Below are 72089 nucleotides of genomic sequence, written 5' to 3'. Positions count from 1 at the left end.
GTTTCTAAGGAATCATGTTCTACCCATTATGCTTTCATGCTGTTATGCTATAAGAGATTTAGATAGAGAGTGAAAAATAGCTCTAACAAAGCTGTGGAAAAATTGGGAAGGGGGCTGGGCTGATGGACTGATTATTTTCTACCACACATGTTCCTGGTCCTGTTAAGGAAAGGTGTGGATTACAAACTACACACAATTACATTAAAGACAACCTTGTTTACAAAGCTAATATTGCTTCTGACTCCTCTCTCTTCTTTTAAGTGAACAGTGGTCTGATCTGTTTAGGGCCATTGACATTAAAGCTCTAGTCAGATATCGAATCCCAATTCAAGAGGTCACTATTGTTGTTGTTGTTATCATTACTGCTGTTGTTATTATTATTACTATAGTTGGTGTTTTTATTATTTACTTATTCCCATTTTCTGTATCGTGTCTTTTTGTATTTTTTATCTTATGGGGTTGTGTGGCAGCCACTGTCACCAGAAACATTCTAGAGGTAAACAAAAGAATGGATTCTACTAAATATCAGCAAATCCTGGAAGTGTCGGGGGCATGTGACAGTCTCGCTCTCCTCAATCAGCAGTGGAGATTAGGGGTGGGTTTATAAAATCGATTTTTCGATTCGAATCGATCTTTATTTGAACGATCCGATATCGAATCATATAAACGCGAGATCGATCTTTTAAATACGCCCCTTTTTACGGTGTACACGGAAATCTGTTACCCCCTTTAATTTCGCGTGACCAGCCAGTGTTTTTTCATGCAACGAGATCTGACCTGCACATCAGTTTAGCATGGCAGAAGCTCAAGTTCTGACCACTACACAACTTTTTGCACTGATTTTCACTCGGCGACGGGTCGGTGCTGGATTCAGGAGGAACTCAGTGTTCGCTCTGCGATCAAAACTCGGCTCTCAATCAATGTGAGAAACAGCGAGGGGAAACACAGGGGAAGGGTTGTAAACAGGTGGTGGAGCGCAATATAGTTTCTATCAGAATACATCAGCACACGCGAGTTTTACAGTATTTCTGACCTGATCGTTCTCTACAAAACAAAATATTTATTAACCTCCAACTCACTATAGAACAAGCCATGCTGCTCGTGTTGCCAAATCCACTCAGATTCATTTATTTCATCAGCGCACAAACTTTGATCTCTCGCTACTTGTTGATGTGCATGTTTGGACGTGGTATCATTAAACCTTTCATCACTTCTCACGTGTGTTTTCGTGACAAAACGTAGTTTTGAAGACCAGAGAAGCTCGCCTGTGATTCCCCCTGGTGATAGATGGTGTAGTGTAAAACCCCCCATCGCCGATCAGTCGTGTAGTGTGAACATTACAGCGACCAGGTGTTAATCAGTGTCGTGTAGTGTAAACTTGGCATAAGCTGTTCAACAGCCAGGTGTATGTTTACATTACATTTACAATGTTGTAGCGTGTCAGACATATAAAATAATAATAAAAAATGAATGTTACTGTTTTCTTTATTTCTTTAATTATTTATGTAAACAAAATACACAAATATTTTTAATAATGAAAATATTATGTTCTTTGTACAATTATCACATTCGTTCTCTGAACATCTTTACATATTTAAACAAAACCTGTTAATGTAACTCAAATATGCCTAACTGTGTTGAATCAAAATCGAATCGAATCGGAAATTGAATCGAATCGGGACCTTGTGAATCTAATCGAATCGATCCAGGAAATTAGTGGCGATACCCAGCCATAGTGGAGATCAGCATCAGTAGAGAGAAAGCGTAATGCAAATCGGGTAATTGGATGCAAAGTGGGTAATTGGATGCAAATAGACTGGGAGGAAAAAAAAAATTCTAAACGTTATGAAGATGTTTTGAGTATTCGTACTTTACAAGTGCAAAATGTTTTAGTCAACTTGCTTATTTACTTACAATTTACCTACTTATAATGTATTTATGGACTTCTATTTTCTTCTCCCAGCATTACTTGGAAGAATTACATTTATTTTATATGATTTCTTTTAAACCTTTTGGCAATGTCTGGCTGAAACAGCTAAAAATAATTTGGAGAGGTGTTCGCATACTTTTGGCCATATGGCTTACACAGTCAATGTCTCAGTAGACACTTCTCAGCCTAAGGCTGGCATGTACAGAGAATCCTATTACCAAAACTATAAACCTGATAAAGAGAACTTTAAAGCATGAAAGCAAAGGAACGCTGAAATGCGTGCTGTGTTTGGAGTAATGAAGGCAATACTGCAGCAAGCCTTACACGTATTTATGTTCGGGTTGGTTTCTGTAGTGCTCAGTTGGGAGGAAATGCCAAAGTGATTTAATTGGAGTGATGACTTGGAAATTTGTGCTGCTACTGTATTGGAAAACTATGAGTCAGCTGTCTTGCTGAGTACAGAAAAGACAGATCGTTTTTTAAAATGCAATAAAAAGAAGAATTTGTGATTTGTTAATTTTTCTTTCTTCTTTCTTAACTGATAAAATTTCCAATGTTTTCACGGATCAACTTCATTGTATTTTGTAAGTAGAAACATTTAGAATTTGATGCACAGCACAGGTTTGTGGTTATTGTTAAGGCAATATACAGGAGGTTGCAACATCTTGGAAAAAACCCAGCTGAGCAAGATGTTTTCTCTTAAGGGTCAATGTCATGAAGTTCATTATTTTCATTTACCACATCAACAGCACGGTCTCCTTTATATACGCAATTATATTATATGATTATACATTATATAAAGAATACTGCATCAACATATTTTTGCACTTATATGTTTGAGCCAAAAGGTACATACAGTGTATCACAAAAGTGAGTACACCCCTCACATTTCTGCAAATATTTAATTATATCTTTTCATGGGACAACACTATAGACATGAAACTTGGATATGACTTAGAGTAGTCAGTGTACAGCTTGTATAGCAGTATAGATTTACTGTCTTCTGAAAATAACTCAACACACAGCCATTAATGTCTAAATGGCTGGCAACATAAGTGAGTACACCCCACAGTGAACATGTCCAAATTGTGCCCAAAGTGTCAATATTTTGTGTGACCACCATTATTATCCAGCACTGCCTTAACCCTCCTGGGCATGGAATTCACCAGAGCTGCACAGGTTGCTACTGGAATCCTCTTCCACTCCTCCATGATGACATCACGGAGCTGGTGGATGTTAGACACCTTGAACTCCTCCACCTTCCACTTGAGGATGCGCCACAGGTGCTCAATTGGGTTTAGTCCATCACCTTTACCTTCAGCTTCCTCAGCAAGGCAGTTGTCATCTTGGAGGTTGTGTTTGGGGTCGTTATCCTGTTGGAAAACTGCCATGAGGCCCAGTTTTCGAAGGGAGGTGATCATGCTCTGTTTCAGAATGTCACAGTACATGTTGGAATTCATGTTTCCCTCAATGAACTGCAGCTCCCCAGTGCCAGCAACACTCATGCAGCCCAAGACCATGATGCTACCACCACCATGCTTGACTGTAGGCAAGATACAGTTGTCTTGGTACTTCTCACCAGGGCGCCGCCACACATGCTGGACACCATCTGAGCCAAACAAGTTTATCTTGGTCTCGTCAGACCACAGGGCATTCCAGTAATCCATGTTCTTGGACTGCTTGTCTTCAGCAAACTGTTTGCGGGCTTTCTTGTGCGTCAGCTTCCTTCTGGGATGACAACCATGCAGACCGAGTTGATGCAGTGTGCGGTGTATGGTCTGAGCACTGACAGGCTGACCTCCCACGTCTTCAACCTCCGCAGCAATGCTAGCAGCACTCGTGTCTATTTTTTAAAGCCAACCTCTGGATATGACGTCGAACACGTGGACTCAACTTCTTTGGTCGACCCTGGCGAAGCCTGTTCCGAGTGGAACCTGTCCTGGAAAACCGCTGTATGACCTTGGCCACCATGCTGTAGCTCAGTTTCAGGGTGTTAGCAATCTTCTTATAGCCCAGGCCATCTTTGTGGAGAGCAACAATTCTATTTCTCACATCCTCAGAGAGTTCTTTGCCATGAGGTGCCATGTTGAATATCCAGTGGCCAGTATGAGAGAATTGTACCCAAAACACCAAATTTAACAGCCCTGCTCCCCATTTACACCTGGGACCTTGACACATGACACCAGGGAGGGACAACGACACATTTGGGCACAATTTGGACATGTTCACTGTGGGGTGTACTCACTTATGTTGCCAGCTATTTAGACATTAATGGCTGTGTGTTGAGTTATTTTCAGAAGACAGTAAATCTACACTGCTATTCAAGCTGTACACTGACTACTCTAAGTTATATCCAAGTTTCATGTCTATAGTGTTGTCCCATGAAAAGATATAATGAAATATTTGCAGAAATGTGAGGGGTGTATTCACTTTTGTGATACACTGTACATTGAGAAGCCAAATCATCAGAACCACCTACCTCATATGTTGTCAAAACAGTTCAGTCCTGTCATATCTGGTACTTAGGGACAGTGGTAGCCTAGTGGGTAGAGCTTTGGGCTGCCAACCTTGAGCAAGGCCCTTAACCCTCTCTGCTCCAGGGGCGCCGTACGATGGCTGACCCTGCGCTCTGACCCCAGCTTCCAAACAAGCTGGGATATGCAAAGAAAGAATTTCATTGTACTGCACAACTGTATATGTATATATGACAAATAAAGTATATCTTCTTCTATATCTTCTTCTGTACTCCTTGCAAGGTGGAACATTCTACATTGAGACCTGGTGCCATAAAATGTGTATATATTACATTTTATGCTTATTTTTAATAAGAGGAGAAAGTTATATATAATACATCTTTTTTACAGGAAGCGTAAATCAGCCCGCTGTAGTCCCAAACAGACTACAAATCCCAGTAGCTGTTGCACTAATAAATGCTAATGCACTGCACCTAATTGCAGGGCTATTTATGGACATTCCGGAGATCACTGCAGCGCTAAGTCATTAGCTATGCTCTCTCAGTAAGGTTGTCGGTTGGTGTGCGTTCTCTCTTGCTTTTTCACTAAAAGATATCTCTAATCTAGCTGCTCTAGGTGTTAGTATGTTACCTGTTTCCACATTCTTGGAAGCCAGAGTAAATCTTCAATGAATCAATTCACAACACAGTATCTCAAGCTCTCCTTTTCATTTAGTTTACTCTTTAGAAAAGAGACACTGAGAACTCGACCATGTGTAAGTTGGTTGCTGGACTATAGCTGGTCAGCTGGCCGTGGTTGTGGTTCCACCATTAGCTGTAAATAGGTAAACAAGAAAATCCCGATACAGGGAGTTGCAGTTCAAAAAGAGGCTGTGACTTGCCTTATGTGTTTCTAAGGAATCGTGTTATACCCATTATGCTCTCAGGCTGTTATGCTATAAGAGATTCAGATAGAAGGTGGAAAATAGCTCTAACAAAGCTGTGGAAAAATTGGGAAGGGGGGCGGGCTGATGGACACATTTTCCTGGTCCGTAAAAGAAAGATGTGGTTCACAAATTACACACAACTACATTAAAGACAACCTTGTTTACAAAGCTAATATTGCCTCCTTCTGACTTCTTCCTCTTCTTTTTAGTGAACAGTGGTTTGATCTGTTTATCATAGACTGTAGAGCCTTCAGAGCTCTACAGTCAGATATTGAATCCCAATTCAAGCAATCACTATTGTTGTTATTATTATTAATATTATTATTATTATTATCCATGTTGTTGTTGTTGTTATTCACTAATTCCCATTTTTTGTATTGTCTTTTTGCATGTTTTATGCTTTGGGGTTGTGTGGCAGGCACTGTCACCAGAAACATTCCACAGGTAAACAGAATGGATTCCACTAAATATCAGCAAATATGAGAAGCTAATGTAAGTTTGAGGCTATAAGTAAGTGACTGTGTGTTAATATTTGACTCTGTGATGGTGTGGAATATAAATCCACAGATTTGAACATTACAACAAATAGTGTATTGATCATACAGACATGTTCATGCAGTATTAAAAGAACATAAGCCCACTTTTCACCTCAAATGCTTTTAATTTCATGGATTAATAAAATAAAAGTCACAATACAAATTCACAACAAGAATCTAAAAAGCTGTGCTGTTATACATGCTAAACAGCAAAAACACATTTTAGCTGTTTCTTTCAAACAAAATGACAGACACCATGGTACATCGACACAACCTGGAAACATGAGTTTGCATAGATCAACATAAAGGGAAAAATCTAACACAGATTCTAACACAACTGTGAGGTTTTAAAGCTTTTGACCTATTAAAATTAAAATACCTTTAGTCATTACATCTAAAAATACAATAACATTTGTGAAATATGGCTACATCTTGACTCTTTAATCCTATATTATTATTTCACTTACATATATCATACATGTCACATTTTAATTGTCATATGGGCTCATCTGTGTATCAACTGGCTTTGTGTATCATTGATGCTTCGTGCACACTGCACAACCTTTAAAATGCAGATATCAGGGCTACTAAGTGGCTGAACAGAGCAGAATTTGCCATAACATTAGATGATTGCAAGTATGCCATAGCAACCTATATAAATATATTTACAATAGTCCAGGTGAGCATTACTGGCCGAGCTCCCATGGTGGGAAATTCAGCATTCCTGTCTTAACTATCAATCAAACCAACACTATCTAGTCTTGGGTGTCGCTAAGCTTATGTGAATAGAATGGGCCATTTTAGTGACTCCAGCCAAGTGTGTTGATCTTTCCACAATGAGATTTCACAAGCTGCAGTTCAATAAGAGGCTGTGACTTGTCTTATGTGTTTCTAAGGAATCATGTTCTACCCATTATTGTCACAGGTTGTTAAGCTTTAAGAGATTCAGATAGAGGGTGGAAATAGCTATAACAAAGCTGTGAAACAATGGGGGGTCTTGGTCCTGTAAGGGAAAGATGCGGTTCACAAATTACACACAATTACATTAAAGGCAATCTTCTTTGTTTACAAGGCTAATGTTGCTCTGATGATAATGGAAGACAGGAATGCCAAGGAATAACAGGATTGTGCTCTCTTGGACATCAGGCAGAAGAGCCTATGGCATGTGGATTTAAACATGCCATCTCATGATAAAGTCTGACTGCTAAACCATTCAGTAGCCCAATGGATTTACTTTCTATGTACACTGTTTTATATATACTATCTTGAGCCTTGAGCAATAATTGATAACTTTGTATAAACTGTTAGATAATATTGCACCTTTTCATTAATTTAATGTTTGTAGTTAATACATTCTGTCAATTAAATAGCATTTTAATAAATATCACAGTAATAAAAACATATATTATATGCAAACTAAAAGGAATATTTGTCATTTACTTTATCAGTGACAGTAACATTGTTCCCCACAACTTTTAATAGACTATTCTATAAAAAGGCAGTTTCACAATCGATAACTGTCCGTTCAGAATAACCAACTAAAATCATGATGTGTACTGAATCCCCTGAGCCAGAGCACAACCTCAACCCATCTCTGAGGTTAAACCTGCATTTCATCATAAACCTGCATTTTCACTTTCCACCACAACGTGAACTTCTTTACCCCTACCTACACATTTCCTTCACTTTTCCAATCACTCAAATATAATAAAATTATATTAGATGTTTTTAAGCATTAAGGGTTTATTGCACATCTCACAGACGGAAATATTGCTGGTGCTTTACCTTAGTTAAGTCAAAGTCAAAGTGACTTTTGGTAAAGCTCAATTTAGAACACAATAAATGGTTACATTTCAAATCTTTTTGTGCAAAACACAAGCATGTATAGTTAATTCTGACTGGTCACATGGTCAAAATGTGGTTTGGGATGATCTTCATCAATATTGCATTAGACAGAGTTGCTAAATAGACTGTATAGCCTTTTCAGTGGCACTCATCTAAAGCTACAGCTAGCTACTTGTAGATTACATATTCATTTTTTTGCTAACTTTTTATTATTTAATTTTATGATCAGTAACCTAATCAGCAAATGAGTGCCTATTAACATTACATGTAATACTATGTAATTTGCTACTTGTTAGCACTTAGCTAAAGCAACAGCTAGATACATGTAGCAAATAACAAGGCAACATTTATCACATGTAGATAAAAGATACATGTGCTTTACTGAGGTTTCTTGGAATTTCAATAATTTTGGTAACTGAGGTTTTTCTATTACTAAATTACTGATACTTATTTTTCCAAGTCACATTTATGAATTTAACTTTATTTCTGTTGGTTTTCTCATCACAAATTGACTCTAAGTACAAAAACATGGAACAGTGGTCTCAAAGTCAATGTTAAAAATCCTGACCTCAACCCTAAAATATGTGCCCTGTAATGAAAGGTCAAGCTTGTGCCAAAACAACAACAAATTAATTTAAACTTAAATTCTGTCAGATTGTGGTCCAACCAGAATTATACCAGAAGCTTGTTGATGGTCATACAGTCATTATATTTTTGTGGTATTAATAATCGGACATACTTTAAGAAACCACACAATAAACTTAAACAGTAAAGCAGCTATAGCTAATTGAAATTCCTTACCAAAGTAACACTGGGCACAAAGCAAAGAATACACACTGACCAGGGCAGCCAATCCATCGCAGGATGACACTCACTCACCAGTTCATTCATCATTTACACCAGGGACAATTTAGAGCAGTCAAATCACCTACATGCATGTGGTGGATGATGTAGCTGTTTTAACTTTGTAATGTCCAGCAGTACTACACCATACTTAACAACCCCTCAAAAAATGGGAAATTTTGTAAAGTGCAATAAAAACCTGGAATATGTGGCCTGTTATTTTTCTTGAACCTTAGTTAACTGACACAAAGTACAAATAAATACTTTTCTTTTTACTTTTAATGTTCTACCTGACCAACTTGATTGTATTTTGTAAATATAAACAAATTTTGATTTGATGCCTTTAACACACTCAAAGACAAAAGTAAAAAGGGCAAAATCGGAGTGAAAACGTTATAAAATATTCCACAAACAGGTCAGATGGTGTTTCACCATCTACCATACATAAAAATGTGAAAAGATGCGAGAGAATCTCAGTCTGGGTAGGACAAGGCCAGAAATCAATCAACCTTCAAGCCCTCAGATAACATTGCATGACAATAACAGGCCTTGTCCGGCACATGCAACATAAGAGTGGCTTGACCAGCCTGTCTGCAGTCTAAATCTGTCTCCTATTGACAACGTATGGTGCAATATGACACCAATGAGAATTAGACAACAGTGACCGCTAATGAGTAGCTGAAGTCATTTATCAAGCAATGATGGGCAAAAATTCCATCTGCAAAACTGCAATAATTAGTATCTTCAGTTCCTAAATGATTAAACTGTGTCATTAATAGGAAAATGTGATGTAACGAAGTGGTAAACATGCCTCTGTCCCAGTTTTTTAAAGTGTCTTGGAGAATGCAGTAATGTTGGTCAGTTAAAACACTGAAAATACATTCTTTGTACATTTGTCAGTTAAATAAAAGTTAAAAAGATCACAGATTCTAGTTTTATTATTACATTTTACAACAGGTCCCAGCCGTTCCTGGAAATGGGCTGTAGAACAGTTGTTGTTAGAACAGATTCTGTGTAATAGCTTTTGGGATGTCTGAAAGTTGGCTGACATTCTAAGACACTTTAGACATTATGTTCACCACATGGGAGACAGGCAACACACTGCTTATGTACTGCTTATTTTCTTAAGTGAGCTTAAAAGGTAGCAGTGCAGTGTGTCTCCGCAGGGGGTTCATGCATTATTAAGCAATGAAACAGACTCCTCCAAAAACCTGGCGTCCACTTTCCCATGGATAATAATACTTTCATGGAAAATGATCCATTTAGTAATAGAGGTGAAGCCATGTGACTTATACATGCTGTGGAAATAGCATCAATTGTTGCATTCACTTTCTTTGTAAAGGCTTTTGACTGTTGGCATTTGCCTTTTTTATCTACAAGAAAACTAATGAGGTTGAGTACTGATGTTTCGCTCTAATGCTTGGCTTTCAGTCAGCACTTCAATTTCATTTTAAATTGGGTGGATGTCAGGGCTCTTGTGCAGATCAGTCATTTTCTTCCTCATTTAACTTAGCAAACTATTTTTTATAAACCTCACTTTGTGCATGTGCACCAGTTGATTTTTCTGTACTGTAACCATCCAAATGTGCCTATTCAAAACCATTAGAAACGGCTGAGGAACGTAACACCTCCACCACCAAGCTTTACAGGAATTATGCACTCAAGATGATACAATCGTCTGGCATGTTAAACTGCTAGATGGAGGAAGACTGACAGGAAAATACACACCCTAATGATGGGTGTGCTCTCGTAATAGTCTAATGGTGATACTGCTGACTGGGCAAAGGTTTCTGAATCAGCCAGGTTTTTTTTTATTATATAGTTAAAAGTATGCAAACAGCCTTTTAACTACTGGATTCAGCCACACCCGTTGATATCAATGTATCACATCCAGCATACACCCAGTGCAATAAAAAGAGCCTAGTGACTTGCAACATAGCAGTCATCACATTCCACCTTGAGGTGGCTCTAGGTCAGGGTTTTTCAAACACCCTCTTATTGCAACACTTACTAAGTTTTACTTACTGAGTTCTAAATCAAGGACCAAATCAACATTTAACCATCTTTGGTTTGGGAAAATGTACATAGCCAGCACAAAAGCCTGACTTCAATCTGAATCTACACCACTGGAATTAAAGAAAACACCATTTTTTGTCTAACACCAGTGTCTGACCTCAGTCGTGCTTTTCTGGCTGAATCGATGCAGTCATTATCTATGATCAATAAAAAAGCCCTCCCAGAAAAGTAAAGGATCTCAAAGCAGTAATGTAAGTAAGGGGGCCAACTTCATATTATTACCCACAAGTTTAAATATGATGTTCGTTAGTCTGATGTCAATAAAAACGCCTGCCCATGTCATAAATCTTCTATAGTGGCAAAAGCTATTCAGATCCACCAGATGATCAGATAATGCGGCTTATCTGACCACAATGCAGTAATCAATGACAGTGATTAATCAATTTAAACTTCCCATTATTGTTGACAATGGAGCACAACCTCTTGGCCAAAGATTCTATCAAACATACGGTACATAAGAACAGAGCACAATAGAATCAAAAGTCAAATGCTACAATTTCTACCAATGTACCATTAAAGACTATGCACGGTCCAACCATATATACAAAAGCAAAATAAAGTAAATGTGTGCAGACTAACATGCCAAAGACTATACACTACATTAGATCAATAAACACATTCATACAATAAATACACATATTCTGTTCTTTTGCACAAAAATAAAGGTTTTTGTTCTTTTTACATTAAACCTGAACGAATAGGCACTCCATATGGATTTTACTGCAAGCTTAAATGTTCTCACAGCATAGATGTGTTTGGTATGGTATTCTAATGCAGTCACTACACTAAATGAAATTAGGGTTCGGAATGGATTTGGGTAAATGGTTTGATGGCTTGTGCGGATCAGGTTTACTTTTGACGGTAAAAAAGTGTTAGTGAACCCACCACAAAAACATCCCTCCATAAGGCAGTGCTACATCATCTGTATAATTGATCCCACTCATACTGACAGTTGTGATCGTCAGCTATGATAAAACTTCTTTCGACAACACTTGATGTAAAATGCAAATCATAATCTATATTTTATAATAATCTATTTTTATTTTATTATGATTTACCCATTTACAGCTATGTATAACCAAAGCTTTATGAAACATTTACAGCATTCAGCAGAAATCTTTATCCAAAGCAACAATTGTGACCGAGCAATTCAAGCAATTCAGGTTTAAGGGTTATGCTCAGAGCAACGTGTGGGGCTTAAACCAGCAGCTTTCTGATTACTTCTCTGGTACCTTAACCACTGAGCTAACACTGCCCTACAGTAGCACCAGTAGCAACCTCTAGTCCTAACTCTGTACCAATAAATATATTATTCCACACCAATAAAATTAAGCTTCATAGAATAAATAGAAACTACAACACAATAAATAGAAACTACGATTTGAAAATGCCTGTTTATCCATAATAGCAATTTGTCAAGCAACTAGCTAGTAAGCTAGCTCTTATTAGTTACAGGTACACATGACTGGGATTTTCAGAATTACCATCATTATATTCTTAGCAATTTACCACTACTGCAGTCGCCATGTCATCAAAATATGTACGCCTAATATCAGCACTAGAATCTAAGTTGGCTAGCTATGTAGCTAACAGTTAAAAAAAACTGTTAGCATTCGTCACAGGTAGTCACAACTAGTATTTAGGTCAGCTTTTGCATTGTCAAATTCTGAGTGATGTATCGAGTAATTTCTTATCTTATACATTAGTGCTTGTGAGAATGTGAACAGGCTTTATTTAAGCTTCATCCCAAACTCAAGGGGGATTTCAGTTGTTCTTGAGACTCGATTTGTATTATTATAAATAGAGCAAATTCTTTGTTATAATGTATGGAAGCATATTGCTGCCACACAGATAAAATAAAAAGCCGTCAGTATGTCGTTATAACGAGAAAGTATGTCATTAAAACGAGAAAGTATGTCGTTATAACGAGAAAAGGATGGCGTTATAACGAGAAAATGAAGTCGTTAAAACAAGAAAAGGATGTTGTTATAACGAGAAAAAGATGTCGTTAAAACAAGAAAAGGATGTCGTTATAACGAGAAAATGATGTCGTTAAAACGAGAAAAGGATGTCGTTATAACGAGAAAATGATGTCGTTATAACGAGAAAAGTATATATACGACATACTTTCTCGTTATAACGACATACTTTCTCGTTATAACGACATACTTTCTCATTATAACGACATACTTTCTCATTATAACGACATCCTTTTCTCGTTATAACGACATCCTTTTCTCGTTATAACGACATACTTTCTCGTTATAACGACATACTTTCTCATTGTAACGACATACTTTCTCGTTATAACGACATCCTTTTCTCGTTATAACGACATACTTTTCTCGTTATAACGACATACTTTCTCGTTATAACGACATACTTTCTCGTTATAACCACATACTTTCTCGTTATAACGACATCCTTTTCTCGTTATAACAACATACTGACGGCTTTTTATTTTATCTGTGTGGCAGCAATACGGTAATAATGTGCTATAATATTTACAATATTGTTTATTACTCACATTTGGTGCAGTAGCTAGCTAACAAAACTGCAGTTTAATGGGTCATATTTTCTGCTAATCATTTGCATATAAGCTGTATTTCAAGGTACCATAGCTGATCCTATAACATCTGGTTTTACAAAGTCACTAAAAGCATGTTTTAAGTTTTAAAAAAAATGTTTTAAATGAAAACATTTGGACTGTGGTAATAAAGTTGCACCAAACGACAAATTTCTATTAATGGAATTAGCTAATCATATAATAATAAATACATAAATAAATAATAAAAAAGTTTTTGAGTTCTTTAATTTGTTTAAATGTGTGGTTTAGAAGTGCATTTTTCTACATAAAAATCCTAAAAAATAAATTTTACACACTTATGAACAAAGGTATGTGGACACCCCTAAATTATTAAGTAATTATTAAAGTGTTTTAGCGAGACCTGTTGCTGTTGCTAACAAGTGTATAAAATCAATTTTAAAAATATATATTAAACAATGTGGCAACAGTATGGCAAAGGTCTTTTGCTGTTTTACCATGACTGTGTCCCTGTGCACAAAGCAAGGTCCATAAAGACATGGAGGTACTGGAATGGAATGCATAGATCCTTGACCCTAGTCCCTTTAAACACTTTTAGGATTCATTGAAATGTCAATTGCAAGCCAGGCCTTCTCATCCAACACTGATACCTGACCTCACAAATGCTATTTTCATTAAATGTACACAAATTACCAAAGAAACACTCCAAAAGCATTCCAAAGCCTTCCCGAAAGTGAAGGATCTTAAAGTCGCAAAGAGGGAGTTCTGTATTAATGCCCATAACAGGATGTTCAAGAAGCTTATGTTCAATTGCCCACATACTTTTGGCCATAGAGTGTATTTATACAAGCAATTGACGTTCATGGTCAACAATATAACAGATCAAATTGTAAGCTGAAGTAATTATACACTACATCATTTAGCTAATTGGGCCCATTTTACAGCCACAATACCACTCATACTGTTTAATCAGATCAAATAATTCGAGGTTTGAATTGCTGCAGGTCATTTTAAAATGATCTGCAATTGTTTTAAAGATAGTATGCAAGTGGCAAAAAGTGTGATAAGCTCATGGATTGGGCAATGATTTGGCATGTTAGACACATACCATGAGTGGAAAAGTGGGAAAAAAATCTGGAAACCAAATTTGCCTTGGCCAACCAAGCAATTTTAAAGTGAATGAAAAACCTATGCAAATACGATTTAATTAAACCTGTTGCTTGTGTTGCGACACATCTGTAGAAGTAGCATGTTGCTATTTTGAGTCAAGTAGTAATAAGTCCAGAAAAATAGATCTGTGATACAATCTATTCTACAAGGCATTTAACCCCTCATCTGAAAGGCTTCATCAACACATCCATTCGCTCACATGACGTACGCTTACTAGACATCTGGTCTAAACAGGTCTGAACCAGTGAATGTGCAGGAGTCACGGTTATACTGGCTAACACAAAAACAAATTCTCGGATGCATCTTTCTAGCCCTTGCTAAATGAACCTCACTATACTTGGCTTGTGAGTATATACAGCCATATTACAAGCATGTCTGAAGATGTACAGCAAGTCTACTTACAATCATATGTGCATATCTGCTTCAGCATTATGTAACAGAAGAACTGCATTGTATACTGGCAAAAGACGTTGCAAGGCATCTCGAGTCAATTCACACTTCACAAAACACCTGAAATGCTAAGTGGAATTAACATTTGAAGGAAGCTAACAGTGCTGTACATCGATCACAAGGTCGTTCGGTGCACTAGTGGGCGTGTAAAACAACAATGGTAGCCCATAAAATAGCATAAATACCATGGCTGAGTTCCAAATGACCACGTAAGTGCACTTAGAGCCGGGCAGAATGGCTATATAATATAATTATTAGGATAAATTATGTCTTTATACACTTCATTTAGAATATCAGAACTTTTGAAACATTTTAGTATATTGATTATATAGTTGCTGAGCACTTTATTAGGTATGCCCATCTGGTATGCAATTCCATTCTTGTACATTGTTTCTAGGATATCACAGCAGTAAAGCACATTAGCCTACTAACTTTGACATCCAAGGACCTGGGGTTTGAATCTTAGTGGTGCTCTCGGCTGGTCCGGTGACTGCACGGACATGGTTGCCTAGTGTCCAAAGAAAGGGGGTAACCAAAACAGCCTAGACATTAAGAGGTGTAAGTGTCAATGCGCTCTCAGTCCCAAGCCAGGGTAAAAAAATAGGATGGTTGTGTCAGGAAGGGCATCCAGTGTAGTAAAAAAAAAAACTGTGCCAAGTTTGGTATGTGGGTCAGATCCGTTGTGGCACCCCTGATACAGAAGCAGCCAAAATAAAGACAGTGTGAGCCACACACGGATCATTTGATTTTACACAGCTTTGTGGAATCCATGCCAGATGGAGTGCATTGTGTCATTACAGCAAGGGGGAGGCTGTACCAAGTACTAAGAAGTACATTACATATGTTATCATATATTCTGTGCACTCTTTTCCTTATTTAAAGTAGAAAAACATTTGGAATTCAGCCATAGTGCTAAGGAGGATCTGATCTTATTTTGTTGATAGTCTACTGATATCAGAAAGTCTACTTGTTGATGTTGAAGACTTTGAGCAGTTTTCACAAGATCAGTGTTGAATCATTTAACATTACATGTGTTTACAGCCTAAAGTACAGCAATGGATTAAACCAGAAAGCAAAATAAATAAATAAATAATTAAATAAATCTGATACCGATCCAGTATTTATGACCCAGTGTCGGCCCTGATACCACTAATCGATATCAGGTCGGTACATCCCTTTACACTCTAGATAGTGCACGGTATTTGGGATTTATACCTTCAAGTGCTACTAAATCTAATTTCAAGTCTATGAAAAAAGTTATGCAACTTGTTATTGGCATGAACCCTTTTCAAAGTGATTTTAGTGGTGCTGATAATTACTGATCTTCCTAAATAGTCCTACAATCAGAGCCAAGCAGTAACTGAATACGTATCTTCAGTCCTCAGTACATTTAACCATGCATGCTGGAGCTCATGTTTAGCATCAAACAGACATGATATAATAATAAATTGGTGGGTGCATAAAGGAATGGGGTCTTCCACTATCAGAGCATGTATGCTGGGCCACTTTTCGTTACAGTGCTGCAGCCAGGTTTGCTTTTTTAATTTTCTTTACAGAATTTAACTACCTAGATAACATACAGTGTTCAAAATACAGTTACTTTACAACTTGTAAGATACTTTTAAAATGCTTTAGCGCTTTAAAGATTTCAAAATAGATACGTTTAGCTTTAAATGCAAACCTTGTAATTAGAACTGGAAAATAGGACTATTCAAAAGCATGGAAGAGCAGCATCAGTCCCAATCAGTGCATGTACAGATACATGTTAAAATATATAAACCTTTTAAAATCTGTGTAAACATAATATAGACAGAGCTTTTAGTCTTTTACACATGCAGGCTTTATGGCAATTTACACACTGACTGAGTACACACAATGTTGCATATAACAATGTCTCATGAAACAAATCTGTTTAAATTAAAAGACTTTAATTAATAGTCTAGTGTCAAGTGATTCTTTTTGATTCACTCGTTATTGATTCCTTAATAAGACTACAGGCAGCATTGACATTTCCTGTGGGTAATTAGATATTATTAAAGAATTAAATAGTTTTAACACTTATGTTAACATACAGGGCAACCTAATATTTACCTAGCAATTGTACTAGGTCTGGACCAGGTCTTTTTCAAGTCAGTTTATGCTGTATTTGGATTCTGGAGTGCTTTCACAGATAGTTTCTGCTCATTAAATTGCAGTTTAATACCTGAATAAATGTGCATGTGTGAAAGGAGCTATAGAAAACAGTGAAAGAAAACTACATTATCATACTTATAACAATAACACACAGTGGTTTTGAATAAATTAATAAATGTAATATCTCTCAGGGTCTCTACACACTACACACTACACACTATGTGTGCAATATTTTAACTTAGTTGTATTTCTTTCTGTTTTTCCTGTCTTCATACTGCTGTAACAAGTTAATTTCCCTAAGGGGATCAATAAAGTCTTATCTTATCTTATCTTATCTCTGCACTGTGTTAATGTAATAATCACTCACCTTAGTATTTTTCTTACCCTGTAATGTATAAGCTTTTGTTCACACATTAGACAAGCAGGTAATTGTACTAGGTCTGGACCAGGTTTTTTTTCAGGTCAATTTACACTGTATTTGGATTCTGGAGTGCTTTCACAGATAGTTTCTGCTCATTAAATTGCAGTTTAATACCTGAATAAAGGTGCATGTGTAAAAGGAGCTATAGAAAACAGTGAAAGAAAACTACATTATCATACTTATAACAATAACACAGTGGTTTTGAATAAATAAATAAATACGTTTTAAATGTCTTAGGGTCTCTGCTCTGTGTTAATGTATTAAATCACTCACCTTAGTATTTGTCTTACCCTGTAATGTATCAGACAACCAGGTAATTGTACTAGGTCTGGACCAGGTAAAATGCTGGATCGGTTTACACAGAGGGGCTTTAGACAGCAGTGTATGCAAACTACACGATCACTCACACACAGTGGTTTGGAAATACAGTAATTACGCACTAAATAAAGTGGATCCATCCGTTATCCCATTCTCGAGGGGGTGAGATTTTGAATCGATGGCGTCTCACTTTGTAATTCTTGCCTTCATTATTGTCCCAATACTCAGTTCCGTCGACGCAGTAACGGATGGCGAACTGAAGGCTTCCTCCACTGTCAAAAAACGCCGGGGTGACGATCTTGAAGGAAAATTTATCGCTTAATCCATCGCTCGAGTTGAGAACGTATGAAGCCGGTAGATCTACTAATGTCAGCCAGTTATTCAGCGTGTACCTTATAGAGACGCACTTCTCAAAAGCCAGGTTCAGGACGCGCACGGTTCCCGAGATGCTGAACTCATCAGTCTGGATCGATTCAAGCAGCACTTTTGCGCTTTGGAGACGCTCGTGGTAATCGGGGAGCGATCCTGGACTGGTGAACAACGTCTCCACGAAGGTGGTCTGGGTACCAGAAGTTTCGAAGTTGTTGAGATGAAGAGCCCGGGCTTTTTTAAACTTGTCCATGACGCGTTCGGGGATTTCAGGCACGTCGGAGTCATCAAAGTGGCGCACGGAGATCAGGTCCAAACCGAGAGAATCCGCAAAACGCACTTTCTTCTGGCTGGACGGACTGCATATGCGCGCAACTTCTAATTTCGCTCTTTCTGCAGAACTGGGTAAGGATTTGCATCTCCGGCGCGCACCCGGACTGAGAGGAGGTTTGGGGAGAGATTCCCGTCCCCTCGGTCTCTCATCCACTACGCGCATCTGACACGGATCGCATTCTCCGTTGATCGCCTCCTCTTCCTCATCTTCTTCCTTCTCTTCATCTGCTTCATCGTCTAGCTTCTGGTTCGCAGCCAGGCTCCCGAACAAGCCCGCGATGCAGCTGTAATTTCTCGGAATGCACGTTTTCGGAGGTAGCATGACCACAGTCTCGCCAGATTCGGTTTCCATAAAACGTTTGCAGAATGTGGAAACTTGGCTGTCCTGCTGAGGCAAGGATGGAAGGAGAGCGAATCAGATGGCTCAGATCAGACCCCCGTAATTGTTCGATCTGTGCAGGCACTGCGGGTTTCTCTTCTGTAATCTGAAGACCTCCTGATTGCACAGGATTGCACACGATATAGAAATCCTCCACCTGCTAGAACGAGGTGCCGATCTCAGTAGTACATTGCGGAAATTCCATATGTAACCTTGAACAGGCTGCTGCGTGAGCCAGGTCACGTCTCCAATAGGCACACCAATAAAACCAGAACAGGATCCTTACCGAAATCCGGATCGTCAACATGTACATCAGCTTTGTACCGCCATAGTTCCACATCCATTCAAATACCTTGATTAGGCTATTAAATAACAAGTGCTATCCAAACTAGTCTTCAGTTCTGCAACCAAACGACTCTGTAAGGAAGTAAAAACCAGTCACGCATATAATTTAATAACAGACTATAAAAGTAAACAAATAATGCAAACAAAATTTTCTAATAACAGTAGACACATGTATCTTACCCAGCATGTCCAGCTGTAAAAAAACACCGATTTAATAAAGCGCATAGCACGAATAAAATGCATTTGCAGCTTGAAAGCCACGCCCCCTTCTGTACTTCCCACGACGTCACTCGACGTCACTCGGTAAAAAAGGAATCGGTTCCAGACAGCATATTACTATAGCAACCTTGCGTCACGTCGTAAACAACAAGAGCCGCTGTTTCAATCCCATTGATATTTTATGAGCGTTCAGTTTGGTTTAAATAACAGAGAGACGATCTGCAGATAACACGATTCTTTTAGAGTAACATCAGCTACTAGTCGGTGTCTGTGGCTCAGTGATCCTAGCTCAGGCTAGTGCAGTTGTGTTAGTTATAAATGGACTCAGCAACTCGTTCTGTAATGATTGAGCTAATGTAACTGTTTTAAACCTACAGATTTAGTTCAGTAGCTGGTAATCAATATCACATGCAAATCAAAACATATGGATACAGGAGAAAGCACAGAATCTTCAGTAAATCAGGACAGGAACGATCCATTCTGCAGATTTAATAGAGAACAAGTGGATGTGCTGCTGGATATCAGTGAGGAAAGCTCTCTGAAAGATCAGGATGGGTACGAGTTCATCACCCAAACAGGCTGGCATGAGGCTGTAAGTAAAGTATCTGATACCTAAACTAAGCTTTTAGAAGGAAAAGTCACATTTGGCTATTTTAACAGCAAAGTCTATTTATTTATTTATTAGGATTTTAACGTCATGTTTTACACACTTTGGTTACATTCATTTACATTTACATTTAAATTTTCAGCATTTAGCAGACGCTCTTATCCAGAGCGACTTACAGAAGTGCTTCCATAGTGAACATTTCATTCCTTAAGTTTAGATAGACAACAGTCGAAGAACACAACTCTGCTAAAACAATGGAAAAGATTGGAATAAAGTGTTAGTAAATAAGTACAAATCAGCCTAAGTGTTTAGTAAAAACATTCATGACAGAACAGGTAGTTACTGGTCACACAAGATTAATCAGTTCAAAAGTTTAATGTCAAACACAGTCATGGACAATGTTGTATCTCCAATTTACCTCACTTGCATTTTTCTGGACTGTGGGAGGAAACCGGAGCTCCCGGAGGAAACCCACACATATATATATATATATATATATATATATATATATATATATATATATATATATATATATATATATATATATTGTTTATAGGCATGCTTTATTCCATATATATCAGTGTTTGCTATATTTTTACTGTTTGGCTTGCCATAATACATGCATGATACGTGCAGCCAATGGGGGGGGGGGGGGGGGGGGGGGCAGTGAGGTGGATGGTTAAGTTCATGTCGTGGAGGGGCCCCCCTCTGCCTCGGCCCCCTGTAGTTACGCCACTGGGACCGCCCCACCTAGGGATCAAATCCAGGAGCTTCTTTTTAACAGCAAAATAAATGCTTTTTTCATAACGTATAAATGCATTTTCTCCTCAGTAATAACAACAACAAAATTAAAAGAACTGGACAACTGGTGAAATGTATTTATTTCATCTGTATTAAGCAGAACTCAACTCAAGATGTGCTGCAGCATTTACTAAGAGTTCAATGCTTAATTACTATCATACAGGCTGGGGAATATACTGTAGTTCAGTTCTTTTTCTTTTGACACATAAATGTTTATAGAAAAATAAAATGCAATATTGTTGAAGCTGCGAAACTACACCAGGCTTTCTGCTGTTAAAGCAACCAGACGTGACTCTTCCCATTGACAATTTGGATGAATTAGTCATTACTTGTGCATTTAATCACCAAAACAACACATTTTATCTAAAAACACTTATTTGACTTCCAACCGAAAAGTATAACAATGTATTCATAGCATGGCAGGACTATCTAAACCTTGTACAACACTTGGTGTGAAGAATTGGTTGCCAACTTCACACATAACAGAGGAAGCAGGTGCTAGACTGTGGCTTTTCTTAGTCTGTGTTGGTGGTGCTGTAATAGAATTTCATTAAGAAAATGGAAATGACCAAAATAGGTGAAAGAGAGGGCAAATGCAAATGCAAAACATAAAATTTAATTTTAATAAAATTTAAAAAAAGAACGAGTGTGGCTGAGCAAACTCATACTACACAGTTTAGTCCTTGTGGACATGTGAAACCTCTCATCTCCTGTATTTTCTTTAAAGTTGTTTATTTCATAGTTTATGTCAACTAGTTTCCACTCTGGGATGTCACATTTATCCAGTAATTTAACTTTTGATCTGTGGCACATGGCAGAATATGATATTAATTCTAAGTAGCCCAAGCTTGTGCAAGCAATACGACACTTTGCAAGTCAATATACCAAATTCATAATGCTAGTATTGCTCCTTAATGTCTCAAGTTTCAACAGTAGCTATTCATTGTTTATTTAAAAGTGTGTCCACATTACAGCCCTTTCAGTCATGAATCTATCAGTTTATCCTGTGTCTTTAATTTTACTGGATTAACAAGGTTTAGTTTACTGTTTTAATCCAGAGACAGAAAGTCCTTAAATACAAGATAAGCTAAATGCTGTTAGTAATATTTTATTTCTAGAACAATCATTATCAGTAACATTTGTTTGGCTATTGTTAATACATGAAAAGTAACTAAATTCCAGAAAAGTTGGGACAAATGTGTATGACAAATGATATTTTTATAACAAAATCTTTCTATTTGGCTTTAAGAGCAAATATATGTATATATTAATAAGACAGAAAGGGTAAAATAATAATGTGCTTTATTCATTGTGATTTTATTCATGACATTAAAAGCCTACTGTGAAACCTGTCTAGAACAATTTGCAGAATTATTTAGATTTTCTACATTTTACTGCTATTCCAATTTTATTTAGAACTTGTAGAGACCTCAGTCAGTGTTGGGCAAAGTCGGTGTGTTACTGCATTACGACCAGACAACACTGTGGTAAAACATGTAAATGAATGAATGAAGCTTTCATTTCATATCATGGGCCTCTATGAGGCATGTCCTTTTAACAGGACATCTTTTTAAATTAGTGCCAGTTTGACTGCAGAAAGTACATGGATTAGTGGTCTCCTGCCAAGGTCGATAAGAAAACCCAAACTATCACTAATGCTAAAAGGAAATTATTCAGTATGGTCCAAATTAATCCAAGAATCATAGCTTGGCAAAGCCATGGGTTCAAAGGCTGTTGAGCAAAAAAAAAAAAGCCCTTGCAATGAATTTGCTCTTAGGACTGGTTCCATTTTAGGTTCCATTCTGGAGCAGGTGCTTCTTTGTTGTGCAGAAGCTGCTAAGCATATGAGGATGTAAAACTTGCTTAATTGTGGACAGTGTCATTCATGTTGCAGCAGCAATACTAATTTAGTGTACCCACTGTACAATTTGCCTCTAAGTAAACGCTGACGCAGTTTTTTTGTGCTGACCTAGACAAGAGACCACTGTTCCATGTTAATCTAAGTTGATTTATGCAAATTTTGACCCAACAAAGTGTGTACATTTTTAAGAACTTAACTTTCTTCAAAGAAATCATTGAAATTCCAGGACTGCCATTAAGTATTACCCTTCATGTCAAATATGTGCAGATACTGTATTATGCCTTCACATGACAGTCATTGAAAACCCCTCTTGTGTACTGATGTCAAGTTAAAAAATTAACAACTGTTTTTTGTGTTGGCAGATCCAAGGTTGGGGTCGATGTTCACCATTTTCCTGCATATTTCAAGCTCAACAAAAAGGCAAAAGGGTCAAATCAGAGGTCATAGACCCCCACTGCCTTCTTTGTGCTGATCTGAAAAATGTTAAACTCTCAGAGATCCATGTTCCCGAGCGTAATGCCACAGAACTGTCCGCTGAGACTGCTCCTGAGCCTTTAAAAAACACGGTTCCTCTGTCTTATGATCAGCTTAGGAGAACGTTCAGTACGGTTTCCACTTCTTCAGAGGAAGAACAGTCTGATTTCACTAGTCAGGAAAGGTGCATCAAGCCAGAACGTCTTGGAAATAAACTGTTGTTAAGATCCGAACAATGCACACATAGCAAATCACTACCTCACCCAATTCAACCCGATCCTTCATGCTTGTTCCTGAAAGATAAGAAAGTAGGGAAGGTGGCACTAACTGGCAACCTTCTTGTATTGCCTCCAGTTAAAGGACAAACAATTTCAATTGCAAATTTAGGAATCTCAAATATTTTGAAGAAGAAGGAGGTTCATCATCTACTCCCAGCTGATGAGGAGGGTAGCGTTGTCGCTCCATGTAGTGCCACAGGATCAGCTATGGTTGTTGAAAAAATGAATTCAGATTTCAAGCCAACTGTTGACACATTTCAAGGATCTTTCACCTCCAAGGAGGTATCAGTGCAAAACAAGTATCAACTGCTGTCTGCATTGAGCATCCCTGTGTCCAGGAGGGGTCAGATGCCGATCAACACCTTGACAGACACTCTACCTCGTGCCACCTGCTTTTCACGAAACCTCAGACAGGACGAGCGTATCAGGTCACCTCTAAGACACAACTCTGGGCATAGACCCCATTCAGGCATCAGGGCTAGAACTATGAGGAAAACAGAAGCAGAGCTTCCCATGCTGTTTGGCACCAGGGTACTGATACCAGTGTCTACTCAGCGATTATTGTAGCTGTTCCTGTTAATGCTCACACTGTCCAAAGGGCATTAAAGATCAGTGTATCTTATAAAGATAAGCAATTTATGTGCAACTTCAACTGTTGGTATTGATTTGGATAGCAAAATGACAGAAACATCTTAAACATGGTTTAACATTGCATGCAACTATAGCAAACATTTTTAAAAAGTGAGTAGTAATGTGCTAAAATTATGCTTTTGCATTTAATAAGGTCATCTTTTGTATATTTGTATGCATATTTTCACTTTTCACTCACTCACTTTCTTAACCACTTATCCACTTAGGGTCGCGGGGGGTGCTGGAGCCTATCCCAGCTTTTCAATGGGCGCAAGGCACACAGTAACACCCTGGATCGGGCGCCAGTCCATCGCAGGGCAGACACACATACACACACACCAATTCACCTATAGGGCAATTCAGTGTCTCCAATTAACCTGACTGCATGTTTTTGGACTGTGGGAGGAAACCGGAGCTCCCGGAGGAAACCCAAAAGTGCTCAGTTTTGATTGATAAATAGGCAACAGGGGATGACAAAGTCGACTACAATCAGTAATTGTATACCGCCAAAGTTTTTCTGTATGATAGGTGTAGCTTATAAAATAATCAATGATTGTATGTACCAGAGAGGTGTTACTAATAAAATGCTTATTGAATCTTTATAAGCAATAGAATTCTTTCCCCATGCGCAGTTACGCAGAAATAGTATAATGCTATTGCTATTGCTAACTGTGAGGAAAAGAATCGTTAAAATAAATGTATAACTAAATACCAAGTAGTACTTTAAACCTGTAAGTAAAAAAAGATGTTCTATGTTATCTAATTGACCTAATCTAGAAAAATGCTTACTGCTAATATTTGCAGTATATGTTAACTGCATATTCATTAATGCTAACATCAGCTAGTTTCAAATTTTTGCCTGAAGTTACATTTTAGCTACTTTTTAGCTAGTTACTAACTAACAACTCTCTGCCAACTAAACTGTTGCATTTCCTCATTTTGGGGGTCCGAGTATTAATTAGGTTAGTCAGACCCCTCACCTCAAATCATATTTGCTATGCTATAGCTAATAAGCATTTCACATAACAGATGTTTACATTTGGTGATACGTTTTCTCACATTACTGTTTAAATCAGTTATTCTGCATAACATTGTAAATGACATACACATGACCTGCATAGAAGAAGTTGATTAACAATACTTACTTAATTACTGTCAGAGGATGTGGTACAGACGTATGTTAAAAATAATATTCTATTATAAAGACAAATCACATTCACTGTGGTTACAATACTGAATGTGAAGCTTCTAGTGGATGTACTAACAGTATTTTAGTATTATCAGTAGATAGAACGATAGAACAGACAATTATGTTACTGAATGCACCTGGGAGTGTCTGGTTGTTTATTAAAGCTCAGGTCTAATAGTATTTCATTATTTCATTGCTGTTATTGCTCAAGTGCCTTGGTTTTATTACTGTTCCCTCATTTGATCTATAAAACAATGAATATATATGCTGTTTCGTTTCATATGCAAGTCAAAGTGTATTGTCAACACAATACATTTCCAAAAAAGTTGGGACTTTTGTAAAATGCAGTAAAATAATAATAAAACACAGATGAATCTGTGTTGTGTTAATTCTCTTGAATATGTATTTAACTGATACAAGTAGAAAGAAAATATATGATATTCATAATATTCATGTTACAGTGTTCCACAACAAGGAGGTGAATTTGTAACAGGTGAGGGAATCCTGATTGGGTATAAAAGGATCAGTCAGAGAGAATTACCAATCAGTTCAAAAAGAACATTTCCCAATTGCAAATAAGATTGTTTCATGATCTACTGTTCATAACATTGTAAAAAGATTCAGAGAATATAAAGAGATCTCACTCTGTGTATGGCAAAGCTTTCAGGTGGCATTGCATGGGAAGCCACTATGACACTGTGATGAATATAGGCACTTGGCTCAGGAGTACTTCCGAAAACCATTGTCACTTAAAAACAGTCTACCACTGCATCAAAAAATGCAACCTGACACTTTATTACACAAAAAGAAAACCATACATTGATTCTATACAGAAATGCAGTTCTCTGAGCCTGAGAGTATAATGGTCTGTACTAGTAAGTGGAATATTTCCATTTCCAACTTTATACCATGGCTATATACATTTTATGATTATGATTGGCTGGTAGCTGTGTATTAATTCCTTATTATAGGGCAGCTGTAAATTAGATCAAGTTCAAAAACTGACCCACTCTAAATGTATTAGACTTGTAGCATGTGGCATTTTCTAAGGTGGCTTTTCTATTAAAAATCTCCAAGTTCTGAGTACAATTGAACACAGCAAGACACTGGAAGTACAGGGTCAAAAACAGCTGTAGTTTTTTGTGTAAATAAAATGATTTTATTTTATTTTTAGGTGCTAACTGCATAAACATTAAATCCTAAGAACAAAAAGTAAAGTGAGAGGCAGATGGTGAATTTAAAGCATGGAGTCTTCAGCAATTCTTCATCGTTGTTTCCAGTTACCCAGCAACTGAACTGCCTCATTATATTACAACGGGGCCTCTGGCTTTGCACTTTATGCAGTTTTGTAAAAACAGTAATTGCCCTCATTCCAATTCCCTCTGTTATAGCATGTTTGTCACACTTAATAATTCTAAAACTAGATTTATGATTAACTAACAGGCATTGGGTAATGCTGTCAGTTAAAAACAGTTGATGGCTGATTTAAATTGAGTGCGAAGCTACAAAATCTCTCTCACACCAGCACTACAGAGTTGTAGCAACTAGGACAAATGTGTCAGTGGCAACCATATGATCATTTAACAATCAAAAACTTAATGGCCGGACTCGACAACGCATGCCACTCTTAAGCAAAAAGCACAGCAAAGGTCAACTAGATAGATCTGCAGAGTTTTAGGGCACAATCTGTGGAGTGACCAATCAAAACTGTTTGGTCATATGGATCACTGGTTTGTCTAGTGTAACAAAGGTAAGGCTTATGACCAGAAGAAAACCATCCACACAGTCAAAGCATGGAAGTCTTTACCGTGTGACTGGTAACATAAATTCACAGAAATACCTAGACATTTTGAGGAGGAATGTTATGCCATCTGGTAAAATTTAACCATCTACAATCTTGGAGGTGCTGGCTGACTTTGATGGTAAGATTTAGGACAGGTATTTATTTTTCACAATGCTGGCAAACATACCAAATTCTGTTTAATGGAGTAGCCAGGAAGGAAAATACTTTTTACAAGGGTGATATGGGTGTTGGATAACCTTGTTCCTTAAATCAAAATAGAATAAATACTCAAACACAAATTCTGAATCAAAAATACATGTACAGCCCTCATGTATCATGTAATTATAGAACTCAAGTTTTTTTTTAGCCACATACTGCTAAAAGGTGGGCAACATAAAATAAGTAAAATTATTTGTGTGGAAATGGTTTGGGAAAGGTCCTTTCCTGTTCCAGTAAGACTGGGCCCACTGTGCAAAAAGTGAGCTCTACTAGGACATGGTTTAACCGGTTTAGTGTGAAAACACTCCAGTAACGTTAAAATTGAACATCAAGCACAACAGTGCAGCGTGGGACATTTAACCAATTAGTTTAAACTTTTTTCCCTTCCACTCAGTGGATCCTGTTTACACCAGGTTCATGGTGGAAAATGACTCTTGAGAACGTGCCAGTACATTTAAGAGAATTTTAGGAATGTAGAGTAGCACTTTGGGGGGGGAAGGGGGGTCCTCTCGAAGCTGTAAGGTGTCGGGCAAAAATCCTGTTCACAGTTAACATGAATTACTTAATTCAGACAAATACCTCAAGTCAGTTTTAGAGACAGTGTTTTATTTTAAACATCTGCAGCATTGCCTAAGGAAAACCACAAGGGTTAAAGTTGTTAATGAAACCCTCAATAATGCACATAACCAACTAATTATATTAAATATTAATCAAGAAATTAAATCAACTTAATTACAGCATTGGCACAAACAGGACTGCATGCACTCTGTACTGAAAACCAAAGAGTAAAGCTGCTTTTAAATAAGTGTTTTGCTTGAGGCTGAATGCATTTTGCCACTTTGCTTCCCGACGAACGTTTGGATCTGATTCATGGTGTAAAGACCCTGATAATCTTGCAACATGAACAAAATTTTGATGAATTTGTATTTATATCAACTGTAATATGCAAATGTATTTCTTAATGAATAAATAAACAATTAAATAAATAAATCTGTCATTAGAGAATAGAGATCAAGTGATGTTATTAGCAAATACAGCTGAGATCAATTGTTTACATAAACTTGTAAGGGACACATACAGACAATCTTGTGATTTTAATGCTTTCTGCATTTCAGCCCCACCAGCCAATAGAACTGCTGAGATTCAAACCCCACAAAGATAGTGGGCTAGCATGGTTTACTGCTGTGCCACTTAAGAACCCTTAATGCTTTCTGCAAATGCAGTTTTTCTTTGACTAAATGACTGGAACTTTTGCTGAACGTATCATATTGGAATAAAAAAAGACCTCAAAATTTGCACATGGTTTACTTTTATGGAGAATTCATTCACTTAAATGGGAAATTTGAATAAAATATTAATGGGAACTTGACCCATACTTTACTTTTATTTTTGCAAAGGACTGCAAAAACACTTTGACTGCCCAATAAAAATGTAGATGAAACAACAATAACAGTCTTTCGCCAAGGTCGGGTTGGGGGAAAAAAATCCAAACTGTCTCATGAAGAGCAGATCCAGCAATTGCAGAAACCACCATGGAGAGGGAGAGAAACCCCCCCCCCCCCCCCCCCCCCCCAAAAAAACAGGGTTCACTTGGCTGTAGATAGTGTAGTGTTTCCAACATCTTTTAATTCATGCCAGAACAGCTGCAGAAATCACTGAAATTCTAAGGCAGCCAAGACATCCATATATCCCTTACAACTTTATAATTTTTATTCTGTTTCATATCACAATTAAACTCCCCAGAAATCACTCCTCCCTACTGCAGATTCATACCCTAATTGAGGAGGGCTGTAACAAACACCCTCCAACACATGTGTAGTAGCAAACTACTTCTTTTCACCTACATAAGGCAGGTTTATGTATTATTCCCCATCTCTGTGCAAGCGTCCCCGACCAGCCAGAAGAGGCCGCAATTTCAGCAGTAAGGAGGAATTCCTTTGACCCTACTACTCTCAGGCAGGGCCACACCTGTCTGTGCTGGCTGTGTACGCCCGACCAAAGCAGAGTTAAGATCTCGAGATCTCCGGGGTAAGCTAACACATTTAGATAGCTGCACCTGTCCCTTACAAATTTTAACAGTTCTCATTTTTATCATACAAATCAAACTGTAGTGTAATCTGTGATAATGTTGTGGAACTACTGCATATCATTATCATTTACTTAATTTTTGTAATATTTTGCCGATTCTGAAGTAGAAGATGTGGTTTAGGAATTTGGAATTTTAAGAAAAGAACCAAAAAAAGGTTCATCATAATGCTAACAATGAAAAAAAAAAAAAACAATACCAAATCAACAGCTCTTTGGGAGCTGAATCCTAGCTGCGCCTATTGATTTGACTTAACCAAAACAGTAATACGAACAGTTTGTTTAGTTGGCTGTGCTTTAAAAGGTCGGAGGAGCAAAGTGGCAAATTGATTTTCTTCACAGGAAAACAATGGCATGCTGCATAATATTGTTTAAAAGCAGTCTAAGCTAACTATTTCGAGTAAACTACAGCATTATGCTTTTGTTGCTTCCAGTTAGCATCTTACATGAACAAATACAGCAGTTAAATGCAAACGACTGCATTGACTAAACACACAAAAATCTTTTGGTTACAATGCTGAGGTGCACACTGTGAAACAAACAGTGGCGTTTACATTCTACAGTGCTACAAACGTTAACGGAGACATACTGGCCAAACAGAGGCCAAAAAAAGAGTGTTCTAAATACTGAAATATAATGAGGCTGTAATGCACAATGAATTTACATGCAATATGATCAAAAAATTTAACAAACAAATACAAAATGTTTAATTGCAAGAAAAAGTTTGTAAACCCTAAGACATCACCTCTTAGTTTCTTATAAAGAAAAAGGGTGGCGCAGCAATCTTTAACTCTCGCCCATTACGCTATCGGCTGGCCAGGCCTCCACACAGACATGACTGGCTACGTCCGAAGGGGGATGGATTGGAAGGATTGGTAGGATTGGTGCGATGGATTGGTACTGATTCATTCTCAACAGACCAAATAGGAGTGTTAACCTTCCAAATGTCATTTCAAACTTTTTCTTGCAACTTGTATGTAAAAAAAAAAAATAATACTCACTGTAGTATTCCATGAAAAATGAAAGGTCACTTTAGACATAACACTTCATTTAAGGCACCATCACAAAGCTAAACATGGATCACATGCTTAAAGGTGAACAGATCTACAATCTGAATTGTTACATGCTTCCAAATATTAAAGGTTCTCGTTTTACTGTAAACAATTGCGATCAGCATTCTTCGCACACTGTAGAGAATGCAGTTTATAGTGTAATAGCATTAGCCGAGCTTGGCTGACATGCATCAATATGTACACATAAGGAAACCTAAGCTGCAGTGGTATTGAGATTACAGATGAAAACAAAATAGTGGCATGAAATGTGTTATGAACCACGATCGTTAGCAGGCTATGTTACCAAAAACATTTTGGCTGGGCCACCAGAGAAATCTGTCAATTGCTAAATGGGTGTGATCAGGCACACAGACTGGAAATTGTAGTTGAAAATGGTCCACCACTGTGGTTCAGCCATAAATTAGTTATACCAAACTTAATTTGGGATTGATCCTGATCCATTTACATGCACCGTTAATATGATGAAATGAACCTGGAAGACCAAGTAAGGTCCTTAGTGTATACAAAACCTTCTCAATTTGGAGTGTGTTTGTAATTTGCACCTCCTTGAGTCACAGTTTAAAGGCTAAACCATCTAACTGAGTCCTGACTAAATATGAATCATGTAGCTACATGCTTACTAAATGATTTGTGGGTGTACTAAGTGGCATATGAAATTCTCAGGCATTCTGCTGCGATAGTTTGTGAATTCTGTAATTATGAATCAACATAGCGCTCGGGTGGCACAATGGTCTATTACGCTAGCCCACTACCACTGAGATCCGGGTTCAAATCTCAGCTGTGCTATCGGCCAGCTGGGCTGGGTGTCTATACAGTCTTGATTGACTATGTAAGAAAGGGCCGTGACCAGAAGAAATGAAATGATTAATGATGAAATGAAATAAAATCTAAAGCATCGGCACTTTCAGTCAACAAAAAAAATCACAAGCAAATTTGCTAGTAAATGTTTGTTTGTTTGAAATTTGTTTGTTTAAAATTGCTTATTGTCACCAGAGGTGTATGAGCAGGTTTTAGGAATGATGGACTAACATGCCTGAATGCATGGCGATGCAGAATAATGACATTCTGTTCAAGTCTATTTAACAGGTCTATTTATGCAACAGCCAATCAAAGACACTCTGGGTAGAGGAGCAGTTGGGGTGGAGGTATGAAATCAAATGTCAAATATTAAAGCAAATACCTGTTGACTGTTTTATAAAACTGATTTTGCCAAATTGTGGATACTGGGATAGGCCTGAAAGTGGTAAAACAGACAGTCCACCTTCTGCATGTGTTGAATGGGAGGAAATGGATGAGAGGGAAATTGTAGTAGTGAGAGAAAACCCTGTTACACACTCATTTGCTTAACACTCGAGGGTCTTAGGAGTTTTCCACAAATAAAGGGTTACTGGTTATTCGAAGGGGGGTGGAGGACTGGTCTCCCTCATGAAAAGAAAAAAAACCCAGAAAAAATAAATAAATAAAAAAAAGAATGCATTTTTTCCCCAATGTCCTTATAAATGCAGCATTATTCAAAAGAAACAAAATACCCGACAAGAACAATACAGACATTACAGTCTATCTAAAATAATTCAGCCAATAAAGTCATCCTATAACACCAGAATTATATTTTAGGATTATAATAAACTCTCAATGTTCATTAAATAATTTCATTCTTGTGCCACAGTGTGACAATGACCATGTAGTAGCAATCAAAATAACTATCTTCTACTAAACAAACAAAACCTTTAGTAGATAAATTAGATCACTTTACAAAATGTACGAATAAAAGTCAACAAGTCACCTGATGACCATGAAATAATAAAGTGCGGCTAAAGTCTACCGATAGCTTCTTCGACTTCATTGTGGAATGATTTGAAATGCCAAATGACGACAAGCAAGCTTAACTGTCACGTGCCATCTGCCAGACAAAGCTCTTCACGCTGGCTAAAAAGAACTGCTCAGAGATTGCACATAAACATCGCTTTCCTACAATCACCCCCTCACAGGCATTTAGCTATTGGATTTCTCAGAGTGTTGAAACAGCGAGAAAAGATCTTCACTGGTTTGGGTTTCCACTGAGCTAAAATGAGACTCTACGTTCCAGGCCAGATCTGCTGACAGGAAATCATCCATGACCGTCTGAGTCTCATTGCTGGTTAGAAAAAGATGTCCCAGACTGGACACCCTAGAGACAGTCTGGGTCTCGGTGCTGCTAAGTCTGGTCTGTCCTTCCTGGGAAGAAGACATTGGAACAGAGAAAGGAGGAGGCCTGGAATCCGTCTGGGTCTCCGTGTCTGACGACTCGGTGCTCATGTTGAAGCTGGAATGTCTTAGGATGCTCCCGAGCGGCGTGTGGCCACTTGGGTTGAGCAGGAAATTCAGGTCTGTTTGGGTTTGAGTGTCAAACATTTCCAGTTCCAGATCGCCTGACTGGACCCTGGTGGCAACGTCACTCTGGTGGCTGTCAGCAAGGTTATCAAGCACAAAGAAATCAGTCTGCGTCTCGATGTCAAGGAGCTCCAAGGGTGTCTCAGAGTTCAGGCCTCCCAAGGCACTCTCGTCTGTCTGGGTCTGAATATGAGCCGCATTGAGGAATTCTTCGAAGTCAAAGTCGATTCCAGTGTGCTGTTCTTGCGCAGGAACCAGACCTGATCCACAGCTTGGGGTCTCACTTGCCATGCTGTCAGAAAGGATGTTCTCCAGGTCACTAAAGAGCATCATGGTCTGAGTTTGATTGTCAGCTACCGTGCTCGGCTGTAGAATATCTTGGGCTCTCTGGGCTCCGAAGCACATTGACTGATTAGTTTTGTCTTCAAACAGTCCTGGTTCTGAGCCTATAGGATCGAGTCCGTTGGTAGTGAAGGTTCCATCATCCGTTGCAGTCTGTGTTGAGACACTGAGCGTGTCGGAATCAAAAAGATTTGGACATGTTATAGCTTGGTCAATCTGGGCACTACTGACTTGAGCTACTGGAGTGCAGCTTGTCTGGGTTTCCCTTGTTCTGTTATAACCAGGTAAAGAAAGCTGACTGAGAGAGTCTGTTTGTGCCCCGATGGATGATGTAACTCTGGCCCTTAATGGGAACGTCTGTGTTTGTACGCTGACCGGTAGCTGGATCTGAGCGCTCACACTAATGTCGGTTTGAGAACTAGAGGACACAGAGGCTTCATGTATGGGGGTAGACATAACTCCAGTGGATCCCCTACTGTGAAACGATAAATCGGTTTGAATGTTGGTTGAGGTGATTTTACTTCTGTACCCAAAATCATTAAGTGGTTCATTCACTGAAACTAGACTCTCTAGATTGACCTGGATCCCTGTGCTGACAGCATCCAGGCTTGATCTAGAAGCCTGCATGGTATCTTTAAAGCACACAGTCTTAGCGTTCAGAGCAGATACCAGTGCCCCAAGCGCCTGAGGCACGAGCTGCAGGGTACTCAAGGATCCTTGTGCATCCACCGCCAAGACCACAGACCTTAAGGCGCCGCTCTCGGCTGACGGTAGAAGAACAGGTAGTTGTGCCAGCTGCACTACAGGGAAGTTAACCAAAGCAACCTTAGGCCTGGGCAGGAGAACCTTTTGAAAACTTTTAGACTGTATCGGATTGTGTTGTGGCAAGTTCGGTGTTTGTGAGACTCCTTCAGAAGGAACCGCTCCTTCCGTGAGCTCCTTATCGGCATCTGCGATTTCATAGGTCTGTCCATTGGGCTCGAGTTTTGCCGTGCTGCGTGATAATTTCTCCATTTTTCTTTTCTTGACAGGTGGATATCTAAAGCAAAATGATACATTTAACAGACATGACGCATTAGATGCAAGGTATTGTAATAATTAAGGCACAAAACACTAAAATGGAATAAGCATAGTACCTGTGCTCGCTGGGCACCTCATGGCCCATTCTGTAGATGTGTGACAGTAGTGCTGCTCTACTTGCATATGGACAACCGCATGTACATCTGTATGTCCTTCCGCAGTCCTCTGCATGCCTCTTCAAGTCCCATTCGGTGCTGTACCCATTGCTGCACTTGACACATTTGTGCTTCTTCTCGGCATGCATCTTCATGAAATGCTAAGTCATGAAAAATATCAGACCTGAGCATCAGTTCCACACACAAACTGTTAAGATGACTGGATGTTTGCATGTCAAACTGGTTGAAGAGCTACCTGCTTAACCAGTGCGAACTGTGAAAACGGTCTGTTTGGTCCTCTTGGACAGCCCTCTATTGGACAGCAATAGAGCTTCTGTGGACCCTTCATGTCCTTCCGCACAGTTGGGTTGACGATACCCTCCTAAAAAGATAAGATTTGGTGAAAAAAATTTAACAACGGTACATGTACAGGTACAATCACACTATTAACTTCCCAGGTTCTGCCAAATAGTGGAACTTGATCAATGTTGATATTAGAGATGCATGAGTACCGATACTGGTATCGGGTATTTGCCCGATACCGCGCTCATTAACTTGTACTCGTACTCGCAAACGAGGCTCCGATTCTAAACATCCAATACCGTGTGCCTAGTGCACGTTGCTGCGTTATGCCTGGTTCACACTACACGATCTTTGCCCTGATTTTCGTTTGGCGACTGGTCGGCGCTAGATTTGCCGGCTCGGGAGCAACTCGGCGTTCACTCGCGATCAAAACTCGGCTCTCGATCGCAAAGTGTGAGCTATCCAACAACTCGGTCCGACCGGCTCGCCGAGTGCTCGGCGACCAGATCGAGTTTTCTAGCATGTCAGATATCCTGAGGGGAAACGCAGGAGAGGAGTGTAAACAGGTGGGACAGGGGCGTAATATAGTTTATATCAGAATACACCGGCACACACACAAAACACCAACATTGCAAAAATATTTATTAACCTCCAGCTCACTACAGAGCAATCCATGCTATTCGTGTTGCCAAATCCACTCAGATTCATTTATTTTCCTCCTTGATTTCATCACATCAGCGCACAAACACTTTGATCACTCGCTACTTGTTGACGTGCGTTTTTGGACGTGGTATCATTAAACTTCTAGTCACTTCTCACGTGTGTTTTTGTTTAAAAAAAACGGTATTCTAAATAGGTTTTGGTATCGGTATCGGTATCGGCAAGTACAAAAATACATGTACTTGTACTCGTACTCGGTTGGGAAAAAATGGTATCAATGCATCCCTACTTTATATTAAAGGGCTGGTATCCTGTCCAGGCTTAATATCTCCCTTGGGTCACTTATATTCATAATAGTCTATAGATTTACCACATCCCTGTACAGAATAAGGCAGTTACTAAAGGTAAATAAATAAGCAACGTTTAGTGCTAAAACTAAGGCATTGGGACAGATTAGAAAAAGCGCCAATACAGCATGTTAATGCAGTATTGGCCCCACTATAAAAAAAAACAAAAAACATTATTACACTTGCACTTTTGTTCCAAAGTCCCGAGTTCAATACATTTGGGCATGTCTAAAAGCATTTCCGGTTAAGGTAGAATCCTGAGAACTGATCTCTGGTCCGCCTGAATTTAGGTTTTAAGGCTGAGGGTTGGAAAATAGATCGCTAGCGCAGGCGTTAGGTGGGTTTGTTTGTTTGTTTAATTCTTAATACAATGTCAGCTGCTGTGGATATTATCAGTTAGGTGGGTCAGTGAAAGGCACATAAGAGAAAAAACGGTAGTCTGGTGCTTCTATAGGTGTGCTACTAGTCTGTACTGAAGTCTGCCCACACTGAGATAAAGATGGTCGACTTGGGTTAGTCCAATAAGGTCTAGGCATAGGACCTTCCACCACTGGTGCTGGGTAAGAAATCCTAGGAGCAGGTACTGGAGCTTTGGCATGAGTAAATGGTGAACTATGTGTAGGAAAAGGTATGTGCAACGTTTAGTCTCTCAAGCTCATTTATCATCGCTTGCTGAGATTGCTGGAGCTGTTACTAACTGGCTGTCAGCATCTAGCTGATCAATGGAATGCTCTCTGTCTACAAAGCTTAATAAATCTACTACACTGTCTCCAGTATGTCTGCAGATTCTCCATCACTGTAAATACAATTCTTCTAACCAGCAGTGAGCACAGTTCTCATCCTAAAATTCTCTAACAAAGTGTATGTTTTTTTTAGAACTCATTTCAAAAAGCATCTCTTTTTACACAACAGTAGTTACATTAAATGCACTGTTGACTAAAATTGATGAAGATGATATATTCAGATTTCTGTTTAGAAGTAGTCAGCTGTGTTAATTTTACGACAAAACAGGATGATTGTTGAGTAATGCAAGTGTGTAAACAAGCAAGGCTAAACACAGGAATCGAAGTGGAGGAGGTCTTATGTAACAAACAGCATGCATAACACAATCCAGTATGTCCACACACAAGTACTAAATGTTTTGTCCACATTATCTTTCTAGAGATATTAGAGAATCATTTGTGCATGCCTATTCCCCATGCCTGTATTTGTAGTATAGCTGGTATAAACTATATATAGCATAAAATAATAAACATCATAGAGTTTTATATAATAAAAACCCTCTCTCTCTTCTATGGTTGCATCACCAATCTCACAGGTCTGTATCATTACTTGACATGCACATTTTTATTTCTATCCTTCAGTTGCTGGGGTCTAAAGCTAAACAATCCACTTACACTAAAGAAAGAACCTTATTTTAGCAGATGTTATTATTTTCAAGCAACATACCAACAGCAGTCATTGAACAGTTTTAACCCCAAATCCGGGTGGAACAGCAGAGATCCGAAAGTTCAAATCTCAGTGGTGCCATCAGCTGGTTGGGTGTCTAAACAGACACGATTGGCTCTGTCTGAGGGAGTTGGCCAAAGACCTGCTATGCATCGGTGCCCTGTCCAGAGTAATCCTACCCTGTGCCCAGTATCTCCCTAATGCTTTTACCATTTAAATAATTGTTGTTCATAAAATAAATCTATGGGGGTCTGTGGTTTCACATAATAGACTGCTGCACCACAAGACAAAAATATTACACATTAAAATCATACAAACGGTGACGCAGTTGAGAATCAGTACGGAGTCTAACTGCATGATAAAAAGGTTACACACATTATTAATAAACTAAAATAAAGAGTGCATTTTGCACCATGTCTCATTTTGTCAAAAAGTTTAGTCTAATTAGTGATTGCAGTGGGCAGGTTGCTATTGACCATAATCTACATTCGGAACTTTGTCCATTTTTTAATCCTACAGAATTACAAACTAAAAAGAATTCTTTTGTTAACCCACTTCCACCTGCTGAGAGGAACCAGGGACAGAACGAAGGGACACTTGATTCTCAGAAGCAGGATAAAACAGCAACACAAGCTGCAGACGCTATGAAATGCACCTTTATAAAACCTGCAATCCTGAGCTCTGTATACTGATTAATAATTTATTCCACCAAGCAACAGGGCCGTAAATGATTCTGTCAGCCCTTCAAGGAGGGATTACTATCCCAAGAGGTCTTCTTCACGGGGATATTACCCCTGGATGCTATCAGATAACTAGATTAGACATGTTTATGGCTTCTTTGTTGTCCTGGAAGGTCAGAGCTCCTATGGAATCAGACCTCACACCTTGACTTAGAATAATAGCAAAAAGGACAGGTTAAATTACCTTCCTAATGACAAAATCTTCTACAATGTCTGCGTCCATCATACATGCTGTTGTTTAGTAACTGTTTGATCAGTGAACCGTTACAGGTATGGTTTAAAAAAATTTGTTGTTTGACATAAAATGGTTCTCAACTGATCAGACTTAGTGTTTTATTATCAGACAGTGTTATTATAGTGTTTTATTAAAACAACCTGTTTTATTATTTATATAATGCATAGAAAAATGCATTATTAAAAAGCACATTAGCTTTCATGGGCCGAGTTAGAAATCTTGACTAAATGGACATAAGTTTCCACAGAGAGACTTAAAATTCAAGAGTCAGGGGTTGGGAAGACAACACCATAATACCTGACCTATAGCAGAGATGGGAACACACAGCGACTTCAGACTCTACTCGGATTCATTTCAAATTATTCGACTCGCAAAAAATGACTTGTGGACAACAAAAGGCCGAATGTGTTAACACTAGTTACGTGTGACAATTATATATATGTATATATAAATAAATATCAAACAAAGTCATGGACAATTTTGTATGGCCAATTCACCTCACTTGCATGTCTTTGGACTGTGGCAGGAAACTGGAGCTCCTGGAAGAAAACCCACACAAACACAGATAGAACATGCAAACTTCACACAGAAAGGTCCTAAACCGCTCAACCTGGTAATCGAATCAATCGAATGCTGCCCCAATTAAAAAAATTATCAATATAAAAAGGAAAAAAAGAAAAGAAAAGTGTTGTGTTTTTTAATTGGAAAGATCACTTTACTTCAGTTAGTTAACAAATTTGTTTATTACAAATTGTAGGCAAGTCTTATCTATGCCGGGGGCGTGCTCACATTCTTACACATTCTTTGTTCTCAAACTGATTTCATCAAGTCTTAATCAACTAACGCCTAGTTCACACTACACTATTGTTGCCCAGATTTCGCTCGGCGACTGGTCGGCGCTAGATTTTCCGGCTCGGGAGCAAAACTCGGCTCTCGATCGCTAAGTGTGAACTATCCAACAACTCGACCCGACCGGCTCGCCGAGCGCTCGGCGACTGGATTGAGTTTTCTAGCAGGTCAGATATCTGATCTGAGATGTCCGACTGAGAATGAGTGACATGTCAAACAGCCAATGAGAACACAGGATACGGTGTGAGGGGAAACGCAGGAGAGGAAACAGGTGGGACAGACAGGGGGATAATATAGTTTATATCAGAATACACTGGCGCACACACGTTTTACAGTATTTCTGACCTGATCGTCCTCTACAAAACGGAACACCAACACTGCATTGCAAAATTATTAATTAACCTCCAACTCACTATAGAACAATCCATACTGTTCATGTTGCCAAATCCACTCAGATTCATTTATTTTCACTTCTTGATTTTACGCTGCATATCAGCGCACAAACACTTTGATCACTCGCTACTTGTTGACGTGCATTTTTGGACGTGGTATCATTAAACCCCTCGTCACTTCTCGCATGTGTTTTCGTTAGAAAAAAAAAAAAAAAAAAAAAGGGGGACCAGAGAAGCTCGTCTGTGATTCCAGTTGGTGATCGTGTAGTGTGAAACCCTCAATCACCGATCAGTCGTGTAGTGTGAAATATACACCAACTGAAAGACTCCTGAGTGCAAAAGATTCAGTCGTGTAGTGTGAACTGTACAGAGACCCGATAAATCAGAAAGTCGTGTAGTGTGAACTTGGCATAAGGTATAGTCCAGTCTCTTTCTGCTGCAGTCAGCATACGTGTCAGCTGACCCATACACACTGTTTTTCTACTTATGTTTTTCTACTTTATACAATGACTTTGCTTTGTACATAACACTCTGTGCCTTCGGCCTTCATTTACTTTACAGTATCATAATCAAGTTTTACATTGTTCATTTAATAACCTTACAATTGGCAACCAAACTTACAACTTACATGCCCAAAGACAACAAAATCCCAGGAATGTTCCAGAAAGTTGAACCCAACTTTAGGAAGACAAACTTTATGTCATATATACATATACAGGTGCACAGTAATGAAATTCTTTCTTCGCATATCCCAGCTTGTTTGGAAGCTGGGGTCAGAGCACAGGGTCAGCCATCGTACGGCGCCCCTGGAGTGGACAGGGTTAAGGGTCTTGCTCAAGGACCCAACAGTGGCTGCATAGCAGAGCCTGGATTTGAACCGCCAATCTTCCGGTTGATAGTCCAAAGCTCTACCCACTAGGTTACCACTGTCCCAAGATGTAAAGCATAAAGGTTGACAGACAGTCATTTGTTGGTTATTTGTTGCCACCAAACAAATCAAAACCTGAATGAAACGGTTGTGTTTTTAGGTGGTGGCTGGAGAGAAGTATGACAACCAACCCTGTTCTTCCCTACAGCTGTGGATGCAACATCAGCAGAAGCAGCTGAACCCAGGACAGCCGATATAAGCCAGAGAGCGCTAGTGTTGACTAGCTTTATTCAGCACTCACTGTGCAACCCGAGCTTTATTCAGCCAAGCAGAACACAAACAAACCAAACGAATAAAACAAATAAAAAACAAACACCACACATTTAGAACTGAACAGGTTACTGAATAAACCACGAAGCGCCTCAGCGTTATAAAGAGCGGCTGCAGTTAGCCGCAGTGCTAACTCCAGTCATCCTACCTGCACTCTGTGAGACTTGACCAGGTGCATGTTGAGCGCCGGGGTGTTGGGGAGGATTTTACCGCAGCCCTGCACTGTACACAGGATATTAGTGCGCACTGCTTTGGTTAGTTCTGTAATGGAGGGTTTAATGATTTCCCGGGACTGAGGCTGAGGCTCATTGCTGCGTTTCTGGCCGCTACAGCTCGACCGGTCCACCGTAGGGGCGGCCATATTTCTGAGAGCGACACAGCCTAGCGTTAGCATTACAACAACACGCGCTACTGTTGCCCTCACAGTGTTTACTTCCGGGAGCGCTCAGCAACCAGTACGCTCCGCTACAACGTCCTAGCAACTTCTATACACCACGCTGCCAAAAGTATATGGACACCGAGCATTACATCTATACACAACTCAGACATCCCAAGTTGCAAAAACTCATTTCAGGGAGGTACCCCCGGACCTCGACCCCGACCCCCAAGCCCAAAAAGCTAAAAAAAAAAAAACTCTCGCACACTTCAAAGGATATGGGTGATAACAGAACTTTTAGGAGCTGCTAACTGAGCTACTAAGCTAACTGTTCGCGTCACAAACACATTAACGTTCCCTACATAGTGCACTAAATAGTGTGAAAGATAATAGATTTATGTTCCTTACATAGTGCACTAGTCTGTATATTAGAAAATAATTTATGTTCCTTACTTAGTGCACTAAATAGTGTGAAAGATAATAGATTTATGTTCCCTACATAGTGCACTAGACTGTATATTAGAAAATAATTTATGTTCCTTACTTAGTGCACTAGATAGTGTACCAGATAACAGACTTATGTTTCTTACATAATGCTTTAGGTAGCGTATTAGTTAACGGATTTATGTTCCCTACATAGTGCACTAAATAGTATTTCAGATATGAATTTATGTTCCCTACGTAGTGCACTAGATAGTGAATTAGACAATTGGTTTATGTTCCCTACGTAGTGCACTAGATAGTGAATTAGACAATTGGTTTATGTTCCCTACATAGTGCACTAGATAGTGTATTAGATAACGCATTCATGTTCACTACATAGTGCACTAGAAAGTATAACTAGATGATGATTTGTGTTCCTTACATAGTGCACTAGATAGTGTATTACATAATTAATTATGTTCCCTACACAGTGCACTAAATTGTATATCAGATAATGGATTTATGTTCCCTACATAGTGCACTAGACAGTATATTAGCTAACGGATTTAATACGCGATCGGGGAATAAAGTCTGTGTCGCCTGTGTGCGCGTGTGTGTGTCGCTCTTGGCCGCTTGTTCTAGATTCCGGGTGATTTTATCTGACTTGCGGGCACCAGGGAGCCGCTATGTATATGCGGGAGACTCCCGGAACTTCAGGGAGACTTGGGATGTTTGACAACTTATGCAAAAGTGTAGACCAGGGATGCCCATACTGTCCTAGCAACTTCTATACACTGAGCTGCCAAAAGTATGTGGACACAGAGCATCACATCTATACACAACCTATGCAAAAGTGTAGACCAGGGATGTCTATACTGTCTTAACAACTTCTATACACTGAGCTGCCAAAAGTATGTGGACACCGAGCATCACATCTATACACAACTTATGCGAAAGTTTAGACCAGGGATTCCCATACCTTTGTGGCTTGAGATCTACTATTTCAGTCGATAGGTCATCACAATCTACTTTTTTTAAAAAGGTTGGCCTCATCGTTTTTCAAAAATTTGTTTGAATCTTTTTAAAATGTAGTTCAGTTGCCTATACTGATATTCAGCTTTACAGGGCAAGCAAGTGAAGAATCACACTAAATTTATTCTGATGATTTGCACTGAATGGTGTAAGCCAGGTTTATGTAGTCTGGACAGTAGCTGCTGATACCAATTCTCAAGCAGCTTCCAAGTGTTCATCAGTAAGAGTGGACCGATATTTAGACTTATTTATTTTCATGTGGGAAAAGGCTGATTCACACAAGTAGGTTGATCCAAAAATGCTGTCAAATATGTGGCACATTTTCTTATGTTTGGATATTTTTCCTCAGCCAGCAAATTCCAAAATGGTCCAGCAGAGGCCCTTGACTTCATATGAATGTCAGATTGTAAGGTTAAAATTTCTGTACGTAACGAACGACAAAACAGCCATCTTTGCCCGAATCGAACCGTTCTTAGTTACTTTGTACTCGGTTACTCATCTTTACAGTGTAGGTTACAAAAGAAAAAAAATGCAAAAATGGCACAAACTGGCTACTGATGAATGAAAACTTTCTAGATCAGCAGTGCTTTAGGTGGGCTGAGGCATAGCTACGGTAACAAACAGCAAATTAAAGAAACAGTGGCCACATTTCATGTCAATCGCGTTGACCTGTTTGAATGATTTGAATCAAATATTGCATTGAGAAATGAAATTACCAAAACATAAAATTTGACCAGGGGTGTCGAAACCTTTGCAGAACACACACTAATGTGGTGCTTTTTAAACAAAATATACTAACACAGCAGTGCCCTCTGGTGGACATTTACCGCTAAAAACTTGGTTACTTCTAAGAAATCACTTACTAAATATAATAAACTGGTCAATTTTGTTCTTGATTAACCTGTTACGGTGCATTTTATAAAAATAAGGGAGAATAATTTGTAGAACCAGTTTCAGTTTTATGAATCAGTGCCTAAACACCCTTGGTTCATATTATCAATATACTTTCAGTATACTATAGTTCCTCACAGTATGCTTACACTGGTGGTTGTAATCTCAGCAATACTATGGGCTGGTCAGATATCTACAGACATGACTGGCTATGTCAGGAAGGGGGGTGCTATTGGCTGAACAGCTTAGATATTGTTTAGGAGAGTGCACTTGTCAGTGTGCTGTCAGTGCAAGTCCCAGGCTATAGGACTTTAGGCCAGTGATATAAACATGGGAGCACTGCACAAGGTAGGGCATTTATTTGGCATAAATCAGGGCCAAAGCAGGTAAGCAAACCAGAATGTCCCACTGTAGTGACTCCTAAATACAGGAGCAGCCAAAAAAAGAAAAAAAGTATTGGTAACATTACCAGCTCATGGATGAGGTCTAGATGAGTGAGTAAACTAATCTACACCAAACTTCTGAAAAGTAATGCTGTGCCATAAACATCTACAAAAGAAACTGTCTGGATTGTTAAATAATTCAGTTTGTAATGGTTTGTAAGCTTGACCAGTGAATTTTTTTTTTAAAATCATTTTAGGATTTATCTTCCATTGTTCCAATGAGTCAGTGTTGTTTCTCTCATCTTTGCTCTTTGTTACCCAGTAAAAAAAAAAACTAAATCCTGTGAAAAGTGGGACTCATTCCTCTACTCATGTGGGTGAACACTGGTGCTTGGATGGCACAGTGGTCTAATAAGTTAAACCACCACTAGGAAGAGTCTCTGATCTGCCACCAGCTTATGGGCACTGAACAGAGAAAATTGGCCACATCTGGGGCAGGGAATGCAGGATTAAGAATCACTTTGTTACTACAACAGCAACTCCTACTGTCTGGCTAAGCTTATCTAGCCACTTGAGCAGCACATATTGTGCACATTTATTACTTGTCGCTTCTCTCAAAGTTCAATCTGATTGAATATTGACCCAGCTGCTGAACTTTTCAAAGCACCGTCAATTAAACAAATTGTTTATATGGTGAAGACAAACTGACTCTTACTGTTTCACAAAACCCTAAACTGTTTTAATTTAACCTTAAATCTACCATGACATTGTGAAGAAAATACTGCATGGAGACCAGTGAGCTGAGAAGACTGGGATTGCATTTTTCCTCATCCTGGAATCTCTTGGTGTGGCTTTATAGCTCTTCAATATAATATCATTCAACCTTAGTTTAACAAACCACTAAATTATATGAACCCACTTTATTCTTCTGGTTGGTTTTATCTTCTCATGTCTCCTAATGATGACCATTGCAGGGCTTTATTGTAAAAAAAAAAAAAAAAGTAAATTACATTTCATACAATACAGCATGGAATTAAACTGCCAGTATGCTCATTCAATACTGTGTATCATTTTCAAGCTTGCAACTCAGTGGTACAGCAGTGGAAACATGAGTGGTCTCTTTCAGAACGCCAACCCCCCCACCCCAATCTAAAACTGATAATTAGTCTGCAAGTTTACCTAAATCTGAGGTGTTACACCACCAACATTTAAAACCTTTATTTAAAACCTTATAAAATGGACTAAACATGGTTCAACCAGGGTTAGAATCTTTAGAAAACACAGTGTTCATGTCCATGAGCTGCTCGGGTAAGCGGAGTCATATCACATCAGGACTTGTTAGCAGGAGTCTGGCTTGTGGCTGCTGGGACTTTGTCAGTTATCACAAAGTAGTTCCGACCTTTTTGTGTGATTGAGGATAACAGAGGAGTGACAGGACCTTCAGCCATACCTATCAAACATAGAGTAAAAAACAGTAAGAATTAGTTTGTATCATGTGATTAAAAGTTTAAATAAAGTTTATAATCTACCAAAGGATCAGGCAAATCTTAATCGTGGCTCTTGTGCCACAGAGACTTGTGAGAGACTTGAGACACCTTCAGACAGTTCTCTGTGCACACTGTTTTAGGCGAAAGGTGCAAAAGCCAACATATGTCATGGTATAGGAGTGCAACCATGCTCACGGCATAAGTAAATTGCATATGTGTGAAGGTACCATTGACGCTTGGAATTTTAGAGGGACATGTTTTGCCATTAAGATGACATCTGCCACTAAGGAATTTGTCCTGGCTGCCACGGCATATTAACTAATCAACTTAACACAGTACTGGCTTAATGACATTGTTCGTTATATGCTGTGAGAAATAATTTGAGTTCTAATAATTTATTAGTGGTAAACATAAATGGCTGCTTGGGTGGTCACAGCGTTAAAATACAATAACCCACTAATGCACTATTTGTTTATTTTAAAAATCTAAAATACTGTATGTCAAATACTTGTTTACCTCCATCCGTATAGAGACAGATTTTATTGATTTTTACCGGGATTATTCAAATCATCCAAACACTATATAACTATGAACCATAAATTCCATTACATTTCTAATGAACAAATAAACCAAACCTCCTCAGAATTGATCCCCAGATTTACATTATCATAAACTTGTGTACCTGCAGACACACAGTGACGCAGTGACTCTAGCAGGTTGGTGCTGGAGAACTTGACCATCCCTTTGAAGAGGTCATCTTTATCACTTAGCGTGTTGTTGCTAGTACCTCTGTATCTTGTTTCTAGCTGTGAGAGCAGATAGACAGAAAAATCATTATATCACTACACTGAACTGAAAAAAAGTCACCATTAAACACAGTAATTACAGTACAACAGTCTTACTTTAGTCTTTTAATAACAGAATATTAGTATTACTTTATTAATAGCAGTGCTTGCATTAACAGTACCATGTGCATGTTGCCATGTTTGGTTTTCTTCAAAATCTAAGCTCTAAATGTTTTGTGCACAAGACAGCCTTCAAATATCTTGACAAATTTGCATTCGAAAAATGCATTTGAAGCAATTCAAAAAAACATAGTATTCAAATGCACTTCACTACTGATTTGTAAACCCTGCAAGGGATTGGCTCCCTGTCCAGGGTGTTCCCGCCTAAAGCTCAGGAGGTAAAAACTGTACCACTTTAGAAAAGAAGAAAATTAACACCCATAAGGCGCATAAAGAAATAAAAATATGAAAAGGCAGCAAAGCATTATAACCCATTTGCCATAGAACTTGTTAAACTGTACTGGAGGCCAGCACGGTGGCTAAGTGGGTAGCACTGTCGCCTCACAGCAAGAAGGTCCTGGGTTTGATTTCCAGGTGGAGCGGTCCAAGTCCTTTCTGTGTGGTTTGCATGTTCTCCCTGTGTCTGCGTGGGTTTCCTCCCACAGTTCATGCAAGACATGCAAGTGAGGTAAATTGGAGATACAAAATTGTCCATGACTGTGTTTGACATTAAACTTGAACTGATGAATCTTGTGTAACCAGTAACTACCTGTTCTGTCATAAATGTAACCAAAGTGTGTAAAACGTTACAATGACGTTACAATCCTAATAAATATAATAAATAAAGTACTGGTATAGTAATTAGAATGTTACTGGTTCGAGCCCTCACTACAGTCAGGTTGCTGTTGTCGGACCCTTAGACAACACCCTGAACCCTCTCAATTGTTTGAACTGTATTGTCACAGTTCTAAATCGTTTTGGCTAAACCATCTGTAATAAATTCCAAAAATGTAAACCCACATATTAGGAGATGACTTTTCTGCATTATTAGACTTTGGGCTGTGGTTTCAGTGGTAGGATAAGGTGTTAGCAAAAGATCTAATTTGCGGAAGTGACGAAGAACCCTGTTCGACCAATGTCCCATTGTACCTTCCTCCTACAGGCACACAGCCAATTGTGTCAGTGTAAGTGCCTGGCCAGTCGATAGCACAGCTGGGATTTGAACAAGACCCCGAGATCCCAGCAGTGGCAGACTAGCGCCTTAGACCCCTGTGCCACCCGAGCACCCTGTGCTTTTTTGTTTACCTTGTACACAGCGGTCTCCAGCTTTGGCAACATCCCGTCACCGAAAGCTTCACATGCCATCTGATGCCTTCGGTCAGTGTACTCAGCATGCTCCTTATTAATGTTGGGATCTATAGAGTAAAACATGCATCATTGTTATACATACTGTATATACACAATTTGAGGGTTGGATGTGAAATATAAGGAAAGAAACACTATTATAAAAATGAATTTTTAGTTCATATTTAAAAAAAAAAAAAAAAACATACGTGAGGGAGGTGCATTCCTTTCTCTTAATGTTCTTTCTTGATTTGGAAACACCTGGATAAAATATAACGAGCAGAACAATTTAAAGTTAAAGAGCTGATTTACTTTTATTCATAAGTATACACCGACGAGGCATAACATTATGACCACTGACAGGTGAAGTGAATAACACTGATTATCTCTTCATCACAGCACCTGTTAGTGGGTGGGATATATTAGGCAGCAAGTGAACATTTTATCCTCAAAGTTGATGTTAGAAGCAGGAAGAAAAATGGGCAAGTGTAAGGATTTGAGTTTGACAAGGGCCAAATTGTGATGGCTGGACGACTAGGTCAGAGCATCTCCAAAACTGCAGCTCTTGTGGGGTGTTCCTTGTCTGCAGTGGTCAGTATCTATTAAAAGTGATCCAAGGAAGGAACAGTAGTAAACCGGCGGCCAACAGACGAGCTACTGTAGCTCAAATTGCTGAAGAAGTTAATGCTGGTTCTGATAGGAAGGTGTCACAATACACAGTGCATCGCAGTTGCAGGGCTGTTTTGGCAGCAAAAGGAGGACCAACACAATATTAGGTAGGTGGTCATAATGTTATGCCTCATCGGTGTATATGGTCATTTTTTTCTTCCTGAATACCTTATGCACTGTCTTTTCACTGGGACATAAGCAAAACTGACATAAATTTAAAGGCAGACGATTAGACTACTGTACATAAAATTACAAACAATTGCCTGCAGTGATCAATCACTGTCCCCCTTCCTGTCTAAGGAAGGCCTTAAGTGTTTTTTATTAATTTAATCATTCCCTTTATGTTACTTATTATTCTCTTCTGAAAAAAAAAAATGCCTATGGTTTATTTCAGATCTGTAGAATCGAATACATTTTTTAACATTCGTTTTACAAGCTTACCTGCTGATACTGTCTCATCAGCAGATCTCGCATTGCAGTAAGGCTCCTTGCACTCAGGTGAGCTTCTTTAATAGACACATGTCTCGTGGACAGAACAAGAGCCTGAAAGTGAAATGAATAATAAAGAAAGCTTTAACTCTCTGCAGACGTTACTGGTTAAATAAAAGCTGATCAAAATGTAAAACTACCACCTGATGTAGAAAAGGCTTGTGTTTGGGCATGAGATTAAGGATAAAGATGTAGGGGGTCTGCAGATAATGTACAACATAAGTTGGTTTGAGATGGTTGGGCTTGGTAAAGTTATCTCCCCACGCGATACGAATCCATACAGCTCCGTCATCCAGTTTCTTCATTCGGACAGATATCTGTGTGCAAAGATTGATGGGTAAAGCAAGAATAGTAGAACATACTGGGCCAATTCACCAAATAAATAATCAAATAAATAAATGTGGACAACACACATTCATGAGCATTTTGCAAAGGCGGGCAAAGATATTCATGCTGTAGTGCCGTGCAGCATGGATGAAGTTTAGGCTAGATTTGATGCTACAATATCAAACGATGTATTTTGGAGCAACAGATTCTGCATTCCAGATAATGATTTTTTTTACTGACTCTCGCCTTTAAAACTGTTCGTATTGTGCTGCTGCCACAGGACTGTAGGATAATTACGTCAGTAAGAATGTGCATAAGCATTCCTAATAATATTACTGCATATCAAAAGGTAGAAAAGGAACATTACATGTCGGACAACTTCTTCCAAGTGTGCCATGAACAACTCCTTAAACTGTGTGAAATCCACCGAAAATGCATCATCTGTGAAGAGGAAAGAATAAACTAAATTCAGCACCTTGGTCTATTCATTATAAACCTTATGCTACAGTTTAAAACAAACATTTTTGTTTCATGACTTACCATCTGCTTCAAGGAGTTGACAGGCATGCCAGGTACCTTGATTAGGGTTGTCTATATGATCTAAGAATAAGAAGAACCAAAATTATCATCTGTTTATATAACAATGATTAGAACTTTCCTCAAAACATCAAGAAAAGAATGCACTCACAGACCATCTCCAGTTTGGTCACATCTTTTAAGCTCACTCTGCCTTCCTAAATGGGAAATAAGGAGAGAAAGGAAATAAATAACATTGGCCGTGTCCAACACCCCTTAATTGTTTTATCGAATGGTTAGATTTATGGGATCCTAGACATTGTTTTTCCTTTTCAATCCTATATCAGAACATGTAAGTATGGCCAATACAGATATGATACAAGTATCCTCACATGAACTACAGGGGTTGGACAATGAAACTGAAACACCTGGTTTTAGACCACAATAATTTATTAGTATGGTGTAGGGCCTCCTTTTGCGGCCAATACAGCGTCAATTCGTCTTGGAAATGACATATACAAGTCCTGCACAGTGGTCAGAGGGATTTTAAGCCATTCTTCTTGCAGGATAGTGGCCAGGTCACTACGTGATGCTGGTGGAGGAAAACGTTTCCTGACTCGCTTCTCCAAAACACCCCAAAGTGGCTCAATAATATTTAGATCTGGTGACTGTGCAGGCCATGGGAGATGTTCAACTTCACTTTCATGTTCATCAAACCAATCTTTCACCAGTCTTGCTGTGTGTATTGGTGCATTGTCATCCTGATACACGGCACCGCCTTCAGGATACAATGTTTGAACCATTGGATGCACATGGTCCTCCAGAATGGTTCGGTAGTCCTTGGCAGTGACGCGCCCATCTAGCACAAGTATTGGGCCAAGGGAATGCCATGATATGGCAGCCCAAACCATCACTGATCCACCCCCATGCTTCACTCTGGGCATGCAACAGTCTGGGTGGTACGCTTCTTTGGGGCTTCTCCACACCGTAACTCTCCCGGATGTGGGGAAAACAGTAAAGGTGGACTCATCAGAGAACAATACATGTTTCACATTGTCCACAGCCCAAGATTTGCACTCCTTGCACCATTGAAACCGACGTTTGGCATTGGCACGAGTGACCAAAGGTTTGGCTATAGCAGCCCGGCCGTGTATATTGACCCTGTGGAGCTCCCGACGGACGGTTCTGGTTGAAACAGGAGAGTTGAGGTGCACATTTAATTCTGCCGTGATTTGGGCAGCCATGGTTTTATGTTTTTTGGATACAATCCGGGTTAGCATCCGAACATCCCTTTCAGACAGCTTCCTCTTGCGTCCACAGTTAATCCACAGGATGTGGTTTGTCCTTCTTGGTGGTATGCTGACATTACCCTGGATACCGTGGCTCTTGATACATCACAAAGACTTGCTGTCTTGGTCACAGATGTGCCAGCAAGACGTGCACCAACAATTTGTCCTCTTTTGAACTCTGGTATGTCACCCATAATGTTGTGTGCATTGCAATATTTTGAGCAAAACTGTGCTCTTACCCTGCTAATTGAACCTTCACACTCTGCTCTTACTGGTGCAATGTGCAATTAATGAAGATTGGCCACCAGACTGGTCCAATTTAGCCATGAAACCTCCCACACTAAAATGACAGGTGTTTCAGTTTCATTGTCCAACCCCTGTATGTCAGCATTTTTAAACAGGTTATTAAAAGGTGGGATGGCTTCATTCTTTACTGTAACATTTAATGATCTGAAGATGTACGGTAGATGATCTGTGATACTCAGATCAAGAAAACCCTATTAGCTACAGTATGGTATTAGCAGGTGTGGCACAGTGGTTACACTAGGTTCGAATCCCCAGCAGTGCTATCAGCTGGTCGGGCATCTACATGCAGACATGATAGCTACGTCTGAGCCTGGGGGATGGCTGAGGTCCCGCAATGTATTGGATTGCACCCAGTGATTCAGAGGAAACTAAAGCCAACGCGATCCTGACATAAAAATAAAATGAAAAATGCTATAATAAAGATTATAATAACTGTAAATATAGCCACTCCTTAGTGGACATTCCATGCACCATTGTGTTGATTTGATATTTTAATAATATTTTCGTGGTTTTTTTTGACACCGTGCTTTGTTGAAATGAGTTCTGATGGTGGATTGAGATGAGCTAGATTTGTGGCTGGAAGGGCAGTTGGTATTAAGCTTTTAAACCCAACAACACTGTACTAACTGTCAAACATGTATTTGTATGTTTTAGTAGTATAATGACCCAAACTGGTTTGAAATGGCTAAATCGGGCTAAAATAAAGCTCTTGGGATGAACCTCCCAATGTCTTGACCTCAAAGTCAATGCCAGTAAACCAATAAACTTGGTTAAACTGTACTCATTCTGCCTAGTAGAGTGGTCAAGGATCCAACCAAAGTGGTACATGGCTGGTACAACTGATCTAAGGGACATACAAATAAATGTGCTGCTTATTCCTATAATCATCCAACAACCCAGTCATACTGCAGCAGCAAAAAAAACCATAAAATTAAAGACACCTGGTGGAATTCATGTTACAAATAACGGTAAGTGTTCATGTTCCTTACAAGTGTATGTAAACGTTTGACGGTTTTTATACCTAACCAAATGGAAACTAAGTGTAGACTCTTTGCACATTGTAAACTCATTTAAATACACAATCTAAATGATTAGTTTAATGAATGTTTACCTCACATGTCGATATTAAATTCTCCAGAAACAGCCATTTAGGTTGTGTATAATCCAGACTGTGCAGCTGCTCGTCTGATAACCTCTCCCAGCTGCTCAGAACAGACTGGATCTTTTTCATAGGGATTTTCTTTATTATTCGCTGTAAAATAGCCCGAGCTTGGTCCTCCATTTTAGCGAATAATTGTATATTTCATAAAGACATAAATGTATAAAGTAAACGACATTAAAACGATTCGTGTATCGGTTAAAACAACAGCTACATTTTCGGAATGAATGCGGAATCAAAATAAACCGCCAATACTTGAAATCAGTGGCGGTATTTCATACTGATTCAGGGTCAGCTTTCCTCGCAAATGTAGCATAATTTGTAGAACGGTAAAAATATCAAACTGATCTCAGATCAGCCAGAAAAAAGATGGCGTACGTAGCCGTTTGGGGCGTTTTCTCCTATACGTTTCATCCGGTTTGAAAATGAAAAGTCAAAGTAAAAGTCAGTAAGCGTTTGTACGAAGTAAAAGTAATTAAACATGTTACTAAAATTTAACAAATGAGCAAATATGTTAATATATACTGAAATTTATACAAATGAAAAATAAAATCTGTGGAAAAAATATAGTTTGCATGTACGTTTTAGCGAGTTTGTTTTTGTAATGGTGCTGCCACCTGGCGGAGGACTGATAAACAGTCTTTGTCACGGTGGTGTGGGAACTGTTATCTCGTGGATATTAATTCTTTAATGTTTTTATTAAAACATCTTTTATTTAAAGAAAACTTATAAAACAAAAGGCTTTCAGGTTGGTTTTTTTAACATTATTTATTGAGCATTTGATTGCAGTTATTAAATAAACACATAAGACGGTTATTATGAAATAATCATGCCGCATGTAATGCTTTCATATTCAAGTCCTGTTTATGCTTCATAATAACCGAATGATGTTGCTGCACAAACAGGATTAAATAACTGTCAGTATAAGTGTTAATTATTTTAACCCAGTACTGTTAAATTAAACGAGGTTAACGACGTTAGATAAACCAAACTTTGCCCTTCAGAGTCTCCTCAACGTGAACAAACTTGATATATAGTTGAGGTCTAAAGTTTACATACACTAGTGAGAGACACAGGTGTTGTAGCAGCTTTGGGATTTATCTTAAAAATTAATGTTTTTTTTCCTCTCCTGTGACTTGACAATAATTTATTTGTCCAAAAAGAAACCTTTCAGTTAGCTGAATCTAGTTCTTGCATAGGTTTGTTGGGTGGTTTCCCGAACATTATTTGGAAATATGCATAAAGTAGACCTAATATTTGGTTATATGCCCATTTGCTTCTTTCACCAAAGTTAGATGTATTTGATACCCATCAATTGACCTCTGACACCACTTTCATTGGAGTTTTGGCAACTATATTTGACAAAATTGATACAGTCTACCCATATTTGTTAGATATCTTGCATAGCCTTGACGATAAGGAAGATAAGAAAGCCTTTTATTATCCCACAGGGAGACATTTGCAACGTTACAGCAGCTTTCAAGAATATAGAGATATAAGTCGCTCAGGTGGCGCAGCGGTAAAGTATGCTAGTGCACCAGAGTTGGGGTTTCGAATACATCGTATCGAATCTCAGCTCTGCCTTTCTGACTGGGCTGGGAAGCAGCATGAACAATGATTGGCTATTGTTCAGGGTTAGGGGTAAGAAAGTCGGATCATAGGTCCTCATAACTGGTGCGACTGCGGCCCCTGCTGGCTGACTGATGGTGCCTGCACAGGGCTGAGGAATAATGCTGATGGGGGTGTGGCCCTCCATACACAGTGCCCGTCGAGTGTATGAACTCGACTCGTGCAGATGAAAAATGCAGTCTGTACTGACTGTATGTGCCAGAGAGGGCGTATGTCAGTTGAGAGGCGTCCTCAGAGGCGTGAAGGGTCGAATCAGTATAGAGGACGCATTCAGGGTAATTGGACACGACTAGATTAGGGGAGGAAAATTGGGGGGGAAAAATTATATTGTTGTTTGTTTTTAAATAAACAAAAAAATAAAAAAAGAATATATAGATATAAAAGTGCTTATACATTTATAAAAATAGAAATGTAAAGATATATAAATAGATATTAAAAAATTACAAAGATAACAGTAAGATGCTGTAACTGGCTGCCACCGGAGCAGCGCCGGAAGTCTAGAAAAAGCATTATAAAACGGATAGTTCCGGTCCTAAAATCTGATTGGCTGAGCCGCGTTCGAAGCCGTTGTAAAATCCCCGATAAACGCACACCTAGGACCACCTCACATCATTCCATATTAATACGCCACTGATTAGAAAAAGTTAATGTTATTTTCGCCCTCATGTTGCCTAGCAACACTGTTAATCGAACTATTTTGCGTCGCGGAAGAATGCTTTATTGTAAGTTTATACACAATAAATACATTTATGAATTAAACATTGTTGTATTTATTATATTTTATGTTGACCGCCGTTTTATAAAAGCAATAAGCCACTCGAGACTGTGCATTACTGTTATGATTTTAGCACGGGGAAAGAAGTTTTAGGCACTCCTTGCTAAAATCACAGTAATGCACGGCCTCTCGTCTCTTATTGCTTTAGTACACTTCACATATTCTCAACAGGGTTGAGGTCATAAGGTTGGGTTGGTCATTTCACAAGCTTAATTTTAGCCCAACTTAATCCGTTTTAAAAGCAATTTTTACTTGTTTTGGGTCAGTGACTTGTTGGAACATTTAGTTGACATTTAACTTCCTGGCAGTTTCCCCTCGGCGTTGGGGTATATTTCAAATTTTAGACAGAATATTGGAATTAAATGTTCTTTTGGTGGAGTTACAGGGTTAACTACAAATCCAAATGACTTCCCCACCTTTTAGCCTTGGAGTCTGGCATGTTTTTGTCTTGGGTTAGCAAGAACTGTGGTGCAGTCAAGGGCACTGATACTTGTGATTAGCCAGAGGAATGTAAACAAGCCAGCTCTGCTGTTTTTAGCCTTTTCTCTAAATTGAGTTGTATCCAATTCACCTCCTTTATCTCCCTCAGCTGCTAGTCATATCTGCTGCATACTTTCTTGACTGAGAAGAGCTGTAGACTATGACATGCAAATTTGCCAGCTGCTTCTTTTCATATGCCAGAGATGGAGTCACATGGAGAGCAGTATCACATAAGATAGTTACACAGCAAAGAAGTACTTGTTCAAACATACTCTTCCTCAGTTACAGGCAATCAATTATGTTTGTGTGGTTGCCTGGCCAGTTAATATCATTGATGGGCTAGCTCTACAGAGTGCCCCGCCACCCGAGCTGTAACAATACTTGCTGTTTAATATTATGATACTTATTTTGATGGAATTGTTATAACCATTTTGTTTCACTGCATTTTTAACATGATTCCCTTATTTGCAATAGTGAAATGAATTCGGTGTTAACCAGTGCACCTTTATAAACAGGGTTATGCAGTAACAGAAGTACAGAATAACAAAAGTATTCATATACAGTGTATCACAAAAGTGAGTACACCCCTCACATTTCTGCAGATATTTAAGTATATCTTTTCATGGGACAACACTGACAAAATGACACTTTGACACAAGGAAAAGTAGTCTGTGTGCAGCTTATATAACAGTGTAAATTTATTCTTCCCTCAAAATAACTCAATATACAGCCATTAATGTCTAAACCACCGGCAACAAAAGTGAGTACACCCCTAAGAGACTACACCCCTAAATGTCCAAATTGAGCACTGCTTGTCATTTTCCCACCAAAATGTCATGTGACTCGTTAGTGTTACTAGGTCTCAGGTGTGCATAGGGAGCAGGTGTGTTCAATTTAGTAGTACAGCTCTCACACTCTCTCATACTGTTCACTGAAAGTTCCAACATGGCACCTCATGGCAAAGAACTCTCTGAGGATCTTAAAAGACGAATTGTTGCGCTACATGAAGATGGCCAAGGCTACAAGAAGATTGCCAACACCCTGAAACTGAGCTGCAGCACAGTGGCCAAGATCATCCAGCGTTTTAAAAGAGCAGGGTCCACTCAGAACAGACCTCGCGTTGGTCGTCCAAAGAAGCTGAGTGCACGTGCTCAGCGTCACATCCAACTGCTGTCTTTGAAAGATAGGCGCAGGAGTGCTGTCAGCATTGCTGCAGAGATTGAAAAGGTGGGGGGTCAGCCTGTCAGTGCTCAGACCATACGCCGCACACTACATCAAATTGGTCTGCATGGCTGTCACCCCAGAAGGAAGCCTCTTCTGAAGTCTCTACACAAGAAAGCCCGCAAACAGTTTGCTGAAGACATGTCAACAAAGGACATGGATTACTGGAACCATGTCCTATGGTCTGATGAGACCAAGATTAATTTGTTTGGTTCAGATGGTCTCAAGCATGTGTGGCGGCAATCAGGTGAGGAGTACAAAGATAAGTGTGTCATGCCTACAGTCAAGCATGGTGGTGGGAATGCCATGGTCTGGGGCTGCATGAGTGCAGCAGGTGTTGGGGAGTTACATTTCATTGAGGGACACATGAACTCCAATATGTACTGTGAAATACTGAAGCAGAGCATGATCCCCTCCCTCCGGAAACTGGGTCGCAGGGCAGTGTTCCAGCATGATAATGACCCCAAACACACCTCTAAGATGACCACTGCTTTATTGAAGAGGCTGAGGGTAAAGGTGATGGACTGGCCAAGCATGTCTCCAGACCTAAACCCAATAGAACATCTTTGGGGCATCCTCAAGCGGAAGGTGGAGGAGCGCAAAGTCTCGAATATCCGCCAGCTCCGTGATGTCGTCATGGAGGAGTGGAAAAGCATTCCAGTGGCAACCTGTGAAGCTCTGGTAAACTCCATGCCCAGGAGAGTTAAGGCAGTTCTGGGAAATAATGGTGGCCACACAAAATATTGACCCTTCAGGAACTTTCACTAAGGGGTGTACTCACTTTTGTTGCCGGTGGTTTAGACATTAATGGCTGTATATTGAGTTATTTTGAGGGAAGAATAAATTTACACTGTTATATAAGCTGCACACAGACTACTTTTCATTGTGTCAAAGTGTCATTTTGTCAGTGTTGTCCCATGAAAAGATATACTTAAATATCTGCAGAAATGTGAGGGGTGTACTTACTTTTGTGATACACTGTACATATTCAGAATTTAAAAATATTGTATTTGTATTTAGTCCTAAATTTAATTAAATGTAGTATTTAGACTAAAGTTACTTTAAAACATATTAGGTTTCTTGGACTTATTACGATACTTGAAAGCCTTTTTTCTGCACCTCCTTTGTGGTTGTCTTTTCATGATACTTGAAAGCCTTTTTTCTGCACCTCCTTTTGGTTGTCTGTTCGCGATACTTGAAAGCCTTTTTCTGCACCTCCTTTTGGTTGTCTGTTCGCGATATTTGAAAGCCTTTTTCTGCACGAGCGGTTTACCATACGAACATTTGGGGTTACGAACGATCTTTTTTAACTTAACGTACGAACAAATTTCGGATTACGAACCGAAATTCGCAAAACACGTGACGTCACGAACATGTTGACTCCAACCGTCTCTCTCTCTCTCTCTCTCTCTCTCTCTCTCTCTATATATATATATATATATACAGTCATGGCCAAAAGTGTTGGCACCCCTGAATTTTTTCCAGAAAATGAAGTATTCCTCCTAGAAAATTATTGCAATTACACGTTTTGTTATACACATGTTTATTTCCTTTGTGTGTATTGGAACAACACAAAAAAGCAGAGAACAAAAGGCAAATTTGACATAATTTCACACAAAACTCCAAAAATGGGCCGGACAAAATTATTGGCACCCTTTCAAAATTGTGGGTAAATAACTTTGTTTCAAGCATGTGATGCTCGTTTAAACTCACCTGTGGCAAGTAACAGGTGTGGGCAATATAAAAATCACACCTAAAACCAAATAAAAAGGAGAGAAGTTGACTCAGTCTTTGCATTGTGTGTCTGTGTGTGCCACACTAAGAATAGAGAACAGAAAGAGGAGAAGAGAACTGTCTGAGGACATGAGAACCAAAATTGTGGAAAAATATCAACAATCTCAAGGTTACAAGTCCATCCCCAGAGATCTTGATGTTTCTTTGTCCACAGTGCGCAACATAATCAAGAAGTTTACAACCCATGGCACTGTAGCTAATCTCCCTGGACGTGGACGGAAGAGAAAAATTGATGAAAGGTTGCAACGCAGGATAGTCTGGATGGTGGATAAGCAGCCCCAATCAAGTTCCAAAGAAATTCAAGCTGTCCTGCAGGCTCAGGGTGCATCAGTGTCAGTGCGAACTATCCGTCGACATTTGAATGAAATGAAACGCTATGGCAGGAGACCCAGGAGGACCCCACTGCTGACACTGAGACATAAAAAAGCTAGACTGCAGTTTGCCAAAATGTACGTGAGTAAGCCAAAATCCTTCTTGGAAAACGTCTTGTGGACAGATGAGACCAAGATAGAGCTTTTTGGTAAAGCACATCATTCTACTGTTTACCGAAAACGGAATGAGGCCTACAAAGAAAAGAACACAGTACCTACAGTCAAATATGGTGGAGGTTCAAAGATGTTTTGGGGTTGTTTTGCTGCCTCTGGCCCTGGGTGCCTTGACTGTGTGCAAGGCATCATGAAATCTGAAGATTACCAAAGGATTTTGGGTCGCAATGTAGGGCGCAGTGTCAGAAAGCTGGGTTTGTGTCCTAGGTCATGGGTCTTCCAGCAGGACAATGACCCCAAACATACTTCAAAAAGCACCCAGAAATGGATGGAAACAAAGCGCTGGAGAGTTCTGAAGTGGCCAGCAATGAGTCCAGATCTAAATCCCATTGAACACCTGTGGAGAGATCTTAAAATTGCTGTTGGGAGAAGGCACCCTTCAAATATGAGAGACCTGGAGCAGTTTGCAAAAGAACAGTGGTCCAGAATTCCAGTTGAGAGGTGTAAGAAGCTTGTTGATGGTTGTAGGAAGCGATTGATTTCAGTTATTTTTTCCAAAGCGTGTGCAACCAAATATTAAGTTGAGGGTGCCAATAATTTTGTCCGGCCCATTTTTGGAGTTTTGGAGTTGAAATTATGTCAAATTTGCCTTTTCTTCTCTGCTTTTTTGTGTTGTTCCAATACACACAAAGGAAATAAACATGTGTATAACAAAACGTGTAATTGCAATAATTTTCTGGGAGAAATACTTCATTTTCTGGAAAAATGTCAGGGGTGCCAACACTTTCGGCCATGACTGTATATATATACAGTGTATCACAAAAGTGAGTACACCCCTCACATTTCTGCAGATATTTAAGTATATCTTTTCATGGGACAACACTGACAAAATGACACTTTGACACAATGAAAAGTAGTCTGTGTGCAGCTTATATAACAGTGTAAATTTATTCTTCCCTCAAAATAACTCAATATACAGCCATTAATGTCTAAACCACCGGCAACAAAAGTGAGTACACCCCTAAGAGACTACACCCCTAAATGTCCAAATTGAGTACTGCTTGTCATTTTCCCTCCAAAATGTCATGTGATTTGTAAGTGTTACTAGGTCTCAGGTGTGCATAGGGAGCAAGTGTGTTCAATTTAGTAGTGAGAGCTTCACACTCTCTCATACTGGTCACTGAAAGTTCCAACATGGCACCTCATGGCAAAGAACTCTGTGAGGATCTTAAAAGACGAATTGTTGCGCTACATGAAGATGGCCAAGGCTACAAGAAGATTGCCAACACCCTGAAACTGAGCTGCAGCACAGTGGCCAAGATCATCCAGCGTTTTAAAAGAGCAGGGTCCACTCAGAACAGACCTCGCGTTGGTCGTCCAAAGAAGCTGAGTGCACGTGCTCAGCGTCACATCCAACTGCTGTCTTTGAAAGATAGGCGCAGGAGTGCTGTCAGCATTGCTGCAGAGATTGAAAAGGTGGGGGTTAGCCTGTCAGTGCTCAGACCATACGCCGCACACTACATCAAATTGGTCTGCATGGCTGTCACCCCAGAAGGAAGCCTCTTCTGAAGTCTCTACACAAGAAAGCCCACAAACAGTTTGCTGAAGACATGTCAACAAAGGACATGGATTACTGGAACCATGTCCTATGGTCTGATGAGACAAAGATTAATTTGTTTGGTTCAGATGGTCTCAAGCATGTGTGGCGGCAATCAGGTGAGGAGTACAAAGATAAGTGTGTCATGCCTACAGTCAAGCATGGTGGTGGGAATGCCATGGTCTGGGGCTGCATAAGTGCAGCAGGTGTTGGGGAGTTACATTTCATTGAGGGACACATGAACTCCAATATGTACTGTGAAATACTGAAGCAGAGCATGATCCCCTCCCTCCGGAAACTGGGTCGCAGGGCAGTGTTCCAGCATGATAATGACCCCAAACACACCTCTAAGACGACCACTGCTTTATTGAAGAGGCTGAGGGTAAAGGTGATGGACTGGCCAAGCATGTCTCCAGACCTAAACCCAATAGAACATTTTTGGGGCATCCTCAAGCGGAAGGTGGAGGAGCGCAAAGTCTCGAATATCCGCCAGCTCTGTGATGTCGTCATGGAGGAGTGGAAAAGCATTCCAGTGGCAACCTGTGAAGCTCTGGTAAACTCCATGCCCAGGAGAGTTAAGGCAGTTATGGGAAATAATGGTGGCCACACAAAATATTGACACTTCAGGAACTTTCACTAAGGGGTGTACTCACTTTTGTTGCCGGTGGTTTAGACATTAATGGCTGTATATTGAGTTATTTTGAGGGAAGAATAAATTTACACTGTTATATAAGCTGCACACAGACTACTTTTCATTGTGTCAAAGTGTCATTTTGTCAGTGTTGTCCCATGAAAAGATATACTTAAATATCTGCAGAAATGTGAGGGGTGTACTCACTTTTGTGATACACTGTATATATATATATATATATATATATACAGGGGTTGGACAAAATAACTGAAACACCTGTCATTTTAGTGTGGGAGGTTTCATGGCTAAATTGGACCAGTCTGGTGGCCAATCTTCATTAATTGCACATTGCACCAGTAAGAGCAGAGTGTGAAGGTTCAATTAGCAGGGTAAGAGCACAGTTTTGCTCAAAATATTGCAATGCACACAACATTATGGGTGACATACCAGAGTTCAAAAGAGGACAAATTGTTGGTGCACGTCTTGCTGGCGCATCTGTGACCAAGACAGCAAGTCTTTGTGATGTATCAAGAGCCACGGTATCCAGGGTAATGTCAGCATACCACCAAGAAGGACAAACCACATCCAACAGGATTAACTGTGGACGCAAGAGGAAGCTGTCTGAAAGGGATGTTCGGGTGCTAACCCGGATTGTATCCAAAAAACATAAAACCACGGCTGCCCAAATCACGGCAGAATTAAATGTGCACCTCAACTCTCCTGTTTCCACCAGAACTGTCCGTCGGGAGCTCCACAGGGTCAATATACACGGCCGGGCTGCTATAGCCAAACCTTTGGTCACTGGTGCCAATGCCAAACGTCGGTTTCAATGGTGCAAGGAGCGCAAATCTTGGGCTGTGGACAATGTGAAACATGTATTGTTCTCTGATGAGTCCACCTTTACTGTTTTCCCCACATCCGGGAGAGTTACGGTGTGGAGAAGCCCCAAAGAAGCGTACCACCCAGACTGTTGCATGCCCAGAGTGAAGCATGGGGGTGGATCAGTGATGGTTTGGGCTGCCATATCATGGCATTCCCTTGGCCCAATACTTGTGCTAGATGGGCGCGTCACTGCCAAGGACTACCGAACCATTCTGGAGGACCATGTGCATCCAATGGCGGTGCCGTGTATCAGGATGACAATGCACCAATACACACAGCAAGACTGGTGAAAGATTGGTTTGATGAACATGAAAGTGAAGTTGAACATCTCCCATGGCCTGCACAGTCACCAGATCTAAATATTATTGAGCCACTTTGGGGTGTTTTGGAGAAGCGAGTCAGGAAACGTTTTCCTCCACCAGCATCACGTAGTGACCTGGCCACTATCCTGCAAGAAGAATGGCTTAAAATCCCTCTGACCACTGTGCAGGACTTCGTCATTTCCAAGACGAATTGACGCTGTATTGGCCGCAAAAGGAGGCCCTACACCATACTAATAAATGATTGTGGTCTAAAACCAGGTGTTTCAGTTATTTTGTCCAACCCCTGTATATATACAGTGTATCACAAAAGTGAGTACACCCCTCACATTTCTGCAGATATTTAAGTATATCTTTTCATGGGACAACACTGACAAAATGACACTTTGACACAATGAAAAGTAGTCTGTGTGCAGCTTATATAACAGTGTACATTTATTCTTCCCTCAAAATAACTCAATATACAGCCATTAATGTCTAAACCACCGGCAACAAAAGTGAGTACACCCCTTAGTGAAAGTTCCTGAAGTGTCAATATTTTGTGTGGCCACCATTATTTCCCAGAACTGCCTTAACTCTCCTGGGCATGGAGTTTACCAGAGCTTCACAGGTTGCCACTGGAATGCTTTTCCACTCCTCCATGACGACATCACGGAGCTGGCGGATATTCGAGACTTTGCGCTCCTCCACCTTCCGCTTGAGGATGCCCCAAAGATGTTCTATTGGGTTTAGGTCTGGAGACATGCTTGGCCAGTCCATCACCTTTACCCTCAGCCTCTTCAATAAAGCAGTGGTCGTCTTAGAGGTGTGTTTGGGGTCATTATCATGCTGGAACACTGCCCTGCGACCCAGTTTCCGGAGGGAGGGGATCATGCTCTGCTTCAGTATTTCACAGTACATATTGGAGTTCATGTGTCCCTCAATGAAATGTAACTCCCCAACACCTGCTGCACTCATGCAGCCCCAGACCATGGCATTCCCACCACCATGCTTGACTGTAGGCATGACACACTTATCTTTGTACTCCTCACCTGATTGCCGCCACACATGCTTGAGACCATCTGAACCAAACAAATTAATCTTGGTCTCATCAGACCATAGGACATGGTTCCAGTAATCCATGTCCTTTGTTGACATGTCTTCAGCAAACTGTTTGCAGGCTTTCTTGTGTAGAGACTTCAGAAGAGGCTTCCTTCTGGGGTGACAGCCATGCAGACCAATTTGATGTAGTGTGCGGCGTATGGTCTGAGCACTGACAGGCTGACCCCCCACCTTTTCAATCTCTGCAGCAATGCTTACAGCACTCCTGCGCCTATCTTTCAAAGACAGCAGTTGGATGTGATGCTGAGCACGTGCACTCAGCTTCTTTGGACGACCAACGCGAGGTCTGTTCTGAGTGGACCCTGCTCTTTTAAAACGCTGGATGATCTTGGCCACTGTGCTGCAGCTCAGTTTCAGGGTGTTGGCAATCTTCTTGTAGCCTTGGCCATCTTCATGTAGCGCAACAATTCGTCTTTTAAGATCCTCAGAGAGTTCTTTGCCATGAGGTGCCATGTTGGAACTTTCAGTGACCAGTATGAGAGAGTGTGAGAGCTGTACTACTAAATTGAACACACCTGCTCCCTATGCACACCTGAGACCTAGTAACACTAACAAATCACATGACATTTTGGAGGGAAAATGACAAGCAGTGCTCAATTTGGACATTTAGGGGTGTAGTCTCTTAGGGGTGTACTCACTTTTGTTGCCGGTGGTTTAGACATTAATGGCTGTATATTGAGTTATTTTGAGGGAAGAATAAATTTACACTGTTATATAAGCTGCACACAGACTACTTTTCATTGTGTCAAAGTGTCATTTTGTCAGTGTTGTCCCATGAAAAGATATACTTAAATATCTGCAGAAATGTGAGGGGTGTACTCACTTTTGTGATACACTGTATATATATATATATATACATATATATATATTTATATTTATATATATATATATACGTATATATACACAGTGAGCGAACATTCGGACAGCGGACAGTGTTTTTCCAGTGTTTTCTTTATATTTTGTAAAATTCAATAATAAAATGTCCCCAGAGAAGGTGCAGAGAAAGCGTTTTTTTGTTGTTGTATAATTACTCCTGCCAGTAGATGTCACTGTGTATCAGACAGAGGGGACATTGAGTAAGAGAAAAGAAGGAAGTTCATCTTTCATGAAATTACACCTACAAAATACAACACTATTGAAATAAAGAAGGAAAGAATAGAGAAATATGAGCGTTATTGTTTCTGGTAGATACAAAGTATTATGGTGTATGGTACAGCACACGTACTGTACTGAAATGTGATGTGTGTTTATGTACAGTACTACTGTGTATTGTTTATTATTGTTTATTACAGGAATGGCTATTCTATAGTTTAAGATTTAAGGGAAAATGTACTTGTATTTATAACAAAAAAGAGCATTTAAGACATTAGAAGGGTTAGGTAAGGGGTGGTTTGGGAGGTCTGGCACGGATTCATTCTATTTACATGATTTCTTATGGGAAAAATAAGAAATTTTTCTGCACCTCCTTTTTGGTTGCCTTCATCATTGCATTATGTCACACAAAATAATTTCAGAATGTTAAACAAAATGTGGTATTACAAAAGTGAACTACGGCAAAAACACCTAAGCTTCAGCTCATGATCAAACCGTACATTATTCTGACAAATCTTGTAGAAATCCTTTCTAGAAAAGCAGAGGGGAATTTTGGTGTATAGGATTGGCTACAGTTTTATGGTTTTGTGTTCACATACTTTTGGTATGTATAGTGTATATATTTTATTTGGGCTAGGGACGGCAAGGTGGCTCAGTGGGTAGCACTGTCGCCTCACAGCAAGAAGGTCCTGGGTTCGATCCCCAGATGGAGCGGTCCAAGTCCTTTCTGTGTGGAGTTTGCATGTTCTCCCCGTGTCTGCGTGGGTTTCCTCCGGGAGCTCCGGTTTCTTCTTACAGTCTAAGGGCATGCAACTGAGGTGAATTGGAGATTGTCTATAACTGAGTTTGACATTAAACTTGTGAACTGATGAATCTTGAGTAACCAGAATCTACCTGTCCCTGTCATGAATGTAACCAAAGTGTGTAAAACATGATGTTAAAATCCTAATAAATAAATATTTGGGCTATTTATGGCCAAAAGGGAAAAAAATGTACAATCTAAGAGACCTTATCTTATGTGGACCATTATTGATCCTATATTCTATTGATAATTATTTTTTCATTGCTGCACTCATGTGCTGACTGAATCTGCTGAAGTGTTGGGGTTAGTGAAAATAAAAAGCTGTAATGATAAAAACACTATATGTATCCTAAATGTGATGTGATGTTTATGTACATTTACAGGTTGAGGGAGTGCTGCTAGAACTCAGGATGCATCCAGATCTCTCGTCACATTTACACACTGATGAATGCAATGAACTGATTACACTACTGAAACAGTGCCACAAGGAGGTAAGAGCCACCCCACCAGACCATCCTCTGTTAATCTGTATTGCAAGTTACCACGTCTTTGGTATGCACTTTGAATTTGTCAGATCAGATACCATCTCATGCAGTAAATAGGGTTGCCAGCCTTCCTACACTGGTTAAGAGACTTAGTCATGTTTTGCTATTTTTAGTAGTTATAGAACTGTATATTGTGTAATGGCATATAATTTGGAAAAAAATGGCATTATCTACCACCAAAGTGGGCGGCACAGTGGCTCAGTGGGTAGCACTGTCACCTCACAGCTAGAAGGTCCTGGGTTTTATCCCCAGGTTCAGCGGTCCAGGTCCTTTTTCCGTGGAGTTTGCATGTTCTCCCTGTGTCTGCATGGCAGTGGCGGAGCCAGACAATTTTCATATGGGTGGCCAGACTGAGACCATTGCTCATACAGGGGTGGCACAGAAACTGATACCTTTTTTTATGTGGTCACTCACTCATTTACCTACACAGGCAGGAAGTGCCATGTAGAATTACATCACGAAGAATAATAAGCTTTTTATTCTCTTCATTTTCTCTGACAAGTGAAAAACCAAAATATAGCCTGTAACCTGAACATTATGAGGAAGAATTTCAAAGATATTCCTTTGCAATACTTTGTCATTTGGCTGTGTGTAATGTCACTTGTGTGTACTGATGAGACTCATTTGAACCCCAGAACATGCTAGTGTGAATGCATGGAAAACAAATTTTAATTTTCTTTGAACAATATGACACAGACTGACCAACACTATTAAGCCAAATCAGCATTGAAAATAGACTTTACTTTTAATAGCCTTCTACAATGCTGGGGCTTCTTAAAACGGAATATATTCTTTTAAATAGAAGTGTTATTTAACTGCTATTAAATTGTTTTCCAACAAAATCCGCCCAATTAGGCGGATAACCGCCCAATCTGGCAACACTGGAACGCGCAGGGCCAGCTGGCGCCTTTACTCGTAGCTCGCCACAAATACTACTAAATAGTAATAGTAGTACTAGTAGTACTAAGTAGTACTTCTTCTGTAATTGTGTTGGTGGTTGACATCTATGTCGAGTGTATTACTGCACTGTTTTGGTGGAGAACTACTTCTTTGAGGTGCGCTGTTGAATTGCGTCCCTGTGAGAACACCTGCGTGCAGAAATGCTTCCGCAAAAAAAGTTGCCGGCAAAGCGGTGATGGGGGGGCCGGAGGGGTGGCCGAAGATTCATTGGCCACCACTGGCCACCCCCTGGCTCCGCCCCTGCTGCATGGGTTTCCTCCGGGTGCTCGGTTTCCTCCCACAGTCCAAAGACATGCAAGTGAGGTGAATTGAAGATACAGAATTGGAGATACAGAATTGTCTATGGCTCGGACCGCCCCACCTGGGGATTGCACCCAGGACCTTCTTGCTGTGACGGTGACAGTGCTACCCACTGAGCCATTATGCCGCCACATTTCCGAAATCAAAATTAAAAAAGTGAGCTGGAATACTTTAGTGGAAATAGCATAAGCAGCACACTAGTGTGACTGTAAATACCCGAAGTAGCAGAGATCAGATGCCAAAAATGTTTTTGAAGGCAGCCTAATGCTGAAATAAGATGCAGTGTGTTACATTTTGTAATTTATATCTTGAATTTCATCTTCAGCACAACGTTATGAAGTTCTTCGGAACGTGCAACACCGTGGATCGATTAATGAGGGAGTGTCTAAACAGAGAGGTAAGTTGAGGTTTATCAACACTGAGGTGTAGAAAGCACAGTGCAAACAGTGATTAGATTTGTCAACAATCAGTGCTAGATGAAGCCGATGTGATTGGTTAATTTATTAAAGCTGTAGCTAATCGTACAAACTGTACTCTTGACCACTTACTACTGCTCTAAGCGTTATTACAATATGTGATAATCTCATTTAACAGTTGTGCACGGGGGCACAGTCATGCTGGAACAGTAAACAGCCTTCCCTAAACTGTTGTCATAGAGTTCCAAGCATAATGTTTTTAATCTGATTGAATTTACACTTTTTATGTCTGTTAGCAGTGGGTCAAGCTAAGTTCTTCCTGAATTTATTAATTGAGATGTACAGTGTATCACAAAAGTGAGTACACCCCTCACATTTCTGCAAATATTTCATTATATCTTTTCATGGGACAACACTATAGAAATGAAACTTGGATATAACTTAGAGTAGTCAGTGTACAGCTTGTATAGCAGTGTAGATTTACTGTCTTCTGAAAATAACTCAACACACAGCCATTAATGTCTAAATAGCTGGCAACATAAGTGAGTACACCCCACAGTGAACATGTCCAAATTGTGCCCAAATGTGTCGTTGTCCCTCCCTGGTGTCATGTGTCAAGGTCCCAGATGTAAATGGGGAGCAGGGCTGTTAAATTTGGTGTTTTGGGTACAATTCTCTCATACTGGCCACTGGATATTCAACATGGCACCTCATGGCAAAGAACTCTCTGAGGATGTGAGAAATAGAATTGTTGCTCTCCACAAAGATGGCCTGGGCTATAAGAAGATTGCTAACACCCTGAAACTGAGCTACAGCATGGTGGCCAAGGTCATACAGCGGTTTTCCAGGACAGGTTCCACTCGGAACAGGCTTCGCCAGGGTCGACCAAAGAAGTTGAGTCCACGTGTTCGGCGTCATATCCAGAGGTTGGCTTTAAAAAATAGACACATGAGTGCTGCCAGCATTGCTGCAGAGGTTGAAGACGTGGGAGGTCAGCCTGTCAGTGCTCAGACCATACGCTGCACACTGCATCAACTCGGTCTGCATGGTCGTCATCCCAGAAGGAAGCTGACGCACAAGAAAGCCCGCAAACAGTTTGCTGAAGACAAGCAGTCCAAGAACATGGATTACTGGAATGCCCTGTGGTCTGACGAGACCAAGATAAACTTGTTTGGCTCAGATGGTGTCCAGCATGTGTGGCGGCGCCCTGGTGAGAAGTACCAAGACAACTGTATCTTGCCTACAGTCAAGCATGGTGGTGGTAGCATCATGGTCTTGGGCTGCATGAGTGTTGCTGGCACTGGGGAGCTGCAGTTCATTGAGGGAAACATGAATTCCAACATGTACTGTGACATTCTGAAACAGAGCATGATCCCCTCCCTTCGAAAACTGGGCCTCATGGCAGTTTTCCAACAGGATAACGACCCCAAACACAACCTCCAAGATGACAACTGCCTTGCTGAGGAAGCTGAAGGTAAAGGTGATGGACTAAACCCAATTGACCTGTGGCGCATCCTCAAGTGGAAGGTGGAGGAGTTCAAGGTGTCTAACATCCACCAGCTCCGTGATGTCATCATGGAGGAGTGGAAAAGGATTCCAGTAGCAACCTGTGCAGCTCTGGTGAATTCCATGCCCAGGAGGGTTAAGGCAGTGCTGGATAATAATGGTGGTCACACAAAATATTGACACTTTGGGCACAATTTGGACATGTTCACTGTGGGGTGTACTCACTTATGTTGCCAGCTATTTAGACATTAATGGCTGTGTGTTGAGTTATTTTCAGAAGACAGTAAATCTACACTGCTATACAAGTTGTACACTGACTACTCTAAGTTATATCCAAGTATCATGTCTATAGTGTTGTCCCATGAAAATATATAATGAAATATTTGCAGAAATGTGAGGGGTGTACTCACTTTTGTGATACACTGTATGTCCAAATACTTTTGATATATCATGTAGTGCAGGGTTTTTTCTTCTGCTGCTGGGGGATTCCTGATAGCAGTCGAGGTGGGTATATTGCTGCTCACGCCTCCTCTGACCTGCGTGCAGCCCTTAGCGGAACCCTTTTCCACCCATGCATTCTTACACAGCGTTTGAAGGCCCCACCCACATAGTCCGGTCATCCCTCCCTGCAGGCACTGCCAATTATACCCGCTAGATGGCACCCAGCCGACCAGTGGCAAAACCGAGTTTCAAACCGAGAGTTCAGAATCTTGGGGCGCTGGTGTGCTAGCGGAATATCCTGCTGCACCACCTGGGCGCCCCGTAGTGCAGGGTTTAAAAAAAAATTTCAAGGGCGCTCGGGTGGCACAGCGGTGAACAACGATTGGCTGTTGTTCATACAGGGTGGGAGCCAGATGAAACCTCATAACTATTGCAATTACCACCTCTGCTGGCTGATTGATGCCGCCTGCACAGAGTTGAGGAATAATGCGTTGATCAGGATGTGACGCTCCGTACACAAAGCTGAGCCGCATATGAACTCGCCTTGTGCAGGTGAAAAGACACCTGTCGAAGGGGGCATGTGTCAGTCTGGGCTCTCCTCAATCAGGGCAGGCATCAGTGGAGAGGAAGCATAATGCAACTGGGTAATTGGACACGACTAGATTGGGAGGAAAAATGGGAAAAATGCAAAAAAATCCCAACTTTTTTTCAGGGGACCCACATTTTGTCCATGATTTTTACCGCGACCCAGGCAACACAAGCAATGCATCAAAACGAAACACAAAATATACTTATTTAATAAAATGGGGGCAATCTGGTCCCACTGTGGTTTACAAGATGTTACATAAATCCTCCAAAAGGGGTGTTTGTGTACAAGTTCATTTTGTGTTTATGTTCTTGTTCAAATGTGTTTTTTTTATTTTTTTCTCTGCGACCCTGTATCTGAGTTCTATTTGTCAGATATCTTGTGTAGCTGTAAAATGCTTTTAATCCTCATGCTAGTGTAATGTACACCCTCAGCTGTGCTTGTATTTGTGACTTTGTAACTTTCCTGCAGTGTTTGTGTTTTTTTTTTTAACACCTCTGTACATCTTTGTTAATATTTGCAGTATGAAGCAAAGCGAGAGCGCAGCAAAGCTCATGCGCAAGAGATGAGACAACGACTGAAGGAAGGATCCAAAGTTCAGCCCTAAACTACATATTTTAACCCTCCTGTTATGTTTACGGGTCAAATTGTTTCAAATCTAAAAAGATATAGTTAAAAGTATTTTTTGGTATGAAACTTCATTGATTTCACTTATTAAGTCAAGCAGAAGGAGTTAATAATGACATATAAACAATAATTATTGGGATGTTTGGTTTCTTTTGGATAATTAAACAAGTGGGGCAAATTGACGAGAAACGAACTTAACAGGAGGGTTAAATTTAGGAAAACCCATTCAGAAGAAATCCACATTTATGGGCATCTGATATGCAGCGATGATTTGATGGATGTATTTATAATGGACTTTTAATTAAGTTATGTAGTTATGGTTAAATAGGAATAAATTAACAGATCAGTGTCACGTTAAAGGGTTGGGCGCCGTTCACATGGACATGGGCATTACTGGCAAACTTTCATCATAAACCACATCCAATGTCGCAGTGGGTTCAGTGTCCCCAGAATCACTAGGTGCAATGCAGTAACACACCCTGTACAGCACACCAATCCACCGTGGGGCGTCGGCTATCCCCCAGCCATCATATCTGCATGTAGATGCCCGACTGGCCAATAGCACACTGGGGATTCGAACCCTGGATCGCGAGCTCCCACTGCATGACTAACGTCATATATATTTAGAACAGTCTGATGTAAATTGGAACACAGTCATAACCAGTGGATGTTGATGGCTGCAATTAGCTCCCCCATTATGTACATTAGTAACCTGAATGACTCGATCTCTGGCTCTGATTAGCTGGTTGCATTATTTTTACAGGATGACTGAGCATCATTTTGAAGCAAGCGTATGATACTTTAGTGCATTATTTTCATTACATCATTGTGTTTTTAATGGATGCCAAAGACGTCCATGTGAACGCAGCCTCATTTTGGTTGCACATAGCTTGGGTGTTAAATATAACCCCCAAACTATTTTTTGTAAAAGGGCCAGATAGGCCTGTCACGATTAGGAACTTGTAGTATTCTGTACACATAACTGTGAATAAATTAACTTTATTCATTTATTTGTTTGTATTTGATCTTATTCTGCACTAATACATACACATTTAAGATACACTGTATTGCCAAAAGTATTCGCTCGTCTGCATTCACATGCATATGAACTTGAGTGACATCCCATTCCTAATCCATAGGGTTTAATATGATGTCGGCCCACCCTTGTCCAAAATCTCTTGGTATGCTGAAGCATTAAGAGTTCCTTACACTGGAACTAAGGGTCCGAGCCCAACTCCTGAAAAACAACCCCACACCATAATCCCACCTCCACCAAACTTTACACTCTACGCTCTGTTCTTGAGCTAACCTGAAGGCCCCATGAAATTTGGAGGTCTGTAGCAATTAACTCAGAAAGTTGGCGAACTATGCGTCTCAGCATCCGCTGACCCCGATCTGTTATTTTACGTGGCCTAACACTTTGTAGCTGAGTTGCTGTCGTTCCCAATTGCTTCCACTTTGTTATAATACCACTGACAGTTGACTGGAATATTTAGTAGCGAGGAAAGTTCATGACTGGACTTGTTGCACAGGTGGCACTCTATCCTATATAGCAGGGGTGGGGAACCTCCGGCCCGCCCCCCGCTCAATCAAATGTGGCCCGCCATATGTTTCCTAGATTTTATTGTCTGGGCTTCATCCAATTAATGAAACTTTAGAGGAGACAACAGACATAACAAATACGAGTTATGTTGCCACATACCAGTTGCGTCATTGCCCCCAGATATTCCACAGCTGGTCAGGACCAAACATTCACAACCGTCACATTGAAATTATGATAAGGTAAGTCTGAGATCATATATAAACACTACATACCTAAATATCAGCATCATGTATTTATAAAGCCTATATTATTTGGCTGTATGTTGCGTCATTGTAGTCTGTGGCCCGTGACCAGATATGTAATTAATAATCTGGCCCTCAGTGGGTAAAAGGTTCCCTACCCCTGCTATATAGCCTTACTATAGAAACTCAGATTTACTAAGCAGATTTATCTTCAGTAATCAGTTGTAAAATCTTTAATGATGCTTTGAAAATGCTTTGTGAAGGAGT

The 72089-nt window shown here is 39.8% G+C and overlaps 5 protein-coding genes across 5 annotated transcripts; 2 read left to right on the top strand and 3 right to left on the bottom strand.

The window, feature by feature from the left end:
• Positions 1-17779: 17779 nt before the first annotated feature.
• Positions 17780-18774, bottom strand: LOC134323092 (protein phosphatase 1 regulatory subunit 3E). The gene has a single exon (XM_063004513.1). The coding sequence runs from the start codon at positions 18718-18720 to the stop codon at positions 17788-17790; it is 933 nt and encodes a 310-aa protein (XP_062860583.1). The 5' UTR covers positions 18721-18774; the 3' UTR covers positions 17780-17787.
• Positions 18775-19485: 711 nt separating this feature from the next.
• si:ch73-103b9.2 (uncharacterized protein LOC100150067 homolog) lies at positions 19486-23984 on the top strand. Its single transcript, XM_063004512.1, has 2 exons — positions 19486-19903; positions 22943-23984. Exons 1-2 carry the CDS (start codon positions 19736-19738, stop codon positions 23897-23899), a joined length of 1125 nt encoding a protein of 374 aa, XP_062860582.1. The 5' UTR covers positions 19486-19735; the 3' UTR covers positions 23900-23984.
• Positions 23985-32151: 8167 nt separating this feature from the next.
• Positions 32152-34561, bottom strand: atmin (ATM interactor). The gene is made up of 3 exons (XM_063004623.1): positions 34455-34561; positions 34160-34359; positions 32152-34062 (listed from the first exon to the last, which is right to left on the bottom strand). The coding sequence occupies exons 1-3, from the start codon at positions 34545-34547 to the stop codon at positions 32304-32306; spliced, it is 2052 nt and encodes a 683-aa protein (XP_062860693.1). The 5' UTR covers positions 34548-34561; the 3' UTR covers positions 32152-32303.
• Positions 34562-44381: 9820 nt separating this feature from the next.
• cenpn (centromere protein N) lies at positions 44382-52268 on the bottom strand. The gene is made up of 10 exons (XM_063004480.1): positions 51800-52268; positions 49266-49311; positions 49118-49177; positions 48945-49018; positions 48394-48567; positions 48203-48304; positions 47302-47353; positions 47054-47163; positions 45646-45769; positions 44382-44926 (listed from the first exon to the last, which is right to left on the bottom strand). The coding sequence occupies exons 1-10, from the start codon at positions 51968-51970 to the stop codon at positions 44805-44807; spliced, it is 1035 nt and encodes a 344-aa protein (XP_062860550.1). The 5' UTR covers positions 51971-52268; the 3' UTR covers positions 44382-44804.
• A 242-nt stretch (positions 52269-52510) lies between these two features.
• Positions 52511-71047, top strand: cmc2 (C-x(9)-C motif containing 2). Its single transcript, XM_063004479.1, has 4 exons — positions 52511-52595; positions 65040-65147; positions 66787-66858; positions 69934-71047. The coding sequence occupies exons 2-4, from the start codon at positions 65067-65069 to the stop codon at positions 70015-70017; spliced, it is 237 nt and encodes a 78-aa protein (XP_062860549.1). The 5' UTR covers positions 52511-52595; positions 65040-65066; the 3' UTR covers positions 70018-71047.
• The last annotated feature ends 1042 nt before the right edge of the window (positions 71048-72089 follow it).

This window comes from Trichomycterus rosablanca, chromosome 11 (genome assembly GCF_030014385.1).
Source record: "Trichomycterus rosablanca isolate fTriRos1 chromosome 11, fTriRos1.hap1, whole genome shotgun sequence".
Lineage (NCBI taxonomy): Eukaryota > Metazoa > Chordata > Actinopteri > Siluriformes > Trichomycteridae > Trichomycterus > Trichomycterus rosablanca.
This window is presented reverse-complemented; position numbering and strand designations above follow the sequence as displayed.

Excerpts from the sequence above, each read along its gene's own strand:
- cenpn (XM_063004480.1), bottom strand. The coding sequence starts at position 51,970 with ATGGAGGACCAAGCTCGGGCTATTTTACAGCGAATAATAAAGAAAATC. Across the intron at positions 49,019-49,117 it reads TCAACTCCTTGAAGCAGATG|ATGATGCATTTTCGGTGGAT; the intron begins GTAAGTCATGAA and ends TCCTCTTCACAG. Across the intron at positions 48,568-48,944 it reads TGGAAGAAGTTGTCCGACAT|ATATCTGTCCGAATGAAGAA; the intron begins GTAATGTTCCTT and ends CTTTGCACACAG.
- LOC134323092 (XM_063004513.1), bottom strand. The coding sequence starts at position 18,720 with ATGGAAACCGAATCTGGCGAGACTGTGGTCATGCTACCTCCGAAAACG.
- cmc2 (XM_063004479.1), top strand. The coding sequence starts at position 65,067 with ATGCATCCAGATCTCTCGTCACATTTACACACTGATGAATGCAATGAA. Across the intron at positions 65,148-66,786 it reads TGAAACAGTGCCACAAGGAG|CACAACGTTATGAAGTTCTT; the intron begins GTAAGAGCCACC and ends TTTCATCTTCAG. Across the intron at positions 66,859-69,933 it reads GGGAGTGTCTAAACAGAGAG|TATGAAGCAAAGCGAGAGCG; the intron begins GTAAGTTGAGGT and ends TAATATTTGCAG.
- si:ch73-103b9.2 (XM_063004512.1), top strand. The coding sequence starts at position 19,736 with ATGGATACAGGAGAAAGCACAGAATCTTCAGTAAATCAGGACAGGAAC. Across the intron at positions 19,904-22,942 it reads AAACAGGCTGGCATGAGGCT|ATCCAAGGTTGGGGTCGATG; the intron begins GTAAGTAAAGTA and ends TTGTGTTGGCAG.
- atmin (XM_063004623.1), bottom strand. The coding sequence starts at position 34,547 with ATGAAGGGTCCACAGAAGCTCTATTGCTGTCCAATAGAGGGCTGTCCA. Across the intron at positions 34,360-34,454 it reads AGTTCGCACTGGTTAAGCAG|CATTTCATGAAGATGCATGC; the intron begins GTAGCTCTTCAA and ends TTCATGACTTAG. Across the intron at positions 34,063-34,159 it reads GAGGTGCCCAGCGAGCACAG|ATATCCACCTGTCAAGAAAA; the intron begins GTACTATGCTTA and ends ATTTTGCTTTAG.